This window comes from Bombina bombina, unplaced genomic scaffold (assembly GCF_027579735.1).
Source record: "Bombina bombina isolate aBomBom1 unplaced genomic scaffold, aBomBom1.pri scaffold_1706, whole genome shotgun sequence".
Lineage (NCBI taxonomy): Eukaryota > Metazoa > Chordata > Amphibia > Anura > Bombinatoridae > Bombina > Bombina bombina.
Window position 1 is genome coordinate 1 of NW_026512166.1, and position 51,822 is coordinate 51,822.

The 51,822-nt window shown below is 40.8% G+C and overlaps 1 protein-coding gene across 1 annotated transcript; it reads right to left on the reverse strand.

Moving 5' to 3' along the window:
• Nucleotides 1–20,875: 20,875 nt before the first annotated feature.
• On the reverse strand, nt 20,876–50,673 carry LOC128644154 (uncharacterized; the record flags this gene model as incomplete). Its single annotated transcript, XM_053696859.1, has 4 exons — nt 20,876–21,015; nt 21,103–21,252; nt 36,457–36,552; nt 50,368–50,673. Coding segments are annotated over 4 exons (692 nt in total), but the record flags the coding sequence as incomplete, so codon positions are not given.
• Nucleotides 50,674–51,822: the final 1,149 nt, after the last annotated feature.

A 51,822-nucleotide genomic window follows, 5' to 3' on the forward strand; every position in this document is an offset into this window, starting at 1 on the left:
GTCTTTAAAAGCACAACTGTCTTCAATTGGTATGGTTGTGCGTTTAGCAAGTAAAGAAACAGCCCCCTCCACCTTAGGGACCGTCTGCCACGAGTCCCGCACAGGGTCAGATATGGGGAATATTTTCTTAAAAACAGGAGGGGGAACAAAGGGAACACCTGGTCTATCCCACTCCCTAGTAACGATATCCGCAATCCTCTTAGGGACCGGAAACGCATCCGTGTAAACAGGGACCTCTAGGTACTTGTCCATTTTACACAATTTCTCTGGGATCACCAAAGGATCGCAGTCATCCAGAGTAGCTAATACCTCCCTAAGCAAAACGCAGAGGTGTTCTAGTTTAAATTTAAAAGCCAATGTATCTGACTCTGTCTGAGGAGGGACCCTTCCTGAATCAGAGACTTCTCCCTCAGACATCAAATCCCTCGCTCCCACTTCAGAGTGTTGTGAGGGTATATCGGATATGGCTACCAAAGCGTCAGGATGCTCATAATCTGTTCTTAAAATGGAGCTATCACGCTTTGCAGGTAACACGGGCAGTTTAGATAAAAAGACTGTAAGAGAATTATCCATGACTGCCGCTAAATCTTGTAATGTAAAAGGGTTAGACGCACTAGAGGTACTAGGCGTCGCTTGCGCGGGCGTAACTGGTTGTGACACTTGGGGAGAGGCAGACGGGCTACCCTCGTTTGTGAAAAAAGGGATTACCAATGGCACTACAGGTATAAATAGGACCTGTTTTATTTAAATGTCTGGCCAACTAGTGGGGCCTTTGTGTTATCAGCCAACTGAGTGGCTAGATTTGGTGCTATGTGTATAATACTGATTTCTGGAGCAAGAAAGGAAAAGAATACACTTGGAAGCACTCACAGGTCACTTATTGAGTCATTTTAATATCGAGAGATCAAAAAATGAAATCCAAGAATGGAAGAGACATACTCTTGACTATAATTAAAATTTAACTTTTATTGGGGTTCGAAAATAAAATAGGAAAAAACTTTAAAAACACACTTATGTACCGATTGTAGTCTATTTGGCTTGTCGTGTCGCTGTACAGAATACTTAAATTACTTCTGCAAGTACTCCTATATATAATATAATTTGGGTTGCAGTTAATTAACCTGCTTACTATTCGCTGTTGTCTGTGTATACTATACTTATGTATACCTTGAATTGAGTATAAGTGTTACCGGCTAAGTTGGATATATTACCAGGTTTAACCATCTGCAGAGAAAGAGCAGTTTATAAATATAGTCTTTCTTCGCTCGATTATCTGAGAGGTTGATTGTATCTCTCTTCTCACATATGTATGTGTTTCAGTCTGAGTATTAAATAATGAAACAGTGTCTCAAATACACCGTTGTATAATAATAATGCACAAGACTGTTTATGTGTTAGTGTGTGCTGATGTCACACCCACAAGCATATCAAACATTAACTAAATATTTGTTCCCACGCGTATACCTGTTTCAGTCAAATTATTAAATATTGATGCAGTGTTTCAAATACACTGTTAAATATTGGTGGTTCGCAAGACTGTTTGTGTATTGGCGTGTACTGGTGTCACTCTTACATGCATATCACAATCCAAATATTTCTCATTTGCTCTGTTATATATTAATAATTCAGCAGAGTGTTTTTGCATTAGACTGTGCCTGTATTCGCTGCTTTTTGTGTGTAAAAAACTTGTATATATCTCAATTTAAGCAATATAATTTGTCGTTAAATTAGGTATATTACCAGCTTCAACCCTCTATAAATTATACAAGGCAGTTTATCAGTGTACTGTGTTTATTCAGTTGTCTGAGAGGTTAACTGTGTCTTAGTTTTTACACTCTTATACAAATTTCGGTCTAGAAAGTTTTAATAAAAATCACAGTAGCTTATGTCCTGTCATGTAATAGTGATTCACAGGACCTTATTTGCCTGCTCAGTTTTGTAAGAGGTTAGCTGTGTCTATCTTTTTACACACACTTGTGTCTAATAGTTTAAATCTTCAATAATGTTGCAACGACCTAACTGCACATTTGTGACTGTTTATGCATTAGCGTGTGCTGACATTTGCGGCTATTTTTAAAAAAATTGATATGCTTATATAAATCACAGTTTTGTACATACATGTAATCCGTGATATTAGGTATACTGACTAAATTTACAGCTGTAACCGTTAACTGCCTGGGAGAGTAATATGCTCTCCAGCGTTCTCGTTACCTTCAGTCTGAGAATCATCTTGGGCCACATTCTTAAGTGCAACAATATGATCTTTAAAGTGTATAGACATATCAGTACAAGTGGGACACATTCTGAGAGGGGGTTCCACCATGGCTTCTAAACACATTGAACAAGGATTTTCCTTAGTGTCAGACATGTTTAACAGACTAGTAGTATACACAAGCAAGCTTGGAAATCACTTTAATCAAATAAAAAACACAATTTGAAAAAACGTTACTGTGCCTCTAAGAGATAAAAAGAGCACACAATTTTCCAAAACAGTGAAAAATGCAGCAATCCTTTTGAAATTTTCACAGTATGTACCTAAAGCCTTAATAAGATTACACCCCAAGTTGCAAAACGATTAACCCCTTAATGCCCAAACCGGAGCAGCCTAAAGCCAACACCCGGTTAAAATTACTACAGCACCTTGCCACAGCCTTGCTGTGGCCCTACCTGCCCTTAGGGATCAGATTTGGGGGAATATAGCTTCTTTAAGGCCCTCAAACAGCAGCAGGACCCTCCATGTGAAGCAGCATGAACTTCTCTGCAATTCTAAGTGCGCATCTGAGGCGCAAAATTAGGCCCCTCCCACTCTATTCCGGAGCTGTGAGGCCTAAGAAATCACTCCTAAGTGAATAAAAAATAGCCATGTGGGTAATAACCCCAGAAAGAACCCAAAAGTGCTTTCAAAGTGTCCTGCAAACAATATTTTCCTTGCTAAGCAATCGATTGCCCTGAATAAGTGTCAACCAGCATAATTTGCCCTGTTATGTAAGCATTCAATTCCTTACTAAGTCTGTGAACATAGCTTACCCTCCCCTCATGGGGATATTGTCAGTCTCTTCTAGCATTATCTCAGTCTTGTCTAGAAATAAATGACTGAACATACCTTATTGCAGTTCACCCTGCAAACTGTTCCCCCCAACTGAAGTTTCCTGGTACTCCTCAGTCCTGTGTGGGAACAGCAGTGGATTTTATTTACAACATGCTAAAATCATTTTCCTCTCAGCAGAAATCTTCATCCCTTTTCTGCTAGGGAGTAAATAGTACAAACCAGTACCATTTAAAATAACAAACTTTTGATTGAAGATAATAAAAACTACAATTCTAACACCACATTCACTTTACCCTCCCGAGAGAGACCCTAGTGCTAAGAGCCAGTAAAGAGAATGACTGGGGGTGGAGCTAGAGGGGGAGCTATATGGACAGCTCTGCTGTGTGCTCTCTTTGCCACTTCCTGTAGGGAAGGAGAATATCCCACAAGTAAAGGATGAATCCGTGGACTGGATACACCATGCAAGAGAAATATAATTTAAATAAATCTAAATCAAATTACTACAATTAACTAAATGATTCCTATTTAAAACTAAATACTTACCTATAAAATAAACCCTAAGATAGCTACAATATAACTAATAGTTACATTGTAGCTAGCTTAGGGTTTATTTTTATTTTACAGGCAACTTTGTATTTATTTTAACTAGGTAGAATAGTTATTAAATAGTTATTAATTATTTAATAGCTACCTAGTTAAAATAAATACAAATTGACCTGTAAAATAAAACCTAACCTAAGTTACAATTACACCTAACACTACACTATAATTAAATTAATTCCCTAAATTAACTACAATTAAATACAATTAAATACAATTATCTAAAGTACGGGGAAAAAAAATACTAAATTACAGAAAACAATAAAATAATTACAAGATTTTTAAACTAATTACACCTAATCTAATCCCCTAATAAAATAAAAAAGCCCCCAAAATAATAAAAAGCCCTACCCTATACTAAATTACAAATAGCCCTTAAAAGGGCTTTTTGCGGGGCATTGCCCCAAAGTAATCAGCTCTTTTACCTGTAAAAAAAAGTACATTACCCCCCCAACATTAAAACCCACCACCCACACAGCCAACCCTACTCTAAAACCCACCCAATACCCCCTTAATAAAACCTAACACTAACCCCTTGAAGATCACCTTACCGGGAGAGGTCTTCACCCAACCAGGCCGAAGTCCTCAACAAAGCCAGGAGTAGTCTTCATCCAACCTGGCAGAAGTGGTCCTCCAGATGGGCAGAAGTCTTCATCCAGGCGGCATCTTCTATCTTCATACATCCGGCGTGGAGCAGGTCCATTTTCAAGACATCCGATGTGGAGCATCCTCTTCATCCGAACAGGCAATAGAATGCGAGGTTAATCCTTTTGGCTGATTGGATCAGCCAATCGGATTGAAGTTCAATCCGATTGGCTGATTGCATCAGCCAATAGGATTTTTCCTACCTTAATTCCGATTGGCTGATAGGATTCTATCAGCCAATCGGAATTCAAGGGTTGCCATCTTGGATGACGTCACTTAAAGGAACCTTCATTCAGTCGTCGCCCGTCGGAAGAAGAGGATGCTCTGCGTTGGATGTCTTCAAGATGGACCCGCTCTGCTCTGGAAGGATGAAGATAGAAGATGTCGCCTGGATAAAGACTTCTGCCGTCTGGAGGACCTCTTCTGCCCCGATCGGATGAAGACTTCTGCCCCTCTGGAGGACCACTTGTGCCCGGCTGGGTTAAAACGGCTCAAGGTAGGGTGATCTTCAGGGGGTTAGTGTTAGGTTTTTTTAAGGGGGGATTGGGTGGGTTTTAAAGTAGGGGTGTGTGGGTGGTGGGTTGTAATGTTGGGGGGTGTATTGTTTTTTTTGTTTTTTTTACAGGTAAAAGAGCTGATTACTTTGGGGCAATGACCCGCAAAAGACCCTTTTAAGGGCTATTTGTAATTTAGTATAGGGTAGGGAATTTTATTATTTTGTGAGGCTTTTTTATTTTATTAGGGGGATTAGATTAGGTGTAATTAGTTTTAAAAAATTGTACTTATTTTTTTATTTTCTGTAATTTAGTGTTTTTTTTCCCTAATTTAGTTTATTTAATTTAATTGTAATTAATTGTAGTTAGTTTAGGTAATTAATTTAATTATAGAGTAGTGTTAGGTGTAATTGTAACTTAGGTTAAGGTTTATTATTATACCTAGTTAAAATAAATACAAAGTTGCCTGTAAAATAAAAATAAATCCGAAAATAGCTACAATGTAATTTTTTGTTAATATTGTAGCTATATTAGGCTTTATTTTATAGGTAAGTATTTAGTTTTAAATAGGAATAATTTAGTTAATGATAGTAATTTTATTTAGATTTATTTAAATTATATTTAAGTTAGGGGGTGTTAGGGTTAGGGTTAGATTTAGGGGTTAATAACTTTATTATAGTGTCGGCGACGTTGGGTGCGGCAGATTAGGGGTTAATAAATGTAGGTAGGTGTCGGCGATGTTAGGGACGGCAGAATAGGGGTTAATAAAATTTAACTAGTGTTTGCAAGGCGGGAGTGCGGCGGTTTAGGGGTTAATACATTTATTAAAGTGGCGGCGATGTCCAGTCGGCAGATTAGGGGATAAAACATTTTATTATAGTGTTTACGATGTGGGGGGGCCTCGGTTTAGGGGTTACTAGGTAGTTTATGGGTGTTAGTGTACTTTTTAGCACTTTAGTTAAGAGTTTTATGTTCCGGTGTTAGCCCATAAAACTCTTAACTACTGACTTTTAAATGCGGTAGGAGTCTTGACAGGAGAGGGTCTATCTCTCACTTTGTCCAAGACTCGTAATACCGGCATTAGGCAAATCCCATTAAAAAGATAGGATACGCAATTGACGTAAGGGGATTTGCGGTATGCTCAAGTCGCGGAAAAAAATAAGTGAGCGGTAGACCTGTAGCTGCCAGACTTGTAATACCAGCGGGCGTTAAAAAGCAGCATTGGGACCTCTCAACACTGCTTTTTAAGGCTAACACAGAACTCGTAATCTAGCCGAGTGTCTTTTTTTAATTGGACTGAGTGTATTTCTTATAAAGGATTCAATAGAGTAGCTGAGGTTGAGGTCACTTCAAGTATATCTTCAGTGTTTGCCAGTTGATAATAGGTCAAGGACCTTAGAACCTATGAAAAAGAGTAGGGCTATCAACCTGTAGAAACGTCTCGGATTGATATCTGTCTTCTTGTGTTGGGAGCTGATATTAAGGCATCTGGTTAGGTTGATGTAGATCATGAGGTTGGTGTCTCTTGTTAGGTGAATTTTTAGCTATGTCACTCCAAGTTTTGTGGCTGGAGGATTGTGGTGATAGGCTTTTCGATCTCGGAGGTAATGGAGTGTTTTTTTTTTATATAGTATTTGGTTGACCAATGTCCAGCCTATTGCAGAAGGTGATAATGTCTTCTGGCTGAGTACAATCAAACCTTCTTACATTTTTAATAACCTGGACCTGAACAGGAAACCCCCATCTATAGGGTATGTTTAAGTTATGAAGGTGTAAAGTGAGAGCAATGTTCTTATTGATAGGTCTGCAAAAAAATTGACCTTTTCTCCCTGATATTGAAAAGACTGTTGTTTACGTTCTTGTTGAAGGATTAGTTCCTTCTCCTGGAATTTTGTAAAAGAGATTACCACATCTCTGGGTGAGTTGTCGTCTGCGGGTTTTGGTTTTAGGGAGCGATGAACCCTTTCCATCTGAATAGGAGAAGAATTTGGGTACTCGTCCCCTAGGAGTGATCTGAACAAACCTTCTAGATAATTGCGTAAATGAGGGCCTAGGACGGTTTCGGGTATTCCTTTTATACGTATATTACTACGTCTAGTCCTATTCTTAATGTCATCTAGTTTTGATTCTAAGTCCAGTATTTGCGTTTGTTGATTACGCATCTTATTAGCCATTAGTAGTATTTCAGATGTTATTTCTTCTCTATCCCCTTCAAGAGTTTCCACTCTCATGCCCAGGTCCTTTAGCTCTTTCTTGAGGTCCGCACACTCCTCTTTGATACAAGATTTCACTTGATTTATTAGTGATTCCATTACTTTAAGAGTGACAGGGCCTTCTTTATCTGGTTCTGTGTCTCTGTCAGGGGGTATTAATCCTAGGCCGTTGATGATTTGCGTGGTGTCTGATGTGTGGGCTGAGGTGTCTTCAGCAGGTTTCTGTTTATCCATATTTTTAAAAAAGGTATTTACGCTGCCTGAGTTTGCCTTCAGTTGTTTATCTTGTTTGGTTAATCTCCTAGTTGACATGTCTAAAAAGAGGAGCCGTTAGCTTAATATATAAGTATCCTTAACTCTCAGTGTGTTACACTGAACTTGCAGCTGCAACAGTGGTGCATGTGTCTAGGAGACAGGTTGGCCCCTTGTTCTTAATAAATTCTCTCTTTATATCTGCAAGATATCTAGAATAATCGGAGCTGATTAGACTCAGGGCCCTGAGGATGTAACTCTTTGTTAAAGTGCTGAGTCACATTTTCTTTTTGTTTGTGTGGGACATGTGCGTCATATATTTATTGCTCAGTATGATTTATAGAGTGAGAACCGGGAGCATTTGTAGTTATAAGGTTCTGGGCTATGATAGCAGCATGTAGGCTGTGTGATCGCTTACCCGATTGAGTCCTCTGGCCTGTGCATCACAAGCTTCTCCTCCAAAATTCAGACGGCAGCCATTTCTTTAGAGCTCACTCCATATAGGCAGTGATGTCTGCGGCGTTTTATCGTAGGTGTCTGGTAGGCTGAGAGTTGCAATTTTTGTGTCACTCTACCAGCAAAATTTTCTTCCCTCTCTCAAGCCCAAACAGTTGCTGGGAATATAGAATTTGTAGCCTTACAACTCTCCACTATCAGGAGCATCAGAAAGGTACAGCCATCTTAAACGGCGTTCCGGCTCCGCCCCCTCTAAAGCTTGCTTTATGTATCTGGCTGCATTATTATATTTCGTCAAAAACAGATTGACTGGAGTTTGATGGTATTTTGGTTTTTGTGTCTTTAGTAAGGTAGATCTATCTAGTTGCTTAGCTCATATATAACCATCCTCTATAGTTGTATTTAAATAACCATTTGCCCTAAATTTTGTTTTTAATTTATCTGATTCTAATTTGAACGAACAGTTTCTTTGCACACGTTGAAACTGGCCATACGGAATATTATTTTTCCAGGCCTTGTGGTGACCACTTTGTGCATGAAGATAACTGTTTGAGTCTGTCTCCTTTCTATATAGTGTAGTCACTATATTTCCATCTTCATGGGTCAAAATAATATCCAAAAATTCTATCTTTATGTAATCACTCTTTTTTGTGAATATCAGATTGAAAATACTGTTGTTCACATACTGGAAAAAAAATTCTATCAAATTCTCATCACCCTTCCAAACGACCACAATGTCGTCGATAAAGCGCTTCCATAAAATGATATTATCTTTAAAAGGATTATTTTCCCAAATATGCAGATCCTCCCAGAAGCCCATGTATAAATTTGCATAATTGGGGGCAAAGCGTGTGCCCATCGCAGTGCCCCCAATTTGTAGAAAATATTCTTTTTGGAACAAAAAATAGTTATTTTTTAAAATAAAATCGATCGAATCCAACAAAAAATCTTCTAGATTCTTTGATAAGTGATCATGTTTTTCCAAAAAATATTTTATGCTCTCTACACCCTTCACATGTGGAACCGGTCAAAGGGAATGATGTCCATGGAAGCCACCATTAGACCAATCACCTTCATGCATTGGGCCACTGAAGGACGAATAGCAGACTGGAGAGAAAGGCAAGAAGCAAGAAGCTTGGATTTTCTGACGTCCGTCAGGAAAATCTTCATGGACAGGGAATTTATGACTGTCCTTAGGAAACACACTCTTGTAGCTGGAACTAGAGAATTATTTTCCAGATTCACCTTCCACCCATGAGAATGTAGAAAAGACAACAACATCTCTGTATGAGATTTTGCTAGTTGAAAAGATGACGTCTGAACCAAGATATCGTCTATATAAGGCGCCACAGCAATACCTTGGGATCTGATAACTGCCAATAGAGCCCCCAGAACCTTTGTGAATATTCTGGGAGCCGTGGCAAGACCAAACGGAAGTGCAACAAACTGGAAATGTTTGTCAAGAAAGGCAAACCTTCTAAACTGGTGATGATCCTTGTGAATGGAAACATGTAAATATGCATCCTTTAGGTCTATAGTCGTCATGAATTGACCTTTCAGAACAAATGGAAGAATGGAACAAATAGTTTCCATTTTGAAGGACGGAACCCTGAGGAAATTGTTGAGTCTAGGATTGGATGGAATGTTCCCTTCTTTTTGGGAACCACAAATAGATTTGAATAAAATCCTTGACCCTGTTACTCTAGAGAGACTGGTACAATAACTCCCAGGGAGGATAGGTCCTCTACACAATTTAAGAAGGCCTCCCTTTTACCTGGTTTGAGAATAGTCTTGACAGGAGAAAGCTGCCCCTTGGAGGGCAAGACTTGAGTCCTATTTTGTAACCCTGAGATGCTATGTCCACAGCCCACAGATCTGGGACATTGCATATCCAAGTCTGTCGAAAAAAGGAAAGCCTGCCTCCCACTTGATCCAAAAATTGGAATGGGGGGAAACATTCATGCTGATTTAGAGACAGTGGAAGGCTTTTTGTTTTGTTTTCCCTTATTTCAAGGCTGGCTGGACTTCCAAGAGGACCCGGATTGGTCTGGTTTGGAAGAAGAGGAAGACTTCTCTCCCTTAAAGTTGTGAAAGGAACGAAAAATTAGAAGTCTGTCGACCCTTAGGTCTATTCTTCTTGTCCTGAGGTAGGAAAGATCCCTTTCCACCCGTAATCTCTGAAATGATTTCCGCCAGACCCGTACCGAATAGGATCTTACCATTATAAGGTAAAGCCAATAGCTTGGCCTTTGAATATCAGCCAACCAAAATTTTAACCAGAGAGCTCTATGAGCTAGAACAGTGAAGCTAGACATCTTAGCTCCCAGTCTAATTATCTGCATGTTGGCATCGCAGATAAAGGTTGGCTAATTTAAGAGCCTTGATCCTATCTTGGATCTCCTCAATCGTAGTCTCCTCTGAGATCAGACAGGACATTGCGCCAGTAAGAAGTTGCACCCGCAACCATATCAATACTTGCCGTAGGTTGCCACTGTAAACCCTGATGGATGTTCATCTTTTTTAAGTAAGTCTCTATTTTCTTATCCATGGGATCTTTAAAAGAACAACTATCCTCTATAAGAATGGTAGATATAGCTCCTTCTACTTTAGGCACCGTGCACCATGAGTCCCGAATGTAGACAGCAACAGGAAACATCTTTTTAAAGACAGCGGAAGGGGAGAAAGAAACCCCTGGCTTATCCCATTCCTGAGCTATGATTTCAGACATCTTGTCTGGAACAGGAAAAACATCCTCAGAAGAGGCGGAATCATAAACTCTGTTAAGTTTAGAAGACTTATTAGGGTTGACAGCAACTGAAGGTTCAGAGTCATCCAAGGTAGCTAGAACCTTTTTCAGTAGTAACTGGAGATGTTTTAAGCTTACATCTAAAATTAACTTCTTCTGATTCAGAAAAATTTCCCCCCATAGTATCAGAGTCTCAGATCTCACCTTCAGAAGCTACTGAAGTATCTTCCTCATCAGACATCTTGGAAAGGTTGACCAGCACAGATTTAGAGGGGTCAGAAACCTTACTAGCAGAAATATGTCTAGATTTCCTCTTACGTTTTCCCGAAGAGGGAAAAGCAGCTAAAGCTGCACACACCGCAGAGGTAACCTGTGCAGCAAAATCTCCTGGCAAATAAATACCCACAGGAGGTTGAGAGGAACCGCAGGGCACTGTATGTGAGAACTAATGGCTTAGAAGGAAGTACTTTATCTTTTAATTTTAGAGTCTTAGCTAAACATGAGTAACAAAATTGCATAGGCAAAACAATTTGGGCCTCTAAACATAATAGACATTTGTCCAGAGAAACAGAATCTTGATCAGTGTCCATAGCTGAAATAGTTCCCAATAGTATAGAAAAATAAAATGGAACCGTTGTGTGACTTTAAGAAAAAATAGGGACAAATACTCAAAATCTTTCAAAGTAAACTCAAAGATATTTAAGCAGTTTACAATAAAAAAAAATCCTCACACCTCTATACCTCAAACTAGCTGAGGAGATCTTACCACGCAGAAACCGGAGTTTACACTAGTAAAAGGATAAGTCTCTCACAAACTGCAAATTCACTGTCCAGGATGGCTTTCAGCCCTGGAAAGCTGAATCCGGATCGGTAGAGAATTACTAGAGCCCGAACATGCTATCGTTTATACACAGAGCAGAAAAAAAAATCTCAACTCTGCACTGATAGCCCAATCAAAAACAAAGTACAGACCGTTATGTTTTTCACATGTGCTATAGACCCTCTTAAAAAATTCCTTCAGCCAGTCTCTCAAATAAAAAAGGGTGAATTAACCCTTAACATTTACTTTCAGCCTCATTAAAAATAATGCCTACCAAGCTGCCCAAGAGTTAACCCCTAAAGGTCGTAATATGTCCTATATGATAATCCACTAGATTAATTAACCTCCAAAGTGCTGTCCTTCAGTACCTAGAAGGCGAATGCACTTACCTGTGGATCCAGCTGCAGGGCAGGAACAGCTTCCTTAGGTGTGATAGACACTCCACTCTCTATCAGGGACCTGAAAAAAAAGAAAAAGCAGAGTAACAAACCCTGGTTTTCCATGAAAGGGTAACAATAATGTTAGAAATAAAGCAAAGACAACCTCGCCGCTTTTTAACTGCTAAATAGCCACCATTACTCTTACTAAAGAGATTGACATGGGCACAGCATAGCCCCAAATCCTTGCTTGCAGGGAAAAGTACCCATAAAATAATTAAATATCTTCAGACACCAACTTCTCACATCCTCCATTGACAAGAGAATGACTGGGGATTATAGGTAAGGGAAGTTACACTAAACAGCTTTGCTGGGGTGCTCTTTGCCTCCTCCTGCTGGCCAGGAGTTGAATATCCCACTAGTAATTGGAATGACGCCGTGGACTCTCCATGCCATAGGAAAGAAAGGGGATTTAAGTGACTTTGAATGTGGCTGGTCTGAGCATTTCAAAAACTGCTCTAGGGTTTACAGAGAATTGTCAGAAAAAGAGAAAATATCCAGTGAGCGGAAGTTGTGTGGACAAAAATGCCTTGTTGATGTCAGAGGGCAGAGGAGAATGGACAGACTGGTTTGAGATGACAGAAAGGCAACAGTAACTCAAATAACCACTCGTTACAACCAAGGTATGCAGAATACCATCTCTGAGCGCACAACCTTGAAGCAGATGGGCTACAGCAGCAGAAGACCACACTCCTGTCAGCTAAGAACAGGAAACTGAGGCTACAATTCGCACAGGCTACCCAAACGTAGACAATAGAAGATTGGAAAAACGTTGCTTGGTCTGATGACTATTTCATCTACGACATTCAGATGGTAGGGTCAGAATTTGGTGTAAACCACATGAAAGCATGGATCCATCCTGCCTTGTATCAACGGTTCAGGTTCGTGAAGGTGGTATAATGGTGTGGGGGATATTTTCTTGGCACACTTTGGGCCCTTTAGTACCAATTGAACATTGTTTAAACGCCATGGCCTATCTGAATATTGTTGCTGACCATGTCCATCCCTTTATGACTACAGTGGATCCATCTTCTGATGGCTACTTCCAGCAGCATAATGCACCATGTCACACAGCTCAAATCATCTTAAACTGGTTTCTTGAACATGACAATGACTTCACTTTACTCTAATGACCTCAACAGTCACCAGATCTCAATCCAATAGAGCACCTTTGGGATGTGGGGGAATGGGAGATTTGCATCATGGGTGTGCAGCCGAAAAATCTGCAACAACTGTGTGATGCTATCATGTCAATATGAACTAAAATGTCTGACGAATGTTTCCAACACCTTGTTGAATCTATGCCACAAAGAAATAAGGCAGTTCTGAAGGGAAAAGGGGGTCCAACCCGGTACTAGCAAGGCGTACCTAATAAAGTGGCCAGTGAGTGTATATGTCTGTATATGTACTATCAACCCATATCTTCACAGATAGAAAATGTTCCTTTTGACTCCCAAAAATCCACCTGCTGCCCACTTCTGATATTATCACCACCTAATAGTTGTAGAGAACAAGATAGGAATTGGTTGTTAATGTTTCACCAGGGGGTGGGCCCCTCCTCCAATGAAAAACTGATACTCCAATTTACAAATACATCAACAATAGCTGAGTGCTGAAGGAGGGATATTTGGAGGGAAACAAGTCACACAGAAGATAGAGAAAAAGTGACAGAGAGAGAAACAAGGGGAAAGGAGGCTGACATCAGGACAGAACTTCAGAGAGACAGGCTGAAACCTCTATACACCATTATTGTTGAAGGGAAGGTATGGGGAATCCAATACTAATCATACCTCTATTGGAGGGTAATGTATAAGTGTTAAATTTAATTGTATCTAAATATATCTATGTGTGTATATGTATATATATTGCTATAGGCAATGTGGCGAGTTGGGCCTATTGAATTCTGTCTCAATTTTGAGAATAACATAGAATAGAGCAAACCTCTAACCCTAACTGCAGAAGGGGTCACAGGTCTACGCTTTAGGAGATATTAAATGTTATCTTCATAATTGTAGTATATATTCACAACATCCTACTCTTAATACATGCAACCTAACGTAGTATAAATCTGAATGTGATTATATTTAGATATTAAATATTTTTAACTTTATTATTTCCTTGATAAAGTATTGTGAGTAGCCAAACTGTAACAATCAGAAGCTTTGCATTATAGTGGCATATTTATTTGGGATATAGAATGGTGTCATATTTTGATAGAATAATCTATAAATGAAAGATTTGTCAGTAGTTTCTATTTGAGAACATTGCCTGTAACTGTACATGCTACATGATATATACCCGATTTAATGTATGGTAAATGTTATGTAATAGGAACTGTTGATTATTAATTGATTGATTAAATATTGCAAACAGTATTGATTCTATGTTTTTACATTATTGACTTGATAAAAATTCTAATCATTTATTATATTTAAATACTATATGCCTGTGTTAATTATATGCTATATGCGCTAATGCCAATATCTAATTTGGGAATTAAAATAATAATATTGAATAAACAGTCACTCCTGTATATAAGTCACTGTCTTAATTCAATAATAATTTTTACAGAGGGGCCATAGTCCAGCATTTGTGTTGTTTAAAGATAATGAGGGTGGGCATAATAAACTTTTAAATTGTTTATAATTAAAATATATATTAAGGGCTAGGTTTTGAAGTGGAGCGCTAATTTATCGCGCACCACGTGATAACCAGCCATTACAAGTGGCTGGTTATTGCTACCGCGAGCTTGCCAGTATTACAAAGTCACCATAAAACTTTATTTTGTTGTGCGATATGGAGCGGTAAGCCCCATACTGCACAATAAGAAAGTTCCGACTTAGCGTGCTCGTGCATGATTTTCCATATAGAGATCAATAGAGAAAAAATCTAGAAAAAAAAACTAACACCTGCAATCGCAAAATGGCGATCGCATTAACGCATTCCCCATTAAAGTCTATGGAGAAAAACATAAATTATGCTCACCTGATAATTTCATTTCCATTGGACTGAGGAGAGTCCACGGCTTCATTCATTACTTGTGGGAATACAGAACCTGGCCACCAGGAGGAGGCAAAGACACCCCAGCCAAAGGCTTAAATACTTTCCCCCAATCCCTTTATCCCTCAGTCATTCTGCTGAGGGAACAAGGGACAGTATGAGAAATATCAGGGTACAAATGGTGACAGAAGAAAAACAACAATTTAGGTCTGCCCAGAGGAGCAACGGGCGAGAGCCGTGGACTCTCCTCAGACAGATGGAAATTAAATGATCTAGTAAGCATAAATTATGTTTTTCATCTTCATCTCAGGAGAGTCCACGGCTTCATGTATTACTTGTGGGAAACAAATACCCAAGCTCTAGAGTACACTGAATAAAAAAACGGGAGGGTAAAGAGGTGGACCCCATTCTGAGGGCACCACAGCCTGCAAAACCTTTCTCCCAAAATTTGTAAAACTTTGAAAAAGTATGTAAAGAGGACCAGGTAGCCGCCCTACAAATCTGCTCCATAGAGGCCTCATTTTTAAAGGCCCAAGAAGAAGCCACTGCTCTAGTTGAATAAGCCGTAATCCTCTGAGGAGGCTTATGTCCCGCAGTTTCATATGCTAAACGGATGATGTTCTCAACCAAACATATAGGGAAGTAGAAGAAGCCTTCTGCCCTCTACGCTTCCCAGAATAAACAACAAAGATGAAGTCCATCTAAAATCCTTTGTGGCCTGAAGATAGAACTTCAAAGCCCGAACCACATCCAGATTGTGAAGTAATCGTTCCTTTCGAAGAAGGATTAGGACACAAGGAAGGAACCACAATCTCCTGATTGATGTTGCGATCAGACACAACCTTGGGGAGAAAACTCAACCCAGTACGAAGAACAGCCTTATCAGCATGAAAAACTAGGTAAGGAGGCTCATATTGCAAGGCCACTATCTCAGAGACTCTGCGTGCTGAGGCAATAGCCAGTAGAAAAATAACCTTCCAAGACAGTAATTTAATGTCAACCAAGTGCATGGGCTCAAACAGAGCACTCTGCAAAACCTTAAGAACCAAATTTAGACTCCAAGGAGGAGCGGAATGTCGAAACACAGGCCTGATTCTAGACTGAATACCAGGAAGCTCAGTGAGCCTCTTGTGCAATAACACAGATAGAGCCGAAATCTGTCCCCTTAAGGAACTAGCGGCAAGTCCCTTCTACAAACTATCTTGGAGAAAGGAAATAATTATGGATACCTTGACCTTATGCCAAGGGAATCCATGTTCTTCACATCAGAATAAGTAGGTCCTCCACACCTTATTGTAGATGCAACGAGTAACCGGCTTTCTGGCTTTTATGAGAGTATCAATCACTCTCTCAGAGAACCCTCTCTTGGCTAGGACTAAGCGTTCAATCTCCACGCAGTAAGCCTCAGAGAATTTAGATTTTGATGAACAAAGGGACCCTGTACCAGCAGATCCCTGCGACAATTTAACCTCCACGGAGGAGACGACATCCCCACCAGATCCGCAAACCACATCCTGCGCTGCCACAATAGAGCAATCAGAATAGTTGATGCTTGCTCCTGCTTGATGCGGGCCACTACTTGAGGAAGAAGAGGTAGCGGTGGCAATACGTAAGCTAGGTTGAACCCCCCAAGGAACTGCTAAGGTATCTATCAGTTCTGCCTGGGGATCCCTGGACTGTGACCCGTATCTGGGCAGCTTGGAATTAAGTCTGGACACCTTGAGATCTATCTCTGGCGTCCCCATCTGTTGCAGATCTCCGTAAACACCTCGGGATGGAGAGACCATTCCCCCGGATGAACTGATTGTCTCCTGAGAAAGTCCGCTTCCCAGTTGTCCACACCTGGAATGTGGATCGCTGACAGCAAGCAGTTGTGGGCCTCCGCCCTTTCCATAATCTGAGATACTTCCCTCATGGCTAGGGAGCTTGTCGTTCCCCCTGATGGTTGATGTACGCCACGAGGTAAGAAAAAGGAAGGAACACAGAGGCGCCAATATGGCCTAGTAACGTCTGTAAAAATGGATAAGTAAGTATGATGCAGAAAGGTACTCACAAACGAGAAGCGCCCAATGGTGCAAATGGGGCGGAATGGATCAATATCAGTGGCCCAGCTCACTGTGTGCCAGCCTTCAAGCACTCAATCGAATGGTCAGCAGGCAAGGGGTATGGACCTGCCTGCTTGCCTCGATAAAACATAGTTACCATAGCCTAGTACAGTGGAGACAAGCTGAATAATCACAAGTAATGATTGCACTTACAAGATGTGGCGCACCACCAGGTGCAATAAAAGCAAGGGGCCTCTCAATCGCCCAGCAGACTGTGCTCAGGCATTTGGCAGGATCCCCTCAGCACCCTGCGATGTAAGGTCCCAAAAAAGACCCAGGAAACAGCAAGTGTATCATAAAAACATCTATTCTATTTAAAAACAAAGCAACGCGTTTCTCAGCCCTTCAGAGGCTGTTTCCTCAGGCTATACAAACAGAATCTATGCCGTGGAACAGGAACAAGACCTCTCAAGTTTGACAGTGTTGTAGCATCGCTCCTGACATGGACTTGAGTGGTAAAGCAGGCAGTGAAACTCGTCAACACTGATGGCTTACGGAGCTGTTAATACGAGTCGGGATGGTTTCGCAGAAAGACTCTCCCTGCATCTCCGGACTCTAACCTTCATCAATGCTCTCACTGAGAGGCTGACAGGACTACTTAAAACTCCAGTTCCATTTTGAAGAGTACTACCCTCCATAAGAGACTACTCCGAATTTCTGACACTTCTCTGCCATCCTCCTGTGACGAAAGGCAAAGAATGACTGTGGGATGAGGGGAGTGGGGGAGGTGTTTGAGCCTTTAGCTGGGGTGTCTTTGCCTCCTCCTGGTGGCCAGGTTCTGTATTCCCACAAGTAATGAATGAATCCATGGACTCTCCTCAGATTAAGATGGAAAGTTGTTTAAAAACCTAACACCCTAACATAAGCCCTTAGTCTAATAACCCCTAAACCACCGTCCCCCCACATCACCAACACTAAATAAAACTATAAACCCCAAACTGCCGTCCACCCCACATTGCGACTCCCTAAATAAAGCTATTAACCCCTAAACTGCCGGCCCCCCACATTGCAAATAATAAAATAAAGCTATTAACCCCTAAACCGCTGGCCCCCCACATCACAACAAACTAAATTAAACTATTAACCCCAAAACCTAACGCCTCCTAACTTTAAATTAAAGTTACAATATAACTACCTTAAAATAAATAAAAACTTCCCTGTGAAATGAAAAAAAAACTAAGCTTAAAGGGACAGTTCACCCAAAAATGTTCCCCCCTTTAAATTGTTCCCAAGGATTCATTTTACCTGCTGGAGTGTTTTAAATTGTTTACAAGTAACTCCTTTACCCCTATTTTGGCATTTGAAATAGCTGATTTAGCCTGTTGTATCCCAACCTATACTGAAAGTCTCTATACTGGAGCATATTCTATTGAATAGCCTAAGTAAACACAGCCAGCAGAAGAGATTACACTCTCACTGGGGGGCATGATAGTTAAGATAATTTTCCATTGTTCTCTCTAAGTATTGAGCTTTGGTTTTCTAGACAAATATAAGATAAGGAAGCAAGTCTATGTACATAAAAATGATAACATAATAAGATTTGATATTACCTGAAGCTCAACCCATTGTATTAGGCTGTGGTTTAAAAGCACAAAACCAGCTACTTCATATAACACAAATAAACCGAAAAATGCAATTTCTCATACATTTTATACTCTGCAGCTGGTATAACAAGTCATTAAAATTACATTTAGATAAAACCAATTTTACAGTGTACTGTCCCTTTAAACTATAACAAAACCTAACATTACTATTTTAAAAAATACCAAACATAAAAAAACAAAATTTGAAATTAGCCAATAGGATGAGAGCTGTTTAAATCCTATTGGCTGATTTGAACAGTCAATAGGATTTAAGTAGCTCTCATCCTATTGGCTGATTTAAATTTTTCAGCCAATAGGAATGCAAGGTACCCCAATATAAAAGGGGTACCTTGCATGCAATCTTCAGTGTGCGGCGGACAATCCCGTGAAGAGAAGTCTCCATGTTGGATGTCCACGCCAGTGTCCTGCTCCGCGACCTTAAGATGAAGATTGAAGATGGCTCTGCGACACCAGGATGAAGATTGAAGATGGGCAGTAAAAGAGCGGATTGCCCTTTTAAAGGCAATGCCCATACAAATGCCCCTTTAGGTGCAATGGGTAGCTTAGATTTTTTTAGAGTTAGGTCTTTTTTATTTTGAGGGGTTGGGTGGGTGGGGTTTTTTGTACTGTTAGGGGGTACTTTGTATTTTTTTAAAGTATAAGAGCTGTTAAATTTAGGGCAATGTCCTACAAAAGGCACGTTTTAGGGCTATTGGTAGTTTAGTGTTAGTTTAGGGGGTGTTTTTGTTTTGGGTGGCTTTTTTGTTTTTATAGGGGTATTAGATTAGGTTTATTTATTTTTTTATTTTGGATAATTTTGATTATTATTTTCTGTAATCTTAGATTTTTTTATTTTTTGTAATTTTAGAGTTTATTTTGTTTAATTTTAGAGTTTGTTATTTTTTCATAGTGTTAGGATTTTTTAATTTTGTAATTTAGGTTTTTTATTTTTGGTATTATTTTAAAATAATAATGTTAGGTTTATTTATAGTTTAAGCTTAGATTTGTTTTATTTCACAGGTAAGTTTTTATTTATTTAAGGTAGTTATATTGTACCTTTAATTTAAAGTTAGGGGGTGTTAGGTTTAGGGGTTAATAGTTGAACTTAGTTTGTTGCAATGTGGAGGGCCGGCGGTTTAGGGGTTAATAGGCTTATTTAGGGAGTTGTGATGTGGGGGATCGGCGGTTTAGAGGTTAATAGCTTTATTTAGTTTTAGTAATGCAGGGGGGATGGCCGATTAGGGGTTAATACTTTAATTTAGGTAGTCACAATGTGAAAAATCTGAAAAACTTGGATCTATTTCTAGCAGGATGCAGCATTTCTGCCAAGCCACGATTATATTCTTTAATGTAACCAAACACTGAATATTAGCAGGTAATATTTTAATAGGGCAATGTAAAATTGCTTTTAATGAAAATGGATTAGAAAAGAAACTTTCAATGTCATACGAAGAGAATATATTGGACTCTGTAATCCAGTATAAAGCTATCTTAATAATAGCTGTCGAATTATACAATTTAAAATTGGGTAAAGATAATCCTTCTATCTCCTTCTTTAACATCATTCTATGCAAAGAGATCCAAGTTTTTTTTACCACCCGCAATAAACCTAGATATCCACAAATTAAGTTTGTTTTAATCTTTATTGAGAATAAATATAGGTAGATTTTGCAAAGGATAAAGAAGACGTGGGAAAATAATTGTTTTTATAAGATTAACCCGAGCCATTACTGAAAGAGGAAAAGATGACCATAATTCCAAATCAGATTTTATCTTATCTAGTTATGGGTAAAAATTCAAACCATACCATTTTTTAGGATTTGTATGCAAACATATACCTAGGTACTTAAAGGTATCTACTATACTAAATGGATGTTCTTGAAAGCTGCCAGGAGATTTTTTAATCCAGAGCAATTCGCTTTTATGATAATTAACCCTATAACCTGAAAAGACACTAAACTCTTGAAGACAATTCAAGATCAGAGGAATGGATTGTCGTGTGTTATTACGAAACAGCAGTAGATCATCAGCATAAAGTAACAATGTTAATGTCTGAGAACCCAATACAATGCCTGTCATTTTCTCTCTTAATTTAATAGCTAATGGTTCAAAGACAATATTAAATAGGATGGGTGACAAAGGCACCCTTGCCGCGTTCTTTGTTTCAATATAATATTATGGGAAAGATCATTATTGATCAATAGGCAAGATATTGGGGAGCTATACAGTTTCTGAACAAAATGTAAAAAAAATTTTTTAAATCCAAACTTGATCAAGGCATTAAAAAGGTAATCCCTTTTCGGCATCTAGGGTAAGAATTACTATATCCTGGTTCTTATCCTTATCAATTTTATCCATATTCCAACAGTAATCTAAAAAAGTAATCACACTCCGTATATGTTTAGTAGAATTTCTAGATAACATAAAGCCCACTTGATTCTTGTGGATAATATTCTCAAGTGGCACAGCAAGCCTCTAGGCAATGATAGATGATAAAAGCTTATAATCCGTATTCAATACAGAGATCGGTCTATACGAGGCCAGGTCTTCTGATGTTCTCCCTTTCTTCAATATTAAAGAGATATTTGCTGCAGAAACGTATGTAGACATGGGGTCTTTAGAAAGAAAATAAAAATGAAATAGTTTACATAGTGGGATCTTTAACTCTTGTATTAATATCTTATAGAATTCTGCCGGGTTACCATCCGGCCCTGCCGCTTTATTGAGATTATCTACTGCTGTACAGATTTCTTCCTCCGTAATTGGAGTATTTAGGGTTAAACAATCTTCCTCCAAAATCTGAGGTGTCTGTATGCTCCACCAAAAATTCTCCTGGCTATCAGGGTTGCTGACTATATTAGAATACAGTTATTGATAAAAATAAAAAAAAAACTTTGCTAATCTGTTCAGTTTCAATGTATCTATCCTCACCTTTTTGGATAGCTGGAATATAATTTTTTTTTTTTCTATTTTTTTGTAAGTCTAGTAAGGTGCTTCGCAGAACAGCCATGAAACCCACTGACATGGATATTGGTTTTTGCTTCCTGCTCTAATGATTTTTGTTTAAAGAAGATATCTCGCTCTTTTCTAGTTTCAACATTTGTATTCCAGTTAGAACTTGATTGTTCAGTCAGATATTTTCTATAGGCATTTCTCACTTGGTTAGTATGTTGAGTTTCTGCCGCACAATTTTTTTTATTCAAAATACTCATACATGCCTTTATTTCACCTCGAAGTACTGCTTTCGCGGTTTCCCAAAAAATCTCTATTTTATTAAAATACTCAATATTAATGTTTGAAAAATCTTTCCACCTCTGTTTTAACCAGAGCGTGAATTAAACATTATAGAGCAAGAATCGTGGGAAAAAGAATCTTGCTGTTCTATTGTTAGTTCTATGTGAGGACATAAATGTAAGAGAAATAACCGCATGGTCAGATATTGAGATATCATTGATAGCCATAGATAATTTTTTGATAGATAAAGATTCTGAAATTAAAAATAAATAAATTCTGGAAAAAGTTTTAAAAGATTTAGATTTGCAGGTAAATGCCTGAGAATCAGGGTTCCTAAGTCTCCAAATATCGGTCAATTTAAGTTTATAACACATCTTTTAAAAATTTTTGGCAGCTCTATTATAATTTTTTAGATTTTTACCCGAGAGCCTATCAAGTACTGGGCAGGGAGTTAGATTAAACCCCCCCCCCCCCCCGATTATAATATTTTCGTTAACCAAAGGAAATAGTTATTTTTCCAATTTTTTTCCAGAATTCGGGAGAAATCCTGTTCGGGCCATAAATGTTACATAAAGTATATTTGGTATTGTGGATTACTACCTGTACAATAATAAACCGCGCATCTGGGTCTGAATCAATATTAATAATAGAATATGTTAAATTTTTATCAAATAGTATTGCTAAGCCACATTTTCTATAAGTAGAAGGTGCCGCAATAACCCTTCCTACCCATTTGATCTTAAGTTTTTCAGATTCTAACTTAGTCAGGTGTGTCTCTTGAAGTAATACCACATCTGGCTTGTCCTTAGCCAGATGTCTAATAATGAGTTTACGCTTGGCCGGGGAGGAAATTCCTCCAACATTCCAAGACAGTATAGTAAATTTGTTCATATCATTATCATTAGACTACTGATATTAAGTTATGCGAGTGGGGGGGAGGAACGGGAAAGACAGAGAGAAAAAAAAATAAAAAAATATGATGAGTTTTAAAGGGACAGTAAACACCAGAATTTTTCTTGTTTAAAAAGATAGATAATCCCTTTATTACCCATTCCCCAGTTTTGCAAAACCAACACTGTTATATTAATACACTTTTTACTTCTGTGACTAACTTGTATCTAAGCATCTTCTGACCGCCCCATATCACATGACTTTTAGTTATTTTGCATATAGTTGCATTTTAGCCAATTAGTGAAGTGTCTGCCACTAGCCACGGGCGTGATCACAATGCTATCTATATGGCCTACATGAGCTTGCTCTCCCCTGCTGTGAAAACAGAATTTATGCTTACCTGATAAATTACTTTCTCCAACGGTGTGTCCGGTCCACGGTGTCATCCATTACTTGTGGGATATTCTCCTCCCCCACAGGGAAAGGCAAGGAGAGCACACAGCAAGAGCTGTCCATATAGTCCCTCCCAGGCTCCGCCCCCCCAGTCATTCGACCGACGGTTAGGAGAAAAAAAGGAGAAACTATAGTGTGCCGTGGTGACTGTAGTGTATAGAGAAAGAAATTCTTCAAACCTGATTAAAAAACCAGGGCGGGCCGTGGACCGGACACACCGTTGGAGAAAGTAATTTATCAGGTAAGCATAAATTCTGTTTTCTCCAACATTGGTGTGTCCGGTCCACGGTGTCATCCATTACTTGTGGGAACCAATACCAAAGCTTTAGGACACGGATGAAGGGAGGGAGCAAATCAGGTTACCTAAACAGAAGGCACCACGGCTTGCAAAACCTTTCTCCCAAAAATAGCCTCCGAAGAAGCAAAAGTATCAAATTTGTAGAATTTGGACAAAGTGTGCAGAGAAGACCAGGTCGCTGCCTTACATATCTGATCAACAGAAGCCTCGTTCTTGAAGGCCCATGTGGAAGCCACAGCCCTAGTAGAGTGAGCTGTGATTCGTTCAGGAGGCTGCCGTCCGGCAGTCTCGTAAGCCAATCGTATGATGCTTTTCAGCCAAAAGGAAAGAGAGGTAGCAGTAGCTTTTATGACCTCTCCTCTTGCCAGAATAAACTACAAACAGAGAAGACGTTTGTCTGAAATCCTTTGTTGCTTCTAAATAGAACTTTAAAGCACGGACTACATCTAAATTGTGTAACAAGCGTTCCTTCTTTGAAACTGGATTCGGACACAAAGAAGGCACAACTATTTCCTGGTTAATATTCTTGTTGGAAACAACCTTTGGAAGGAAACCAGGTTTAGTACGCAAAACAACCTTATCTGAATGGAACACCAGATAGGGCGGATTACACTGCAGAGCAGATAATTCAGAAATTCTTCTAGCAGAAGAATAGCAACCAAAAACAGAACTTTCCAAGATAACAACTTGATATCTATGGAATGTAAGGGTTCAAACGGAACCCCTTGAAGAACTGAAAGAACCAAATTTAGACTCCAGGGAGGAGTCAAGGGTCTGTAAACAGGCTTGATCCTGACCAAAGCCTGAACAAAGGCTTGAACATCTGGCACAGCTGCCAGTCGTTTGTGTAACAAGACAGATAAAGCAGAAATCTGTCCTTTTAGAGAACTCGCTGATAATCCCTTATCCAAACCTTCTTGGAGAAAGGAAAGGATCCTAGGAATTTTAATCTTACTCCATGAGAATCCCTTGGATTCACACCAACAGATATATCTTTTCCATATTTTATGGCAATCTTTCTAGTCACAGGTTTTCTGGCTTGTACCAGAGTATCTATCACAGAATCCGAAAACCCACACTTAGACAAAATCAAGCGTTCAATTTCCAAGCAGTCAGCTGGAGAGAAACTAGATTTGGATGTTCGAATGGACCTTGTACTAGAAGATCCTGTCTCAAAGGTAGCTTCCATGGTGGAGCCGATGACATATTCACCAGGTCTGCATACCAAGTCCTGCGTGGCCACGCAGGAGCTATCAAAATCACAGAGGCCTTCTCCTGTTTGATCCTGGCTACCAGCCTGGGAATGAGAAGGAACGGTGGAAACGCATAAGCTAGGTTGAAAGTCCAAGGCGCCACTAATGCATCCACTAGAGTCGCCTTGGGATCCCTGGATCTGGACCCGTAGCAAGGAACCTTGAAGTTCTGATGAGACGCCATCAGATCCATGTCTGGAATGCCCCATAATTGGGTCAACTGGGCAAACACCTCCGGGTGGAGTTCCCACTCCCCCGGATGAAAGGTCTGACGACTCAGATAATCCGCCTCCCAGTTTTCCACTCGAGGGATGTGGATCGCAGACAGGTGGTAGGAGTGATCCTCCGCCCATTTGATGATCTTGGTCACCTCTCTCATCGCCAGGGAACTCCTTGTTCCCCCCTGATGGTTGAAGTAAGCAACAGTCGTCATGTTGTCTGATTGGAATCTTATGAATCTGGCCTTTGCTAGTTGAGTCCAAGCCCGGAGAGCATTGAATATCGCTCTCAGTTCCAGGATGTTTATCGGGAGAAGAGACTCTTCCCGAGACCATAGACCCTGAGCTTTCAGGGAATCCCAGACCGCGCCCCAGCCTAATAGACTGGCGTCGGTCGTGACAATGACCCACTCTGGTCTGAGGAAGCTCATTCCCTGGGACAGGTGATCCTGAGTCAGCCACCAACGGAGTGAGTCTCTGGTCTTCTGATCTACTTGAATCACTGGAGACAAGTCTGTATAGTCCCCATTCCACTGTTTGAGCATGCACAGTTGTAATGGTCTTAGATGAATTCGCGCAAAAGGAACTATGTCCATTGCTGCAACCATCAACCCTACTACTTCCATGCACTGAGCTATGGAAGGCCGTAGAACAGAGTGAAGAACTTGACAAGCGTTTAGAAGCTTTGACTCTCTGACATCTGTCAGGAAAATCTTCATTTCTAAAGAATCTATTATTGTTCCCAAGAAAGGGACTCTTGTTGACGGAGACGGGGAACTTTTTTCTATGTTCACCTACCACCCGTGAGATCTGAGAAAGGCTAGAACAATGTCTGTGTGAGCCTTTGTCTTTGAAAGAGACGACGCTTGAATTAGGATGTCGTCCAAGTAAGGTGCCACTGCAATGCCCCTGGGTCTTAGAACCGCTAGAAGGGACCCGAGCACCTTTGTGAAAATCCTTGGAGCAGTGGCTAGTCCGAATGGGAGAGCCACAATAGGTAATGTTTGTCCAGAAAGGCGAACCTTAGGAACTAATGATGATCTTTGTGGATAGGAATATGCAGATACGCATCCTTTAGATCCACGGTAGTCATAAATTGACCCTCCTGGATTGTAGGTAAAATCGTTCGAATAGTTTCCATTTTGAACGATGGCACTCTGAGAAATTTGTTTAGAATTTTTAAATCCAGAATTGGTCTGAAAGTTCCCTCTTTTTTTGGGAACTACAAACAGATTTGAGTAAAACCCCTGACCTTGTTCCACAGTTGGAACTGGGAGTATCACTCCCATCTTTAACAGGTCTTCTACACAATGTAAGAATGCCTGTCTCTTTACTTGGTTTGAAGATAAGTGAGACATGTGGAACCTTCCCCTTGGGGGTAGTTCCTTGAATTCTAGAAGATAACCCTGAGAGACTATTTCTAGTGCCCAGGGATCCTGAACATCTCTTGCCCAAGCCTGAGCAAAGAGAGAGAGTCTGCCCCCTACTAGATCCGGTTCTGGATCGGGGGCTACCTCTTCATGCTGTCTTGGTAGCAGCAGCAGGTTTCTTGGCCTGTTTACCCTTGTTCCAGCCTTGCATTGATTTCCAAGCTGGTTTAGTCTGGGAAGCGTTACCCTCTTGTCTAGAGGCTGCCGAGTTGGAAGCCGGTCCGTTCCTGAAATTGCGAAAGGAACGAGAATTGGACTTATTCTTAGCCTTGAAAGGTTTATCTTGTGGGAGGGCATGGCCCTTTCCCCCAGTGATGACTGAAATAATCTCTTTCAATTCTGGCCCAAAAGGGGTCTTACCTTTGAAAGGGGTATTAAGCAATTTTGTCTTGGAAGATACATCCGCCGACCAAGACTTTAGCCAGAGCGCTCTGCGCGCCACAATTGTAAACCCTGATTTTTTTGCCGCTAACCTCGCTAACTGCAAAGCGGCGTCTAAAATAAAGGAATTAGCTAATTTAAGTGCGTAAATTCTGTCCATGACTTCCTCATACGGAGTCTCCCTACTGAGCGACTTTTCCAGTTCCTCGAACCAGAACCACGCCTCTGTAGTGACAGGAATAATGCACAAAATAGGTTGAAGGAGGTAACCTTGCTGTACAAAAAACAGAATTTATGTTTACCTGATAAATTACTTTCTCCAACGGTGTGTCCGGTCCACGGCGTCATCCTTACTTGTGGGATATTCTCCTCCCCAACAGGAAATGGCAAAGAGCCCAGCAAAGCTGGTCACATGATCCCTCCTAGGCTCCGCCTACCCCAGTCATTCGACCGACGTTAAGGAGGAATATTTGCATAGGAGAAACCATATGATACCGTGGTGACTGTAGTTAAAGAAAATAAAATATCAGACCTGATTAAAAAACCAGGGCGGGCCGTGGACCGGACACACCGTTGGAGAAAGTAATTTATCAGGTAAACATAAATTCTGTTTTCTCCAACATAGGTGTGTCCGGTCCACGGCGTCATCCTTACTTGTGGGAACCAATACCAAAGCTTTAGGACACGGATGAAGGGAGGGAGCAAATCAGGTCACCTAAATGGAAGGCACCACGGCTTGCAAAACCTTTCTCCCAAAAATAGCCTCAGAAGAAGCAAAAGTATCAAACTTGTAAAATTTGGTAAAAGTGTGCAGTGAAGACCAAGTCGCTGCCCTACATATCTGATCAACAGAAGCCTCGTTCTTGAAGGCCCATGTGGAAGCCACAGCCCTAGTGGAATGAGCTGTGATTCTTTCAGGAGGCTGCCGTCCGGCAGTCTCGTAAGCCAATCTGATGATGCTTTTAATCCAAAAAGAGAGAGAGGTAGAAGTTGCTTTTTGACCTCTCCTTTTACCAGAATAAACAACAAACAAGAAAGATGTTTGTCTAAAATCCTTTGTAGCATCTAAATAGAATTTTAGAGCGCGAACAACATCCAAATTGTGCAACAAACGTTCCTTCTTCGAAACTGGTTTCGGACACAAAGAAGGCACGACTATCTCCTGGTTAATGTTTTTGTTAGAAACAACTTTTGGAAGAAAACCAGGTTTAGTACGTAAAACCACCTTATCTGCATGGAACACCAGATAAGGAGGAGAACACTGCAGAGCAGATAATTCTGAAACTCTTCTAGCAGAAGAAATTGCAACCAAAAACAAAACTTTCCAAGATAATAACTTAATATCAACGGAATGTAAGGGTTCAAACGGAACCCCCTGAAGAACTGAAAGAACTAAGTTGAGACTCCAAGGAGGAGTCAAAGGTTTGTAAACAGGCTTGATTCTAACCAGAGCCTGAACAAAGGCTTGAACATCTGGCACAGCTGCCAGTTTTTTGTGAAGTAACACAGACAAGGCAGAAATCTGTCCCTTCAAGGAACTTGCAGATAATCCTTTCTCCAATCCTTCTTGAAGAAAGGATAGAATCTTAGGAATCTTTACCTTGTCCCAAGGGAATCCTTTAGATTCACACCAACAGATATATTTTTTCCATATTTTGTGGTAAATTCTTCTAGTTACAGGCTTTCTGGCCTGAACAAGAGTATCAATAACAGAATCTGAGAACCCTCGTTTTGATAAGATCAAGCGTTCAATCTCCAAGCAGTCAGCTGGAGTGAGACCAGATTCGGATGTTCGAACGGACCTTGAACAAGAAGGTCTCGTCTCAAAGGTAGCTTCCATGGTGGAGCCGATGACATATTCACCAGATCTGCATACCAAGTCCTGCGTGGCCACGCAGGAGCTATCAAGATCACCGACGCCCTCTCCTGATTGATCCTGGCTACCAGCCTGGGGATGAGAGGAAACGGCGGGAATACATAAGCTAGTTTGAAGGTCCAAGGTGCTACTAGTGCATCTACTAGAGTCGCCTTGGGATCCCTGGATCTGGACCCGTAGCAAGGAACCTTGAAGTTCTGCCGAGAGGCCATCAGATCCATGTCTGGAATGCCCCACAGTTGAGTAATTTGGGCAAAGATTTCCGGATGGAGTTCCCACTCCCCCGGATGTAATGTCTGACGACTCAGAAAATCCGCTTCCCAATTTTCCACTCCTGGGATGTGGATTGCAGACAGGTGGCAGGAGTGAGTCTCCGCCCATTGAATGATTTTGGTCACTTCTTCCATCGCCAGGGAACTCCTTGTTCCCCCCTGATGGTTGATGTACGCAACAGTCGTCATGTTGTCTGATTGAAACCGTATGAACTTGGCCTTTGCTAGCTGAGGCCAAGCCTTGAGAGCATTGAATATCGCTCTCAGTTCCAGAATATTTATCGGTAGAAGAGATTCTTCCCGAGACCAAAGACCCTGAGCTTTCAGGGATCCCCAGACCGCGCCCCAGCCCATCAGACTGGCGTCGGTCGTGACAATGACCCACTCTGGTCTGCGGAAGGTCATCCCTTGTGACAGGTTGTCCAGGGACAGCCACCAACGGAGTGAGTCTCTGGTCCTCTGATTTACTTGTATCTTCGGAGACAAGTCTGTATAGTCCCCATTCCACTGACTGAGCATGCACAGTTGTAATGGTCTTAGATGAATGCGCGCAAAAGGAACTATGTCCATTGCCGCTACCATCAAACCTATTACTTCCATGCACTGCGCTATGGAAGGAAGAGGAACGGAATGAAGTGTTTGACAAGAGTTTAGAAGTTTTGTTTTTCTGGCCTCTGTCAGAAAAATCCTCATTTCTAAGGAGTCTATTATTGTTCCCAAGAAGGGAACCCTTGTCGACGGAGATAGAGAACTCTTTTCCACGTTCACTTTCCATCCGTGAGATCTGAGAAAGGCCAGGACTATGTCCGTGTGAGCCTTTGCTTGAGGAAGGGACGACGTTTGAATCAGAATGTCGTCCAAGTAAGGTACTACTGCAATGCCCCTTGGTCTTAGCACCGCTAGAAGGGACCCTAGTACCTTTGTGAAAATCCTTGGAGCAGTGGCTAATCCGAAAGGAAGCGCCACGAACTGGTAATGCTTGTCCAGGAATGCGAACCTTAGGAACCGATGATGTTCCTTGTGGATAGGAATATGTAGATACGCATCCTTTAAATCCACCGTGGTCATGAATTGACCTTCCTGGATGGAAGGAAGAATTGTTCGAATGGTTTCCATTTTGAACGATGGAACCTTGAGAAACTTGTTTAAGATCTTGAGATCTAAGATTGGTCTGAACGTTCCCTCTTTTTTGGGAACTATGAACAGATTGGAGTAGAACCCCATCCCTTGTTCTCCTAATGGAACAGGATGAATCACTCCCATTTTTAACAGGTCTTCTACACAATGTAAGAATGCCTGTCTCTTTATGTGGTCTGAAGACAATTGAGACCTGTGGAACCTCCCCCTAGGGGGAAGCCCCTTGAATTCCAGAAGATAACCTTGGGAGACTATTTCTAGTGCCCAAGGATCCAGAACATCTCTTGCCCAAGCCTGAGCGAAGAGAGAGAGTCTGCCCCCCACCAGATCCGGTCCCGGATCGGGGGCCAACATTTCATGCTGTCTTGGTAGCAGTGGCAGGTTTCTTGGCCTGCTTTCCCTTGTTCCAGCCTTGCATTGGTCTCCAGGCTGGCTTGGCTTGAGAAGTATTACCCTCTTGCTTAGAGGACGTAGCACTTGGGGCTGGTCCATTTCTACGAAAGGGACGAAAATTAGGTTTATTTTTGGCCTTGAAAGACCTATCCTGAGGAAGGGCGTGGCCCTTACCCCCAGTGATATCAGAGATAATCTCTTTCAAGTCAGGGCCAAACAGCGTTTTCCCCCTGAAAGGAATGTTAAGGAGTTTGTTCTTGGAAGACGCATCCGCTGACCAAGATTTCAACCAAAGCGCTCTACGCGCCACAATAGCAAACCCAGAATTCTTCGCCGCTAACCTAGCCAATTGCAAAGTGGCGTCTAGGGTGAAAGAATTAGCCAATTTGAGAGCACGGATTCTGTCCATAATCTCCTCATAAGGAGGAGAATCACTATCGATCGCCTTTACTAGCTCATCGAACCAGAAACACGCGGCTGTAGTGACAGGGACAATGCATGAAATTGGTTGTAGAAGGTAACCTTGCTGAACAAACATCTTTTTAAGCAAACCTTCTAATTTTTTATCCATAGGATCTTTGAAAGCACAACTATCTTCTATGGGTATAGTGGTGTGTTTGTTTAAAGTAGAAACCGCTCCCTCGACCTTGGGGACAGTCTGCCATAAGTCCTTTCTAGGGTCGACCATAGGAAACAATTTTTTTAAATATGGGGGGAGGGACGAAAGGTATACCGGGCCTTTCCCATTCTTTATTTACAATGTCCGCCACCCGCTTGGGTATAGGAAAAGCTTCTGGGAGCCCCGGGACCTCTAGGAACTTGTCCATTTTACATAGTTTCTCTGGGATGATCAAATTCTCACAATCATCCAGAGTGGATAATACCTCCTTAAGCAGAGCGCGGAGATGTTCCAACTTAAATTTAAATGTAATCACATCGGGTTCAGCTTGTTGAGAAATTTTCCCTGAATCTGAAATTTCTCCCTCAGACAAAACCTCCCTGGCCCCCTCAGACTGGTGTAGGGGCATTTCAGAACCATTATCATCAGCGTCCTCATGCTCTTCAGTATCTAAAACAGAGCAGTCGCGCTTACGCTGATAAGTGGGCATTTTGGCTAAAATGTTTTTGATAGAATTATCCATTACAGCCGTTAATTGTTGCATAGTAAGGAGTATTGGCGCGCTAGATGTACTAGGGGCCTCCTGAGTAGGCAAGACTCGTGTAGACGAAGGAGGGAATGATGCAGTACCATGCTTACTCCCCTCACTTGAGGAATCATCTTGGGCATCATTTTCAGTGTCACATAAATCACATTTATTTAAATGAGAAGGAACCTTGGCTTCCCCACATTCAGAACACAGTCTATCTGGTAGTTCAGACATGTTAAACAGGCATAAACTTGATAACAAAGTACAAAAAACGTTTTAAAATAAAACCGTTACTGTCACTTTAAATTTTAAACTGAACACACTTTATTACTGCAATTGCGAAAAAGTATGAAGGAATTGTTCAAAATTCACCAAAATTTCACCACAGTGTCTTAAAGCCTTAAAAGTATTGCACACCAAATTTGGAAGCTTTAACCCTTAAAATAACGGAACCGGAGCCGTTTTTAACTTTAACCCCTTTACAGTCCCTGGTATCTGCTTTGCTGAGACCCAACCAAGCCCAAAGGGGAATACGATACCAAATGACGCCTTCAGAAAGTCTTTTCTATGTATCAGAGCTCCTCACACATGCGACTGCATGTCATGCTTCTCAAAAACAAGTGTGCAATACCGGCGCGAAAATGAGGCTCTGCCTATGATTAGGGAAAGCCCCTAGAGAATAAGGTGTCTAAAACAGTGCCTGCCGATATTATTTAACAAAAATACCCAGATTAAATGATTCCTCAAGGCTAAATATGTGTAATATATGAATCGATTTAGCCCAGAAAATGTCTACAGTCTTAATAAGCCCTTGTGAAGCCCTTATTTACTGTCTGAATAAAAATGGCTTACCGGATCCCATAGGGAAAATGACAGCTTCCAGCATTACATCGTCTTGTTAGAATGTGTCATACCTCAAGCAGCAAAAGACTGCTCACTGTTCCCCCAACTGAAGTTAATTCCTCTCAACAGTCCTGTGTGGAACAGCCATGGATTTTAGTAACGGTTGCTAAAATCATTTTCCTCATACAAACAGAAATCTTCATCTCTTTTCTGTTTCAGAGTAAATAGTACATACCAGCACTATTTTAAAATAACAAACTCTTGATTGAATAATAAAAAACTACAGTTAAACACTAAAAAAACTCTAAGCCATCTCCGTGGAGATGTTGCCTGTACAACGGCAAAGAGAATGACTGGGGTAGGCGGAGCCTAGGAGGGATCATGTGACCAGCTTTGCTGGGCTCTTTGCCATTTCCTGTTGGGGAGGAGAATATCCCACAAGTAAGGATGACGCCGTGGACCGGACACACCTATGTTGGAGAAATCTTTTTAAGCAAACCCTCCAATTTTTTATCCATAGGATCTTTGAAAGCACAATTGTCCTCAATAGGAATGGTCGTGCGCTTGGCTAGAGTAGAAAACTCCCCCTCGACCTTAGGGACTGTTTGCCATGTGTCCTTCCTGGGGTCGACCATAGGGAACAATTTCTTAAATATAGGAGGAGGGACAAAAGGTATGCCTGGCTTCTCCCACTCCTTATTCACTATGTCCGCCACCCGTTTAGGTATCGGAAAAGCATCAGGGTGCACCGGGACCTCAAGGAACTGTCCATCTTGCACAATTTTTCTGGGTTGACCAGATTGTCACAATCATCCAGAGTAGATAGCACCTCCTTAAGTAATGCGCGGAGATGTTCTAATTTAAATTTAAATGTCACAACATCAGGTTCTGCCTGCTGAGAAATTCTTCCTGTATCAGAAATTTCCCCATCTGACAAACCCTCCCTCACTGCCACTTCAGATTGGTGTGAGGGTATGACAGAAAAATTATCATCAGCGCCCTCCTGCTCTACAGTGTTTAAAACAGAGCAATCGTCCTTTCTCTGAAATGCTGGCATTTTGGATAAAATATTAGCTATGGAGTTATCCATTACTGCCGTAAATTACTGCATAGTAACAAGCATTGGCGCGCTAGAAGTACTAGGGGTCGCCTGCGCGGGCATAACTGGTATAGACACAGAAGGAGATGATGTAGAACTATGTCTAATTCCTTCATCTGAGGAATCATCCTGGGCAACTTTACAATTTGTGACAGTTCTGTCCTTACTTTGTTTGGACGCAATGGCACAATTATCACACTATATTTGAAGGGGGAACCACATTGGCTACCATACATACAGAACATGATCTATCTGAAGGTACAGACATGTTAAACAGGCTTAAACTGGTTAATAAAGCACAAAAACCGTTTTAAAACAAAACCGTTACTGTCTCTTTAAATGTTAAACAGGGCACACTTTATTATTGAATATGTGAAAAACTATGAAGGAATTATCCAATCTTTACCAAATTTTCACCACAGTGTCTTAATACATTCAAAGTATTGCACCCCAATTTTCAAGCTGTTAACCCTTAAAATGTGGAAACCGGAGCCGTTTTTCATTGTAACCCCCTTATAGTCCCAGCCACAGCCTTTGCTGCAACTTCACCAATCCCAGGGGGGGTATATGATACCAAATGAAGCCTTCTAGGAATGTTTTTAGTGGATTCCAGACCCTCACACATGCAGCTGCATGTACTGAACTCAAAATTAACTGCACAGTAATGGCGCGAAAATGAGGCTCTGCCTACTACAGAGAAAGGCCCTTCCTGACTGGGAAGGTGTCTTAACAAGTTCCTGGTGCTAAAAACGTTCCCCAATGTTATAAAAGTGTGAAATACAACTTCAAACTGCATATAATACTTAAATAAAGCAATCGATTTACCCCCTAAAAGTGTCTACCAGTTTATAGCCCATAATAAGCCCTTTATTCTGTTTGAAACTAAGAAAATGGCTTACCGATCCCCATGAGGGGAAATGACAGCCTTCCAGCATTACACAGTCTTGTTAGAAATATGGCTAGTCATACCTTGAGCAGAAAAGTCTGCAAACTGTTCCCCCCAACTGAAGTTATCTCATCTCAACAGTCCTATGTGGAAACAGCAAACGATTTTAGTAACTGCTGCTAAAATCATAATCCTCTCACAAACAGAAATCTTCATCTCTTTCTGTTTCAGAGTAAATAGTACATACCAGCACTATTTTAAAATAACAAACTCTTGATAGAAGAATAAAAAACTACAACTAAACACCACAAACTCCTCACCATCCCCGAGGAGATGCTACTTGTTCAGAGCGGCAAGGAGAATGACTGGGGGGGCGGAGCCTGGGAGGGACTATATGGACAGCTCTTGCTGTGTGCTCTCCTTGCCTTTCCCTGTGGGGGAGGAGAATATCCCACAAGTAATGGATGACACCGTGGACCGGACACACCAATGTTGGAGAAAACTAAATAAAATAGAGGCGGCCTTCAAGGGCTTAGAAATTATCATATGTGCCTTCCTACATTTGCTTTCAACTAGAATACCAAGAGAACAAAGCAAAATTGTTGATAAAAGTAAATTGGAAAGTTGTTTAAAATTACATGCCCTATTTGAAAAATGAAAGTTTTTTTTGGACTTGAGTGTCCCTTTAATGAGTGACAGTTGTGAGTAAAAACAGAATTTATGCTTACCTGATAAATTACTTTCTCCAACGGTGTGTCCGGTCCACGGCGTCATCCTTACTTGTGGGATATTCTCTTCCCCAACAGGAAATGGCAAAGAGCCCAGCAAAGCTGGTCACATGATCCCCCCTAGGCTCCGCCTTCCCCAGTCATTCGACCGACGTAAAGGAGGAATATGCATAGGAGAAATCATATGATACCGTGGTGACTGTAGTTAGAGAAAATAATTCAACAGACCTGATCAAAAACCAGGGCGGGCCGTGGACCGGACACACCGTTGGAGAAAGTAATTTATCAGGTAAGCATAAATTCTGTTTTCTCCAACATAGGTGTGTCCGGTCCACGGCGTCATCCTTACTTGTGGGAACCAATACCAAAGCTTTAGGACACGGATGATGGGAGGGAACAAATCAGGTCGCCTAGATGGAAGGCACCACGGTTTGCAAAACCTTTCTCCCAAAAATAGCCTCAGAAGAAGCAAAAGTATCAAATTTGTAGAATTTGGCAAAAGTGTGCAGTGAAGACCAAGTCGCTGCCTTACATATCTGATCAACAGAAGCCTCGTTCTTGAAGGCCCAAGTGGAAGCCACAGCCCTAGTGGAGTGAGCTGTGATTCTTTCAGGAGGCTGCCGTCCGGCAGTCTCATAAGCCAATCGGATAATGCTTTTAAGCCAGAAAGAGAGAGAGGTAGAAGTTGCTTTTTGACCTCTCCTTTTACCAGAATAAACAACAAACAAAGAAGATGTTTGTCTGAAATCCTTAGTAGCTGCTAAGTAAAAACTCTAAGCCATCTCCGTGGAGATGTTGCCTGTACAACGGCAAAGAGAATGACTGGGGAAGGCGGAGCCTAGGGGGGATCATGTGACCAGCTTTGCTGGGCTCTTTGCCATTTCCTGTTGGGGAAGAGAATATCCCACAAGTAAGGATGACGCCGTGGACCGGACACACCTATGTTGGAGAAAATGCAGTAGGTTGATAAGTGTTAAGTGTAATGAGCTATAACACTGGTGTGTAGGTAATAAAGTTATTATAGTGACTAAGGTCAGAGATTCCCTGATAACTGATTATAGCACCAGTCATTGTGTACCAGTATTATTCTATAACAGTGTGAGTATGAAACAGTCAATAAAAAGTTGCTGCTATGAAAAAGTTTCAGTTATAAACATTTCTCATAACAGTTCCATATAGAGGCTTCAATAGGATCAAGCCAATAGCTTGCAGGGGATAGCATAATGAGAATGATACATGCAAATGACTAAATTAATGCTGGTTCTTCATATGAGGGCTCGTTTGACAAAGAAACAAATATTTGCAATTAATGTCAATCAAATAGTAAATAAAATGTAATTATTACCAGCACTGGGAACAGAGTTATAGACAGAATAAGAGGTTTAGTATTAGGTTGCAGGTTGGGATTAGAGTTGATAGTTAGGGTCACATGTAAACTTAAAATATGACAACTTACAATAATATAATTAATATATGTAAATATATCAGCACTGTCGTACCTACCGATACTACATACCTGTTAGTTGGATTGAAAGATTCACATTGTCTTGCATGGTTGGGGTGGTACATTCTTGGTTCTGTTTTTGGTCAACTGGAGAAGGTAAAGTCATTGCTAAAGACCAAAAGAAGTCAGTTAGTAATATACAGAAATATATTTTAAATGTATGAACAGTGTTAAGCAAGAACATTTACAGTGTTTACACGAGATGTAACTTTCATTTATTTTATTATTCTATCCACAGGCTACATTTGAATGTACAACAGAGAAGAACCAGTAGTGGCTAAAATGGTTAAAATGTAAAACAACATTCAAATGTAAAAAAATACACCCTTACCAAGTTTACCATGTAGGGGTTAAACACATAAGTAAAGTATTGAGTCCTATGTTAAAAGGATTGTCACTATAGTCACCAAGAGGTATTTTACAAGACTTTACTGTGGGAGGCAATATTTCTCTGCCACTGGTTAAAAGCAGCATCACCCTCTACAATGAAGGTTCAGGGGCCTATTTATTAAAATATTAATATTGCGGATAATGTCCGCTGCAGATCGATAAATGCCGACAACTGCTGGTGCAATGCCTCCCCCTGCAGTTTCGTGGCCAATCGGCTACTAGCAGGGGGTGTCAAACAACCCGATCGTATTGGATCGGGTTGATTTCTGGCAATGTCTGTCCGCCTCCTCAGAGCAGGCGGACAGGTTAGCGGTCTTTAGACCACTGCTTCATAACTTGTGTTTATAGCGAGCCTGATGGCTCGCCAGAAACACAGGGCTTCAAGCTCAGAATGGAGCTTGATAAATCGGCCCCTTAATGTTAATAATCCCTTTACACAATATTGAATGACAATACATTTTACATGTGTGAACCAAAATGCAACTTCTTTTGTTACAATATAATAGTGAAACTAGCACACGAATAGTACACCTACATGAGCTGGGAGATTGTGGTTATATAATGTATATGTGTAAATAGTATGTTATATGCATGAATTACACTGTAAAGTATATATTATGTATTTAGAGTATGTTATATAATATATGTGTTTTTTAACTTTCACTGTGTTCTTTTTTTTAGGAACTAGTTTGAGAGGTAGATTTATCAAGCAGCAGATGCTGCAATCTACCCCCGAAGTTTCCGGATCGCCGGAAACTTAAGTTAATAAGCAGCGGTCTCCTTAACTCATCCGCCACCTCTATGGTGGGGGACTGCAATCATCCTGATCAGATACAATCGAGATGATTGACACCTCTTGCAAGCGTGCTGGGGGGCATTACTACAAATGCTTATGCAATATTAAATGCCGACAGCGTATGCTGTTGGCATTTAGCGATGTCCGTCCGACATTTAATAAATCTACCTGAGAGGGCAGTCACCTTCCGTGTTTTGTATATGTATATGTCCAGGGTGATTACATAAGTCTGGGAACCCTTGACTTGTTCCCAGTTTGTTTGATTGATAGTGCTTGCAAGTGAGTGCTGGACTTTCTCTGTGTGTTATATATATATACACACACACAATTCCTGAAGAACAAACTTGGCCAAAGATATACTGTGCAGCTGGAGAAATAAGCAGGCAACTCAGGATGCTTCACAAAAAAGCCATTTAATCCATATGTGAAAACAACAAGGGCCTTAACAACAAGCTTTGAACCTTTTTAAATGGAGCCCATCAGTGACATACCCCGGTCCCAACCAAACCCCCCTTATATAACCTAAGTGATAACAAAATTACCTAAGTGAATAATAGAACTGAAAAAGCGCCAAACCGCCAGCCAGCGTCCTCTCCATACACGCTACCGGAACTCTGTGTGCAACCGCACAGCATGATGATGTCATCCACCACCGCCACCGGAGTAATAGACAGGGTGAAGGTTGTCATGACAATCAATAAAAACAAAGTGTAGTGATAAGACGCTGGCAAGGCAGAGCAGGGATCAGCTGATAGAAAAATTGTATTTAAAGTTAAAAACATTAATTGTTATAATGGATGTATAAAACATTATAACCTAATAAAAGTAAAACATGTTTCTAAACCAGTGCTTTCCAAACTGTGTGTTGTGACACATTAGTGTGTCGACAGCAGTGTGTAGGTGTGTCCCTGCTTCAGCACAAATTTTTTTAAGTTTAATTTTTTAATTTTTTGGGGGGGGTTTCTGACTTTCTGCCTGCCTGCTACGCATATCACATGGTTGACACGTGATTGATACCTAGGGGGTTAAAGATCATCTTAACCTATTGGCGCAGCTCATTGGGAACTGAAACTATTCCAATTGGCGGCTTTGGCGGCACACTGGCTCCTGACTGCACATGTAGTCTCCTTAATTGGCTTGTGACTGCATGAGTAGTCAGTGAGTGGGACAGCAGTGTGTTTGCAGCGTGGGCAGTAGTCAATCGGACTCACCGAGCTCTGAGGGTGGCAGCTTAAACGCTGAGCTGAAGTCAGTGGGGTTTTTTTTGCAGCTAACTACCAGTAGTGCATTGCTGCTCCTGCTCTTCATATATGGATAGGAAGTGGTAGCTTGAAAATGCTTGATGATGAAATGTGAGTGTCTTTATCTAATATTCCACCAAATATTCCGAAACTGTGTTCATCCCATCAACCTCATACATCCCATTAAAATAGTAGTAGCTATTGGTGTTATTAAACTTTTTTTTAATTCTTGCACATACATACTAAATACATTTTATTATTATATAATTTATGTATGTGTCTGTATCTCTTAAAACAAGTTAGTTTAACCTCCTTTTTGCTAGTATAACTGATTTAATGTGTCACAAAATGATGTAGGTCTAAAAAGTGTGTCACCAAGATGAAAAGTTTGGAAAGCTCTGTTCTAAACACAAGTGAACTACCCTATTCCAAATGAATAGATTCTAAACTAGAGGAGATTAATAGTGCACAAAGCATTAGTAGTCTTTTACATACTCATAAGGGGACATGTAGATTTAAGTTTAACACTAGCCCCATAAGTTCTAAATGATCCAGTGCATTGCTATGAACGGCAATCCTGGCTACCTAAGGCCAAACAGGGCTGCTATAGATGTGGCAATTGTGTCACCTGTAACAACATGATGACTTGCAGCAGTTTTCATCATCCACATACCAACAAAAATTTTTAAATAAAGCAGATTAACGTGCACATCTGAATTTGTAGTTTATGCGATCATCTGTCCATGTTCCCTATACTACATTGGTAAAATGGTGACCACCTTTAGAGAACGCCTGGCAAACCATAAATCAGCCATACGTCAGGCTATTAACAAGGGCAGCTCTGATCAACCGGTCGCAAGACATTTCATGCAAGCTGGGCATTCAGTATCAATGCTAAGAGTAATTCTCCTTAACCATGTTCCTCGACTGAGACGTGGGGGTGATAGGGCACTGGCCCTATTGCGCCTTGAGGCCAAATGGATCTTTGATCTGGACACTGTCACACCAAAGGGCCTAAATACAATGATTGACTTTGGCTGCTGGTATAAATGATCATACCTGTGGGAATCCCCTCCAACTGACCTAAAAATTTCTCCCTACTCCTTAGGCATGGATTTTATTTTAGAGGTGGAGTGTGCTTTATTTGTAGTATTCCCTTGATACCACGAGTATAGATGGGACTTATGGGGCTAGTGTTAAACTTAAATCTACATGTCCCCTTATGACAATGTAAAAGACTACTAATGTTTTGTGCACTATTAATCCCCTCTAGTTTAGAATCTATTCATTTGGAATAGGGTAGTTCACTTGTGTTTAGAAACATGTTTTACTTTTATTAGGTTATAATGTTTTATACATCCATTATAACAATTAATGTTTTTAACTTTAAATACAATTTTTCTATCATCTGATAGCCGCTCTGCCTTGCCAGCATCTTATTGCTACACTTTGTTGTTATTGGTTGTCATGACAACCTCCACCCTGTCTGTTACTCCAGTGGTGGTGGCGGATGACATCATCACGCTGTGCGGTTGCACACGGAGTTCCGGTAGCGTGTATGGAGAGGACGCTGGCTGGCGGTTTGGCGCTTTTCCAGTTCTATTATTCACTTAGGTCATTTTGTAATCACTTAGGGTATATAAGGGGGGTTTAGTTGGGACTGGGGTATGTCACTGATGGGCTCCATTTAAAAAGGGTTCAAAGCTGAACCGAAACATTATGGGTTAAGGCCCTTGTTGCTTTCACATATGGATTAAATGGCTTTTTTGTGAAGCATCCTGAGTCGCCTGCTTTTTTCTCCAGCTGCACAGTAGAGATATAGATATATATATATACACAGGGCGGCTCAAAAATTCCACTCTTCACTAGCCATTGGCGAGTGGAAATTTAAAGGTGGCAAGTGAAAGTTAGTGTGTGAATGGTGTTGTAAGTAGAAAAGTTAGCACATTTGCAAAATGTACACTCCTATTGCAGCATTGACAAACACACATTTTGGGCTATCTGCTAAAATGATTATCTGAAGGAATATTATTATATATCCTAGAAAGGGCAAGGATATATTATTCCTCTAGCTCAGGTAGGACCACCATTAGTGCTTAGACTATTACTTCTGAGAGGGTAAACAGGGGCAGAGAGAGAGAGATTGGAGAGGAAAAGTGAAATTGGAGAACAAGAAGATAGCTTTACGAGAGATTGGAGGGAAAAAAAGAGAGGAAAAAGATACGAGAGAAGGAAAAAAAGAGAAAAGAGAAGATATGGCCTGAGAGAGAGAAAGGGGAGGGTAAAAAGAGGGTAAAAAGAAAGATTGAAGAGGAGGGAGGGGAGAAAGATATTTAAGAGAGAGAGAAGGGAAAGATAATTCTTACAAGAAAATCTCCAGGTCTGCTATGACTTTCCATGACTGTCAGCACTCTCTCACTTCAACAACTTCCTATTTCTAACTAGCTGTTGTCTTACCCAGAACCACCAAGTTAATGTTGCTAACTACTATGCACTTATTTTTAATCTATTACTATATGTAGCATTATTTAATTTGTTAAAGGTACAGTCTACACCAGAATTGTTATTGTCTTAAAAACATAATTTATGCTTACCTGATAAATTCCTTTCTTCTGTAGTGTGATCAGTCCACGGGTCATCATTACTTCTGGGATATTACTCCTCCCCAACAGGAAGTGCAAGAGGATTCACCCAGCAGAGCTGCATATAGCTCCTCCCCTCTACGTCACTCCCAGTCATTCGACCAAGGACCAACGAGAAAGGAAAAGCCAAGGGTGAAGTGGTGACTGGAGTATAAATTAAAAAATATTTACCTGCCTTAAAAACAGGGCGGGCCGTGGACTGATCACACTACAGAAGAAAGGAATTTATCAGGTAAGCATAAATTATGTTTTCTTCTGTTAAGTGTGATCAGTCCACGGGTCATCATTACTTCTGGGATACCAATACCAAAGCAAAAGTACACGGATGACGGGAGGGATAGGCAGGCTCTTTATACAGAAGGAACCACTGCCTGAAGAACCTTTCTCCCAAAAATAGCCTCCGAGGAAGCAAAAGTGTCAAATTTGTAAAATTTGGAAAAAGTATGAAGCGAAGACCAAGTTGCAGCCTTGCAAATCTGTTCAACAGAGGCCTCATTCTTGAAGGCCCAAGTGGAAGCCACAGCTCTAGTAGAATGAGCTGTAATTCTTTCAGGGGGCTGCTGTCCAGCAGTCTCATAAGCTAAACGAATTATGCTACGAAGCCAAAAAGAAAGAGAGGTAGCGGAAGCTTTTTGACCTCTCCTCTGCCCAGAGTAAATGACAAACAGAGAAGACGTTTGTCGAAATTCCTTAGTTGCCTGTAAGTAAAATTTTAGAGCACAGACTACATCCAGGTTGTGCAGTAGACGTTCCTTCTTTGAAGAAGGATTTGGGCATAAAGAAGGAACAACAATCTCTTGATTGATATTCCTGTTAGTAACTACCTTAGGTAAGAACCCAGGTTTAGTACGCAGGACTACCTTATCCGAATGAAAAATCAAATAAGGAGAATCACAATGTAAGGCTGATAATTCAGAGACTCTTCGAGCCGAGGAAATAGCCATTAAAAATAGAACTTTCCAAGATAACAACTTTATATCAATGGAATGAAGGGGTTCAAACGGAACGCCCTGTAAAACATTAAGAACAAGGTTTAAACTCCATGGTGGAGCAACAGTTTTAAACACAGGCTTAATCCTGGCCAAAGCCTGACAAAAAGCCTGGACGTCAGGAACTTCTGACAGACGTTTGTGTAACAGAATGGACAGAGCTGAGATCTGTCCCTTTAATGAACTAGCAGATAAACCCTTTTCTAAACCTTCTTGTAGAAAAGACAATATCCTAGGAATCCTAACCTTACTCCAAGAGTAACCTTTGGATTCACACCAATATAGGTATTTACGCCATATCTTATGGTAAATCTTTCTGGTAACAGGTTTCCTAGCCTGTATTAAGGTATCAATAACTGACTCAGAAAAACCACGTCTTGATAAAATCAAGCGTTCAATTTCCAAGCAGTCAGCTTCAGAGAAGTTAGATTTTGATGTTTGAAGGGACCCTGTATCAGAAGGTCCTGTTTCAGAGGTAGAGACCAAGGTGGACAGGATGACATGTCCACCAGGTCTGCATACCAAGTCCTGCGTGGCCACGCAGGTGCTATTAGAATCACTGATGCTCTCTCTTGTTTGATTCTGGCAATCAATCGAGGAAGCAACGGGAAGGGTGGAAACACGTAAGCCATCCTGAAGTCCCAAGGTGCTGTCAGAGCATCTATCAGGACTGCTCCTGGATCCCTGGATCTGGACCCGTAACGAGGAAGCTTGGCGTTCTGTCGAGACGCCATGAGATCTATCTCTGGTTTGCCCCAACGTCGAAGTATTTGGGCAAAGACCTCCGGATGAAGTTCCCACTCCCCCGGATGAAAAGTCTGACGACTTAAGAAATCCGCCTCCCAGTTCTCCACTCCCGGGATGTGGATTGCTGACAGGTGGCAAGAGTGAGACTCTGCCCAGCGAATTATCTTTGATACTTCCATCATAGCTAGGGAGCTTCTTGTCCCTCCCTGATGGTTGATGTAAGCTACAGTCGTGATGTTGTCCGACTGAAACCTGATGAACCCCCGAGTTGTCAACTGGGGCCAAGCCAGGAGGGCATTGAGAACTGCTCTCAATTCCAGAATGTTTATTGGCAGGAGACTCTCCTCCTGACTCCATTGTCCCTGAGCCTTCAGGGAATTCCAGACGGCACCCCAACCTAGAAGGCTGGCGTCTGTTGTTACAATTGTCCAGTCTGGTCTGCTGAATGGCATCCCTCTGGACAGATGTGGCCGAGAAAGCCACCATAGAAGAGAATTTCTGGTCTCTTGATCCAGATTCAGAGAAGGGGATAAGTCTGAGTAATCCCCATTCCACTGACTTAGCATGCACAGTTGCAGTGGTCTGAGGTGTAAGCGTGCAAAGGGTACTATGACCATTGCCGCTACCATTAAGCCGATTACCTCCATGCATTGAGCCACTGACGGGTGTTGAATGGAATGAAGGGTGCGGCAAGCACTTTGAAGTCTTGTTAGCCTGTCCTCTGTCAGGTAAATCTTCATTTCTACAGAATCTATAAGAGTCCCCAGGAAGGGAACTCTTGTGAGTGGAACGAGTGAACTTTTCTTTTCGTTCACCTTCCATCCATGTGACCTTAGAAATGCCAGCACTAACTCTGTATGAGACTTGGCAGTTTGAAAGCTTGAAGCTTGTATCAGAATGTCGTCTAGGTATGGAGCTACCGAGATTCCCCGCGGTCTTAGTACCGCCAGAAGAGCACCCAGAACCTTTGTGAAGATTCTTGGAGCTGTAGCCAATCCGAATGGAAGAGCCACAAACTGGTAATGCCTGTCTAGGAAGGCAAACCTTAGGTACCGATAATGATCTTTGTGAATCGGTATGTGAAGGTAAGCATCTTTTAAATCTACAGTGGTCATGTACTGACCCTCTTGGATCATAGGTAAAATTGTCCGAATAGTCTCCATCTTGAACGATGGGACTCTTAGGAATTTGTTTAGGATCTTTAAGTCCAGGATTGGTCTGAAAGTTCCCTCTTTTTTGGGAACCACAAACAGATTTGAGTAAAACCCCTGTCCCTGTTCCGATCGTGGAACTGGATGGATTACTCCCATTAACAAGAGCTCTTGTACGCAGCGTAGAAACGCCTCTTTCTTTGTCTGGATTGTTGACAATCTTGACAGATGAAATCTCTCTCTTGGAGGAGAGTATTTGAAGTCCAGAAGGTATCCCTGAGATATTATCTCTAGCGCCCAGGGATCCTGAACATCTCTTGCCCAAGCCTGGGCGAAGAGAGAAAGTCTGCCCCCCACTAGATCCGATCCCGGATCGGGGGCCCTCAATTCATGCTGTTTTAGGGGCAGCAGCAGGTTTCCTAGTCTGCTTGCCCTTGTTCCAGGACTGGTTAGGTTTCCAGCCTTGTCTGTAGCGAGGAACAGCTCCTTCCTGTTTTGGTGCAGAGGAAGTTGATGCTGCTCCTGCTTTGAAATTACGAAAGGAACGAAAATTAGACTGTCTAGTCTTGGCTTTGGCTTTGTCCTGAGGCAGGGCATGGCCTTTACCTCCTGTAATGTCAGCGATAATCTCTTTCAACCCGGGCCCGAATAAGGTCTGCCCTTTGAAAGGTATATTAAGCAATTTAGACTTAGAAGTAACATCAGCTGACCAGGATTTTAGCCACAGCGCCCTGCGTGCCTGAATGGCGAATCCTGAATTCTTCGCCGTAAGTTTAGTAAGATGTACTACGGCCTCCGAAATGAATGAATTAGCTAGTTTAAGGACTCTAAGCCTGTCCGTAATGTCGTCCAGAGTAGCTGAACCAATGTTCTCTTCCAGAGACTCAATCCAGAATGCCGCTGCAGCCGTGATCGGCGCAATGCATGCAAGGGGTTGCAATATAAAACCTTGTTGAACAAACATTTTCTTAAAGGGACACTGTACCCAAAATTTTTCTTTTGTAATTCAGAAAGAGCATGCAATTTTAAGCAACTTTCTAATTTACTCCTATGATCAATTTTTCTTCATTCTCTTGCTATCATTATTTGAAAAAGAAGGCATCTAAGCTTTTTTTTGGCTTCAGTACTCTGGACAGCAGTTTTTTATTGGTGGATGAATTTATCCACCAATCAGCAAGGACAACCCAGGTTGTTCACCAAAAATGGGCCGGCATCTAAACTTACATTCTTGCATTTCAAATAAAGATACCAAGAGAATGAAGAAAATTTGATAATAGGAGTAAATTAGAAAGTTGCTTAAAATTTCATGCTCAATCTGAATCACGAAATAATTTTTTTGGGTACAGCGTCCCTTTAAGGTAACCCTCTAACTTTTTATCCATTGGATCTGAAAAAGCACAGCTATCCTCCACCGGGATAGTGGTACGCTTAGCTAAGGTAGAAACTGCTCCCTCCACCTTAGGGACCGTTTGCCATAAGTCCCTTGTGGTGGCGTCTATTGGAAACATTTTTCTAAATATCGGAGGGGGTGAGAACGGCACACCGGGTCTATCCCACTCCTTAGTAACAATTTCAGTAAGTCTCTTAGGTATAGGAAAAACCTCAGTACTCGTCGGTACCGCAAAATATTTATCCAACCTACACATTTTCTCTGGTATTGCAACTGTGTTACAATCATTCAGAGCCGCTAACACCTCCCCTAGTAATACACGGAGGTTTTCCAGTTTAAATTTAAAATTTGAAATATCTGAATCCAGTCTATTTGGATCAGAACCGTCACCCACAGAATGAAGTTCTCCGTCCTCATGTTCTGCCACCTGTGACGCAGTGTCTGACATGGCCCTAATATTATCAGCGCACTCTGTTCTCACCCCAGAGTGATCACGCTTACCTCTTAGTTCTGGTAATTTAGCCAAAACCTCAGTCATAACAGTAGCCATATCCTGTAATGTGATTTGTAATGGCCGCCCAGATGTACTCGGCGCTACAATATCACGCACCTCCCTCTGAGCGGGAGATGTAGGTACTGACACGTGAGGCGAGTTAGTCGGCATAACTCTCCCCTCGTTGTTTGGTGAAATTTGTTCAATTTGTACAGATTGACTTTTATTTAAAGTAGCATCAATACAGTTAGTACATAAATTTCTATTGGGCTCCACTTTGGCATTGCAACAAATGACACAGGTATCATCCTCTGAATCAGACATGTTTAACACACTAGCAAATAAACTTGCAACTTGGAAATACAATTCAATTAGAATAATATTAAAACGTACTGTGCCTTTAAGAAGCACAGAATATCTATGACAGTTGAAAAATTAATAAATTGAAACAGTTATAGCCTCAATCCTTGTAAACAACACAACTTTAGCAAAGGTTAAATCCCATTAGCAAAGATAACAAATTCTGAAAGCAGAAACAAATTACAGAATAAACGTTTTTTATCTCAGTCAAACTATAATTCTCACAGCTCTGCTGAGAGAAATTACCTCCCTCAAAATAAGTTTTGAAGACCCCTGAGCTCTGTAGAGATGAACCGGATCATGCAGGGAATACAATGAGTTGCTGACTGAAATATTTGATGCGTAGTAAAAGCGCCAAAAAACGGCCCCTCCCCCTCACACACAGCAGTGAGGGAGAACAGAAACTGTCAGAAAACAGATTAAGTAACTGCCAAGTGGAAAAATAGTGCCCAAACATTTATTCACTCAGTACCTCAGCAAATGAAAACGATTTTACATTCCAGCAAAAACGTTAAACATAATCTCTAGTTATTAAACAGCTTTATGTATTTCTTACAGTGTAATTCTAGTGAAGTACCATTCCCCAGAATACTGAAGTGTAAAGTATACATACATGACATTATATCGGTATGGCAGGATTTTCTCATCAATTCCATTGTCAGAAAATAAAAACTGCTACATACCTCTATGCAGATTCATCTGCCCGCTGTCCCCTGATCTGAAGTTTACCTCTCCTCAGATGGCCGAGAAACAGCAATATGATCTAAACTACTCCGGCTAAAATCATAACAAAAACTCTGGTAGATTCTTCTTCAAACTCTGCCAGAGAGATAATAACACACTCCGGTGCTATTTTAAAATAACAAACTTTTGATTGAAGATATAAAACTAAGTATAATCACCATAGTCCTCTCACACATCCTATCTAGTCGTTGGGTGCAAGAGAATGACTGGGAGTGACGTAGAGGGGAGGAGCTATATGCAGCTCTGCTGGGTGAATCCTCTTGCACTTCCTGTTGGGGAGGAGTAATATCCCAGAAGTAATGATGACCCGTGGACTGATCACACTTAACAGAAGAAAGATAGATAATCCCTTTATTACCCATTCCCCAGTTTTGCATAACCAACGCAGTTATATTAATATACTTTTAACCTCTGTGATTATCTTGTATCTTAGCCTCTGCAAACTGCCCCTTTATTTCAGTTCTTTTGACAGACTTGCAGTTTAGCCAATCAGTGCCTGCTCCCAGATAACTTCACGTGCACAAACACAGTGTTATCTATATGAAATATGTGAACTAACACCCTCTAGTGGTGAAAAACTGTTAAAATGCATTCTGAAAAGAGGTGGCCTTCAAGGTCTAAGAAATTAGCATATGAACCTCCTAGGTTAAGCTTTCAACTAAGAATACCAAGAGAACAAAGCAAAATTGGTGATTAAAGTAAATTGGAAAATTGTTTAAAATTACATGCCCTATCTGAATCATGAAAGTTTATTTTGGCCTAGACTGTCCCTTTAAGGTATAAATTAAAAAATATTACAACTGACTGCACAATAATGTGTTTCACAATGGCTAAACATATGCAAAGAGGGGTTGGAGTAGGTAGTGGGTGTAGTGTGGGTAGGATCAGAAGTGGCAAGTAACCTTTTGGCCTGGCTAGTAGCTTACAACCTGAAATTTTTAGCCCTGTATATATATATATATATATATATATATATATATATATATATATATATATATATATATATATATATATATATATATATATATATATATAGCAATGAACAGATGGCAGCACTCTCTGGTCCTTTAAATGAATATTTTATTATGTGACGTTTCGGGGACCGTATCCCCTTCCTCAGACCTATGATATATTAATATAGCATACAGAGAAAGTCCAGCACTCACTCACAAACTCTCAACTAAGATAAAAATCAGCAATGGAAGAGCTGCTTTTTATCTTAGTTGAGAGCTTGTGAGTGAGTGCTGGACTTTTTCTGTGTGCTATATTAATGTATTATTTGTTTGTAATTTTCCCTGTTTGGGCCTTGCACCCAGGCCTGTCTGGGGTTAACTGCCTGTGACTCTGGTGACAGTGCAGCTTCCTGAGAGTGCTGTTTTGCACCCAGGGCTGTGCATGTTACAGGGTCATAGGATGTGTACCAGGTCCAGCCTGAGAGTGCTGACCCCTCCTGTGTTTTGTATATGTTTGGGGAGATTACATAAGCCTGTGCACCCTACATTTTTTTACAGTTGTTTGATTGTGAGCCTGCATTGTGTGGCTGTTTAGGGACCCAGGTTTTTGGAATAGACCTTGATGAGCTACCTGGGCTTTTCCCATTTGGCCAGATGCGGTAACTAACTCTTCCATTGCTGCTTTTTATGTTAGTTGAGAGCTTGTGAGTGAGTGCTGGACTTTCTCTGTGTGCTATATTAATGTATTATTTTTTGGTAATTTTCCCTGTTTGGGCTTTGCACCCAGGCCTGCCTGGGGTTAACTGCCTGTGACTCTGGTGACAGTGCAGCTTCCTGAGAGTGCTGTTTTGCACCCAGGGCTGTGCATGTTACAGGGTCATAGAATTTGTACCCGGTCCGGCCTGAGAGTGCTGATCCCTCCCCTGTTTTGTATATGTATATATATATATATATATATATATATATATATATATATATATATATATATATATATATATATATATATATATATATATATATATATATATATATCAGTCCTTCCCAGTCCAACACCTTGTCATATACTATATCCATTCATATCAATGGTACAACACTTATCAATAAAACTTTCTCTCTCTTGATAGATTCATTTAAAAGATTGTTTAAGACTTTGTGAAGAACATTATTTCTTCTTTTTTTGCAAACCCATAGGGCACCTTCACCTTAGTGTTTAATGTGATGGGAAATGTTAACGTTTTTGAAATGCTAGACTGTATACACGCAATATATATAATCTATGCCCGCAGTTTCCGGCTCGCCGGAAACAGAAGTTAAGAAGCAGCGGTCGTAAGACTGCTGCTCCTTAACTTATCCGCTACCTTTTAGGTGGGGGACTGCAATCATCCTGATCAGCGAATCATGTACTACCAGCATTTAATAAATCTACCCCATGATGTTTAAGTGATTATACAATAAAAATGTAACATACGGCACAGTGCCATATGGCTAGCATAGCTATTGGATAAGAGGTAGAAATGTCAACTCTAAAAAAAAGATCACTTAAACATCATGAATTAAGGTCTATTTTATTTATTGTATACATACAACTTAGTGTTATAAAAACACTAAGATTTGCCATTACTTTAAGTGAAAGCAAGAGCTGAGTTTTTTAGCTTGCCCCATAGAAGTCTATTAGCTGAGAGATTTACTGAGACCGCAATACTCAGATGTTAGCGTGCCTAAGGCTCTTGCTTAAGTGCTAACATTTTACTTTCCACTTGTAATATGTTAGTAAAAATGGGTACGCTATGGATTGTGCTCTAGCAATGTTAGCGCAGCATAATGCTTTCATTTATACGCTCCACTTGTAATCTAGGCATGAATCTTTTGCATTAACAACAGGAAAAAAAATCTCATTTCATTATACTGCAGAATCTGTTTTACTGGAGACAACTTTACACTGAATTTAAGCCATTTTATTAAGAGTATTTATGTAGAAATGCAAGAATTTACTAAATATTGTTGAGAATTAAAAAAATATATGTTACCTCTTTCCATATTAAATGATTTATGAATAGGAGAGTCCAGCGTCTCATGTTCCACTGTGGCTATTACACCATATGATTTACCCTCAATTAAATCATTTTTCCTCAAGTCACAGGTGCTTATAGCTCTGAAGCTGCCATTGTCATACATATCAGATTTAACAGAGGAGTTATGTGTAATATTCTCTTCTTTTGTTGAGTCCAGAGTCAGTTTCCATGAAATTGTAATGTTTTCAGGGTAAAAACTGTCAACTTCCAATGTAAATATCCCATCTTCAGGATTACAAATATTCTTCACATCTGGTAATGCTAAAAATACATTTAAATTGGTGTAAAGACTTCAGCTGTGTGCTAAGAAATTAATGTCACAAACTGTCATTTTCTGGAATTTCCAAACCTTCCCCTCTTTAAAAAAAATCAATTTCTGCACAAAGGTATCTTAATGTGTTTTAGTTTTTAATGCAATTTGTGCTATACATATGTATTATCAAATGTGTTTCTAGTAAAAATGAGTAGTTTCAGTGATAGCTTTTGCTGTGCATAGAAAGTGTGTATGTGTGCTCCATGCATCTGCACAGAAATACCCTAACAGCTAACAGAGATGAATATGTTACACCCCAGGCTCTCTCATCAAAATAGAAAGTAATTATTTTAAATGATGGTAAACTCTCCGCTTTTTAAAATCATATCCAGAATGTTAGCGATATTTTAGTTAAAGTTTCATTAACCCCTTAACGACCAAGGACGTACGCCATACATCCTCAAAAAAATACAGTTAATCGGTCCTCGGTCTGGAAAGCAGCTGGAATCGATCCTGCTCGCTTCCAGCTGCTTTCCGGTTATTGCAGTGATGCCTCGATATCGAGGCATCCTGCAATAACCCCCCTTGGCCATCCGATGCAGAGAGCCACTCTGTGGCCCTCTCTGCACCGGACATCGGTGGAAGGTATCATTGGTGGGTGGGAGCCAGTCTGGGAGGCGGGTGGGCGCCATCGATGGGCCGAGTGGAGTGGAGGGGGGCAGGATCGGGGGCGGGACAGACGGGGGCGCCCATGGGCGCGCGTGTGCACGGGGGGGCGGCGGGCGCGTGCACGGGGTGGGAGCGGGAGGGAACCGCTACACTGCAGAAAAACAAAGTTGATAAAAGTAAAAATAAAATGTATTTACAAATTGCATCTAAGCATCTAAGGGATCTGGAAGGGGTGGGGGGTTGGTCTGGGGGGGGGGAAGCTACACTACAGAAAAGGGCAATTAAAAAAAACAGCATACTTTTTTTAACTAAACTGGGTACTGGCAGCTGTTTGGTGGGGGATCAGTAAGGTTGGGGGCTAAGGGGGGATCCTACACAGCAGCATATGTAAATATGCTTTAAAAAAAAGGCCCAAATATAGCTTTTATTTTAGTACTGGCAGAGTTTCTGCCAGTACTTAAGATGGCGGGGACAATTGTGGGGTGGGG